Genomic DNA, 65,028 nt, shown 5'->3' on the forward strand with positions numbered 1-65,028 from the left:
GCAGCTAAATTGCATTGTAATTGATTGGAAAATTGCTTTTTTAATGAGATTTAGTCACTAGGAAATGGCTTTTTTCTTCAATATGCCCAATGTGCATTAGGTCATTTAAACAGCAAATGGCCATACTGGCCTCCTATTTAGACAGTCTAGATTCAACTTTCTGTAAGAAAGCAGCACCCAACAGACAAGCGCCAGCCTTGCCAGGGCTCGGAGCAGACCCTAGCTGCATCTGGGCATCAGACACTCAGGCAGCCATAGGCCTGCCTACAAAGGAAAGGCAGGTACTAGAGCTTACCTGCACAGAAAATAAAATTCACACCCTGCAAGCTCTGCTGTCTGCTCTGGCCAGGGTCAGGAGGTGACACTCCATCCCCCAGCCACTGCTGCAGCAAGGGTGCCAGTCCTGCAACCCTGTGCCTCCTGCGTCTGCAGCTGAAGAGGTCTGAAGGAACGATCCTCTCTCAGCTGAAATCCACAGCAAAAAAACCCCCTAAACTTCAGGAACGTAGGATTTCACACTGTTGCTACATTAGCTAAGGTCCCTTCCTGGCAGTAAGAAGGTCCCCAAAGTGACCTTGGAGGCAGCAGATGCTGATGGGTGGCAGGCAGGACAGCCAGCTCCCCTGCCCTGGCTGCCCATCACTAATCCCCTCAGGGGCACTGGGCAGGCTCATGTGCCCACTTTCTCTCTCCTCTACTGCTCCCAACTTCTTCAAAGCTCAGCAGGTGATGTTCAAAATCAGAAAGTGATGATTACAGTTCATTAACATTGTAGGTCATAGAAGTTCCTTTATACAAGCCTTTACCCAAAATAAAGACAATCCTTCCTCAAAGAGCCTGTATAATCTAAATAGACAAGACAAAGGTGGGTGAAAGCACCGAATTATCTTTTTAAAGATATATTTTAGACCAAAGACACTACTGTGTTTAGACCAAGGTAAAAAAAAAAAGGCAGCCTTTCTTCAAAAGAAGAACAGCTATTAAATTAATTGTTTTCAAGGATATACTCAGGGAGCAGTGCAAAAGAAATATTGCCCAGCTGCGTGAAGAGCACCAGGTAACTATGCATTGAAAATAAATCATCATTTGACAACCCTTTAGTTAAAGGAATTTTCCAAATGCTTCAGGAACAAAAGATTCCTATGAATCCTGATTATTGTGAACAATCTATTACATACAATAAAAAATGCAGTATAGAGTTAAGTCAGATTTGTATTGTTTAGTTTCCAAGACCTCTCTTGATGTGACTTGGATTGCAATATAAACAGTGGCAATTGCAATCATTTGTTGCTACCATAGCAACAGAAAAAATTAAAAGGGCAAACTACAAAGCTGAAGTGGCATCATCATTGTAGCTTCTAATTGCATGACGGTAAAATGATGTGTACAGGAAGCAGCGGTACTTGTAAATAACTATGAAGCAGGTTTGCTTGCAGAGAGCAAAGTCATTCAGGTCAGGTTCTGGAATCAAGGGCCAGCATCAGCTTTTGTGTTTCTGTCAGTTTTCTCTGTGTGTGTCTGCCTCTAGAGTTTTAAGTATCTGAGGAATGGAGGTAGACTTAAAAACAAGACTTGCAAGCAATCTTAGGGAGATTTAGGCCATTTCCATCCTCCAGGTTTCAAATTTGGAACTCAGTCGTGATTATTATTCACCTGTTAAAAAGGGGAAGAGAACAGGTTCCCCCCCCCCCCCCCCCCCCCGCCAAAAACACAATAAAAAACCATGCTGTCATGGCCTAATCTTGCAGCATAAGATGTGAATACACTCAGCTAAAACCCATTGCCAGAGTTTTCATCAAAAAGCAAGAGAACCTAGCTCCTGTAAAATGCTCTGAGTAAAATCATGGTTTAAGTATGTTTTTATCCCGTTTTCTGGCTCTGGCATAATAGAAACGAGCCAAAAGCCTGGATCTTCTGGGTTCTCCAACTGACCTTAGGAAATGCTTGTGAGATTGGCATCTCTTAGCTCCAGGTCTCTACAAGAGATAGAAAAAAAAAATTCTCTCTTCCCACCTTTTCCCTGCTTCATGTATGTGGATAAGCTCTTCAGAGCAACACTTTCCTCCTGTGTTTACATACTCCTGAACATGATGGGGCCATCAGCACAGCTCAGGGGAAGGCATAATACTCATACAAATACTAAAAAGCAGCAAGAATCCAGTCTTCAACCAGGCTTCCAGTAGAACAGAGACATGTGCTTCAAGGAGCCAGTTACACCATTTACGCACACAGAGCTAACATGGGTAAAAAGTGAAAGGGCGGAGGCAGGTAATGAGCTTGAGATTGTTTCACTGAAGTGTTCAATCAAAGCGTCAGTCAAAAGCATCTTTGAAAATAGGGTCTTGGAAGCACAGGCTAAAGGTGGAGCTTAAATCTTTAGGCACGCCTGTAATCAGGCATCAAAACCAGTTAACATTTCCAGTACTAGAGACCACAGAAAATATGTATTAGCAGCATATCCACAGATATTTAATGATACATTATTGACCTCTGATGAGTGTCAAGCTATGGAAATTCAGAGAAATTCTTTGTGCTATAAAGAGCAACTATAAAGTAAACTTTTAAACTTCAATTAATTTAAAGGCAATTTCCTTTATCAGCTGTCTGCTGGGGGAGAAGCAAGAGCCAAAGGCTGAGCTGGCCAGTTCTGATGGATCATCTGCTTTTGCAGAAGGACAAAGCACTTGACCACATTAAGTGCCAGACAGCTGAATCTGGGTCCATAATTAACTGTCACACTCATCCTGCTCTCAGGAACTGGCCAGGGGACCTTCAGATTTGCGATTTCATCACCTAAAAGAAAAACTGACCTGTGAACGCACTTTAGTGAAACTTAGTAGGTGAGTTCTTGGCTGGCATGGGTAGATACAGCTTTAGCTCAAACATTTAAAGGGTCACAAAAGCATTCTGCTTTACCTACACACCAAAACAGCGTGTTGCTTTAATCCAGAGGACAGAAAATGTCAGAGCAGCATCAGCAGCCCCACAGCCAGTGTGACCACACTCCTACCCCTGGCAGGGACTAACCCAGGGAGTGCAGACCCTTCCTCCACCACAGCTTGGCACAGGTGGACTTTTGCCTGCTAGCACACCTGGGCTTGCTCCCCAGAGCGCCATTCCTGGAGATGTGGGGCATCTCCAGGAGGTGCACCCACCTCCCCAGGTGCTGCTGCACTGAGCTTCCAATTCTGATCTGAACCAGCAAATGTTTTCTGAAATTAAACTGCAGTGCCTCTAACTTCAGCCCTTCTCTTTTACCTCCCATTGTCACTGTAACAAAGGGCAAATGAAATAATAGTGCCTAAAGCTACCCCAGCCATGAGTGACAGCAGACACAGTAACGTGCGTAATTATAATATTCATAAGTAAAATTTCAATATAATTGACAGAGACAACTGTCTTCTTTTATTCTGATTACCTAAAGATATGTTAAAAGTAGGTTTGCATAATTAATTACCAAATGTAAGGTTCCTTGCATATCCTTGGAGGTTACTTCAGGGAGCTTGTTCAAGGAAGTCATCTCCATAATAAACATTATCTGTCACTTTTGAACTTGTAAATTAATTACGGTGGTGTAAAGAGAACTACAGCTTGAGCATCAAGCAGAAGACAAAGCTCAGGAATTACTAGCTATGAAAAAGCAGCTTACAGGAAGGTGAGAAGTCTCTTTGACAATTTAGAGGACTTCTGCAAGGCACATGGCAGCTGGCCCCAGGAGCTGGAGGCAGCCCAGGCAGCAGCAGGAGCTGCAGCAGGAGCACATTTGGACCAAAGCCCTTGGTGCGAGCTGAACAGCACACGCACCCAGCCCATCTCCCCCGCACTTGCACGTCCACTACCTGCACCCAAGTGATGGGCAGCCCATTGCTGCCCATGGACCTGCTTGCTGAGCGTTCCAGACCATCTTCAGTCCAGTCCAGCACCACATGGGAATAGCTCTTTCAAAGGGTGACCTCAGACTGCAGTCACGTCTCACCCAGAGCCCTGCAGGAGTGCCACTGCCCCCAGAGCCAAGCAGCACCTCGATGGCTTTGCTCAGGCTGTCCAAATAACAGGAACATTAGTGCCCCATCCATCAGCTAGAAGCAAATAGAAGAGCAGGCAGATAACCCACCTCCCCTGAAGGCTGTTTGACTGCCAAGACCTGCAGGAACACCACTGCTGAAAGCAGAGACACTGCCTGCAGCCCAGGAGAACCAGGCTCTTTTCAACTCTGTCACTGAGCAAGTGACCAAGGCTTTACTACTTCTCCTGACTTCCCTCTGCCTGCCTTTGTTAGATTTGGGCATCATTTATTTTTGTAAGTGAATAAAACAAATGTAAGTAAAAAGAACACAAAAAGATGTATTAAAAAATGAAAATATTAAATAGAAACCAGACCAACCAACCTTTATGGACAAAAATGCAAAGTTTATGAAATAAAATTAATTAACACCAGAATAAAATCTGTCATTTCTAGGATCTTACGTGAAGGGGTTCTGTTAAACCTAATCTGCACATAGCTCTATATGAATACAATAGAACAGTCATCTGTGCTTTCTTTCCTGGGGAAATCATAACTCTGCAAAAAATTATTATTTTTGAACTTCTGGACAAAGCTCTGAGACTGTTTCCATCTCCCCAGACTCTCAGACATTTTATAAGTGTTGATGTCTCGTTGTCATAGAGGAAGCTAATATTTCAGTAGCGTCTCCTAGGGTAAGGCTCATTTACTTCTCCCTGGCTGGGATACCCAGTCCCCCGTCCAGCTTGAGCAAACATCGCTCTCCAGATCACAGTGTGTTAAGAAATGACGTGCAATCCAGTGATGTGAGACTAATACTAAATCAAATAGATTATTTCACAGAGAGACAAAGTGGTGAGGTTCATCTAAGGCAAAACAGAAATGGGTGTGAAGTTTCTTTCCATAAAATAACTGATTAGGAGTGCTAGCATTTTATACTTCTATTACAACTGGAAGTGGGTAGAGCTGTGAAATAAGCCCACCAACACTGTGAGACAAACTGGTTTATCCTTACATTTCAGATAATTAATGGAAGAAAAGCAGAAGAGATGGCCTTTTCCATCTGCCTTACTCCTGCATAGGCTCCTTTGTAAAACAGAGGAGGTGATCTTTTTTTCCCCTCCCCTCCACCCCCCTGAGCCAAAATGTAAGCTACAAATGTAATTAGTTCAGATGACTTTATTTACAACTGGAATATTAAAAGCTAATAAACCAGGAAGCTATCCCACCCACCTCACTTCCAGCTAGGGGAGCTGAAGGATGACAAACGCCTGCTCTACCAAGCAGCCGCAGCACAGCAAGAACCCACCAGCCAAGCAGCACTGGGACAGAGTCCCATTTTTTTTTAAACCAGAAGTAGTCCATAACAAGTAGTTTAAACACCTACTGTAGACAACAATCCTTTGGTAAAGTTTGTTACATACAAGGTTCTACTTAACACAGTTTACACCATTTCTTTGACTTTTAAAATAAAACTTTTATATATTAAGAAAATCCAGTTACACATCTTACAATAAAATATGCATGCATAAAGGTACGTCATAAAAGCAACATAAAGCAGATTTATTCCAACACTTAAAAAGTTCAAGCTCTCAAGAGGAAAATATAGTGAAAGCTCAGGCTCTTGAAGAATTAAATCTATTTCCAGTGTTTCCATCAGCCATTGTGCTTTAATAATGTCCGCAACACTGAAGCACAAAATCTCCATGAAGGATGAGCAACTTGTTATTGTTCATTTTATTTTAATGTCACTGAAATTATTTGCATACTTCCATATATTTTTCTATTTGTATATGCCATAAAAGTAAATGCTTAAATAAAAATATATTTGCTGATCATCAATTTTTAGTGCAGTTTATTGCTTTTCCAACAGAATATTCAATATGGGATTCATTTTTATGTGTTAAGATGTGTGTTTACATTTATCCGCTTGGTATTGCAAGAAAAAAGTGTAGGGAACTGTTTAAAAACCTATTTTGTCACATTTCATTGCCCTCTCCAGACTGGAAATACATGCCTACAGGTTTCGATATCTCAGAAAATATGCTTACATGTATATATATTATGTATTTTCACTATGCAGCAGTGACTGAGAACATAATTTAAGGAAGTCTGATTGGTATTTAAAATAAAGTGTCTTCTGCAACAGATTCTGGAAAACTATACTACCCACCCTTCCTCAGCAAAGTCTGGGAAAATACTTCTGCTTAGAAGGAATGATTTTTGCCCTTTGATTTACAGCTACCTTGTCTGAAAAACACTGAGATTAAACGATCCCCTTGATGTTATGTTGTTGCTGCCTTGGTGAACCAGTCGGAACAACTCGCTTGCTTTGATGCAGAAAGCAGCGCAGGAAGCAGCATATAAACCCCCTTCCTGAGGATTCCAGCTCAGCACCAGCCCAGCAGCACCCACGGGCACCCACTCCCGGCCAGGTAAGCACTCCTCGCAGGGGGCAGCCGAAGCGTTCACCACAACATGGGGAGCTGGTAGGAACGCCCCAGCTCCTGCCAGCTGGGACACAGGAGGGAGTCCCACCACCACCCCAGCATTCTCACTGGGCCACACAAACCCACTCCCCTCCAGCCACAGCTCCTGGAGCTCAGCAGGCACCAAAAGTCGGTGCCGCGGGTACCTGCACGCCGTCCTCACCCACCTCTCCTCAGGGAAGCACCAGCCAAAGCACCCCTTTGCCGCCCCGCAGGGAAGGCAGCCCGTGCAAAGGGGCCCCTGGCCACCCTTCAGAAAGTCTCACTGCAAACAGCTTCTTCGTCACCCTTGGCACTCCCTAGACAACCCACCTCGGCCTCTCTAAAACACTGCTCTTCGCCCGCCACAGCTCAGACGTCCGTGCTGGCAGCTGGGGGTGGCACACCGGCACAGACATCACTCATGCCATGAGACATCAGAACCACCTCTCCACTGAGCATCGAAGTTTCAAAGAAGTGACCATCTGAAGTCTACTTCTCCCCCCATAAGGCTTCTGTACAACAGGCAGACTTAATGTTTTCTTCCTAAGGACTAGAGATTAGGTGTTTTACAGAGCGCTCTGCTGAGTCCTCCCCATGGATTGCCTTTGATTTGCGTTATGCTCCCCCCTCCACCCACAGAAGGCTTCCTGCACAGAACCTGGAGGCACATCATGAGATTGTGCTAATCTCATGAGTAATTTCAGGGATAAGCAATTATGATTCTTCTCGGCCCACATCTTAGGACTTCTTTAAAAAAAAAGAATCATTCTACAATGTTTTTCTAAGTAGCACCAGGGAAAAAATAGCCTACCCTTTACTTAAAAAACAGCTTTTCAACCACATTAACAGGTCACAAGGAGGCATAATAGACTCTCCATTCAATAATGACAATTGAGAAAACTTTTGCAGTACATAGTTTGAATTCATGCAAATGTTGAAAACCTTTTCTGTCACAGCTCTTCTGAGCAAATCCTACACAAGTTCACAAGTCTATTTTCTTCATGCATCCAAAAGAGCACAGCTCAGTATTACAGACCAACAAAAGACACTCTTACCAGCACAGAAACCACATGTTCTCACTGCCTGGTATCAGCGAGTAATGACAGAAGCTGCCTTCCCAAATTAGAAAAATGTACTTGCACATTGGCCCAGCTGAAAAACTGCATTTTCACCTAACACATCTTGTGCACCGAGACCTGGTTTTCATGGCAATTTTCTATTACTCACTAAAGTAATTCTCAAACAGGTGAAAACCAGCTTTATTGACAACTAAAAAAAAACCAATCTTTTTTTTAATATGTTGGCTGGAAATTCAAGTATTTTGCACAAAAATAAAAAACATTCAGTTGAGCTTTAGCCTCTGCTCTGAGTAAGGGGTTTTCCTTCCAAGCTCACCTTGAGGAGCTTAGCAATTAGAGGGAAAGAAAAAGACTGCTAAGGTTCTCCAAGCTAATGATAGTTATTAAATATTACAAGTTTACTTGCAATACAACAGAAAGCCTCTGGGTATTTATGCAGTTCATACAGCCAAGCAGCAGCACAGGTCAGTCTGGGCACCATGAACACTCACAGCTTCCACTGCACCCCATGCACATGGACATGCTCAGCACCAACACCTGCCACCACAACAAGCCACAGCCAACTCCGTAAGCCAGCTTGCTGCCTCTCCACCAGTGTCCCCGAGGCCAGGTCAAAGCCAGCCCCAAGAACCCACATGACAGCGGCCACTCCAGGACAGGGCATGGATACACCACCCACAGGGGAGCATCCACATGGTCTTGGTACTATGGGCAGTCTGCTCAGACAGCCCCATCAGAGGGCAGGGCCATCCTACACTATTAATAAACAGATGCTGCATTATCCAGAGACCCATTTTTGTGAAGCTTCTTAAAAAAGAAGGAACAAAAGAAAGAAAAGAGTTTATTTCAGTGCTGCTTCAAGACAATCTCTATGCAGCTGCAACTATCTCTGCAGAACAGCCCAAGATGAGAACTAGCTCAGGACTGATCCATGTACCAGCTGCTTTTACTAACCATTACAAGCTACTTTTACAAGAAAAATTTTCACTCCCCACCTTTGCCTCTGCTCAGTGTTTCCTCTTATACCCATACCAGCTCTTCAGGTTTGTGAGTCTTCATGAAAAGTAAATGCCCTACTCCTGAAAAGCATCTTCAATAACTTGATAGCGCTGGCACTGGGCTCCAAGCTCCGCACAACCGGCAAGTCACCTTTGTGGAAAATTCCCTATGGGGTAATCTGACCTATTACACTCACAATCAACTTTCAAGAAGTTCAGGCCTCAGGGATAAGTAACTTTTGGCTGGTAAAGGCAAAAGAAGCTCTAAGAATCAACAGATATCAAACTTTCATTGCATTTGGTAGAAAAAGTTATTTTTGGCACAGGAAATGGACTACTAGATACGAGTCCATTCACCATCTTTCTCCTCTGAGGAGATGTCTAGAGATACTAGAGGAATCTGTGCCCCAGTCAAAATTTGACACCGCAATGTTATAACCCCATCCTTCCCCTCTGTGATCTCCGAATGTAACACAAAGCATAAAATCTCATTTCTTCACACTGCCTCCAGTCATGGGAAACCAGCTTTTGATATCTTGTGCAGGCCTGTGGGAGTAGCAGCATCCATCTCACAGAAAGAAAAAGAAGTGTCACTTTTCTGTTGAAAGACAGAAGAGCAGAAAGGTCCATGCACAGTACCTGCCAGTGCAAATCTCGCTGTTGCTTGCGTGTCATGGCACCAGCTGAGACACGTGGCTCATTGGGATTTTATGCAGTTGCAGGATACCGATTTCCCTAGCCCATGGATGGATTTTCTTCTACTCCACTGCCTCCAAAAGACTTGCCATCAGCGCAAGGAAATCCCCTACCTACCTGAGTCCACTCAATTTTATGGCACAGGCATGAAAGTAGTAAAAGATGAACTATTCCTCGCATCCAAAGTTGTCACCACACTGCTGTTCTGGATGCAGAGCATAGAGACGCCCAGAACTGCACCGAGGTTAAAAGGAGGCACAGCCGCAGACACCAGCAGCCAAACTATCCACTACTGCCTCCAGCTGCAGGGACCTTTCAGCAAGCTGAATCTATGACTTCTCAGCTCGCACGCCCATGGTAGCACAGACCTGATAGCACAGGTCGTAGGAAAAGAAGCTGAGACATAGCAGAGCTCATACAGCCCCTAAGACTGCTTTCTATTTTACCATAACACTTAAGTCTGAAAGTTCCCAGCCTGTCCTCCACCAGTAACACCAGCACCCCTCTCTCCAGCATAGATCAGGGCTGCCCAACAAGCACCTCCCTCCTCCAGCAATGCTAAATGAGCACGAGGGCCCTCCCATCCCTTTTATCCATCACCCACCTGTGCAGGTACCGCCCTGGCCACAGCTGAGCCCAGCCTGGACCAGCCTCCACAGCACACCTGCAGACACCTGTGAAAATAGTTTAACCCTGTGCCTATCAGCAAACAGCACTGGGCTGGCACCTCTTACTGCTTCCCTGACATGAGTTTGTGAAATTCCACAACAAGAATGAGAATCCTGCATCTTATTTAACAGCACACATTTAAATTTCCACTGTCGGTATTTCAGGTTTGTCTTTATCAGTATATTAAAGCTTTCCTAATCATGTGGATTCCATTTTTAAAAAACACTAATACTAACGCACTAACCAGCAGCATCTCTCCATGCTGTGTGGTCACCATCATTTGCTGCCCCATGTTGCGTCACAATCCCAGCCACAAAAACCCCACCTGCATCAGCAGTCCCCAGAAACAAAGCGCATAAGATATATTCCACCTAGTCTCCTAGGCTCGGGCAAACCAGACATCAGAAGTAAAAGAGATACTTATGTTTCTAAATAATGAGGCAATGAAAATCATAACAATGAGAAAAACATGGGTAACATGAAAAGAGTTCAGAAATTGAGACAGATGCTTTAAAGAGGCTCTTATCTTAAATCCTATCTCAGTTAAAGGAAAACTAAAGGTTGGTAAAACATAAGCTTTTATATTTATTTGTGCACCTATATTTATGTATTTTATACATGGGAGAGAGGATGTGTATCTACATTTTCAGACACCTGTAAATATTACATACATGTAGACATACTTGGCCTACGTGTGGAGAACTCGCACAGTTTACAGAGACAAGTGTTTGAAAATGAGGCATATCTTAACTGTTGTTGCCCTTGCTTCCTGAGCTCAGGTCCCTTGTGCGTGCTTGCTATGACACGTCTTGCTCTCCTGATCTGCTCTCTTTTCCCTCATGCAGTTCTTGTGCCACTGGGAAGGGTGACCGTCCCTCAGCAAGGACCTCCTCAGCCACCTCAATGGACCCCCTTCACAAACCATGTGGTCAATTCAGCCAACTGCGGTGATTTGAATGACTTCTGTTGTAGCCATGCAAAATGACACAAAGACTGTGACCTGAAAGTGAGCTGCTTTGTTGCCTTGAAAGGACTGGCACTTCTGCTCCAAAAATGCCACTGGTGGTGGGTGTCAATGGGTGCTGTCACCCCAGGCTCCTGTGAGCCATGAGTCTCCAGACCTCTCTGCCCTGCACAGCCACCTCAACATCCCACCTGCCTGCTTGAAGGGTCCCAACGATGAAAATTATTTGTATGTTTTTCATGAGAAGAAAAAGAAATTATAAGAGTTCTCTGACTGTGCACACTCTGTGGAAGAAATATTTAGGTAAATGAGACCCTCTCCAGATTCTGACATATTCATTTCAGTGTGACACTTCAGGCATGATTTAACTTTCCCTCCCACAACTTCTGTATAAAATCTCTTCTCCAATTGTATTTAAGTCTTTCTAAAGACCTGCTTCTGCTAGGACACCCACATAGAATATTTATGATGGTTATTCCCATTCTGACAATTGTCCTGAATTTGCAAGCATCTGTGAGTGTAAACCAATGCTCCTGAACTGTGTGAAGGGATTCCCTTGCTCAGTCAGATCCACCACAAGCAAGTAATGAATGCAGAAAGCTGGCAAAACACGCAACCCATTAGCTGTGTGCACAGCACCTCACAAACCAACATCCTAAATTTGCCATTAATTCTTTGATTAAGCACATAACTGCATGAGGCTAAAGTAAAGCAGAAACAGCAATGCCAGGCCGCGGGGCTGCACCGCCTCTGCCAGTTGCACCAGTGGAAGTACACTGCGAAGCACACTTTGCATAATAGTTTGTAGATGAGCGTGACTCAAAAAGCACCCATCAGACCTACCCTGGTCATAAAGACTTCATACAAGCATAATTACTGACACATTAACCTGTAACTGATATATCAACTCTCATGTATTTCCTCCTTCCTTACCTAAGAAGGCACTTGCCCTGACGTGGAAAGGACTGGTCTTAGGAAATGACTGAGGCGAACAGTTCCCTCCTTTCAAATGTTTGTAGTATTTTTGGTGTGGTTCATCAGATACGGAGAAGTCTACATCTAAGCCTTTTACTGAGACACCCTTGCAGTCAACACAGAAAACCAGGCACTTACAGGACACAGTCTCATCTTGAAGCAATTGTCTAAAATGGGCCAGAAGAATCACATGCCAGGGCGCCTGTTGGGTCTGAAAGACATGAGGTAGTTAAAGCTCTGCAGCCACCTCCTCTGCAGGCATCTGCAGCTCCAGGAGCTTAATCTCACCAGGGTCTAATGATCTGCAAATATTGATGAGTTTCTTTCCCCACTATTCCCTAGATCACAGCATGTGCACTGCAGCAGAATCAAACATGCAGAAATGCCTTTCAGGAGTCAATCACATCCCCTGAGTCAGGCAGGATGGCCTGGTTTTCTCTTTCTTCCCCCACAGATGTGAACACTTACACAGCAGCAGGTGCCACCGTGGCACTGCTCGCACGCAGCTGCAGGACAGAGTCCCCAGCCCCACTTGCTGGAGTAATCCAGCCAGCTGTTACTGTCTTCTCAGGACCCAGGCGCTGTCGTGATCCACCCAAGCGGCACAGAGGCTTGGTCTCAGGGTGACTCTGTGGCCCGCTCAGCCACTGCAGCACTTGCCACAGACCTCTGGCCACCACCCTCACACTGATGAGTACAAGCGCAGCTTCCCAATGGCCGCTGTGAACGTTTTCCTCATTAACCACCTCCACGGGCTTGCCGAGCCTTTGCAGTCACCACTCATGGCAGTTATCACTACACTTCATGGTGCAGAAACTAAATGTCACCTTTTTACAAAACCAAGAGAAGTTACCGAATTTTGCTTTTAAAACCAAGCTGTTGGCCTGATGGGCATGTTTACCACCCTGCTCCCTACCCGTGCCTGGTAAGGGTCTGCATTAAACAGTTTGCGTTAAATCCATGGAGGAATCTGCCAGCAGCATTTCAGGGACAATATGGCGTGACGCATAAGGATGCACAAGGCTGCTATCCTTTCAACATGTTCTTCTGTCTTCCAGGGAGCAATATTATTCTTGACAGCCGTTAAAAGGAATTGATCTAAGTAGCTGCACCACTTCTGCACAGATCCAGGCAAAGACAGCATCTAGGCCTGCGGACTGTGGGGAATGTGCCTTTCTGAAATCAAAGAAATACACAGCACTGAAACTACCAGCAGTCACTCAATTCATTTACCTTTAATGCTCAGTCTCCCCCACTGCTTACTTGTACTTTTACTGCATTTCTTTCTGAATTGCTGGGGAAAATGTTCATATACCATAGATGACCAGCCACAGTAACCTGTCTAATAGTATGTTCAGTTTTTGTGGGTTTTTTGCTAACTAATCAAACAAGTAGTTGGGCTCAAGTTTCTGCCAAGTTTTATCCCAATGTGACTCAATTCAAGCAACCCAGAAAGCCCTTCAACAGCGAATGAAGAGCTGTCAGTCATGACGTACTATGCAAGTTACGTAGTTGGGTATGGTTTGAAAAAAAATACGCTGCTTATTTTTTTCTTTAAACATGCTAAAGTGGTATGGGAGCCTTGTGTTGGCTCTTAACAGACAACTTTTACCCTTTTATTGAAAATCCCCATCCCATAGGAGACAGTGATAAGTACTGAGATCCCACGTTGTCCTGTGCAACAGAACTACTAAGACGCAGCAGTGGGCAAATCCGAAAATAGGTCATTCAGCTTCTCCCCACCAGCTCACTGCAGGTTATATTGTCAGTTTAATGTCTTCATTTAGTTCCTTCTGCTTCCCATAATGCTGCTTTCAGATCACAACAGTATATGGGGATAGGATATGCCAGCTGGCTTTGCAGTTTTTTGTACACACAAAACTCCTGCCTTCAAATGAGATTAACCTTCAAGCAAAACAAAAAAAGACACCGCACACAGTGTAGTGCAGGAGAAGCCACCAGCACACAGCACCTAGGAAATGGGCAAATACAAGGCGTGCTTCACTCCGGTATCTCACAGATTTGTATTAAAGTTTTCACTATGACAAAAGATTGATTAAAAGAAAATGTATGGAAAGGCACATGAGTAAGGTTTTACTGGGGAAGGAGGGTCATACAGAAATGGGTTGCCTCCTGCCACAGCTAAAGAACAAAAATGTGTCTTAAGCTGCAGGGTAAAACACTGAAATCCCAGTGTATTTGAAACATCAGCAGCGTCTCAGGAGTACGATGCCATATTCTCTGAGTACCCGTCGTGATGAGGCTGAGCTTCCTTTTCTTACTCAGAATTATACTTTTAATCTGATAATAATTTTCTGCTTGGTAAATGCAACCTGTCTTTTTATTTTTTTAAGAAACAGACAATAACAAAGCAAAGCCTCATTACCAAGCAGAATGATTGCACACTTATTTTTATGGTTTCTCGAGTATCTTCCAGTTCTTTCTCCCAGGACAAATCCAGGCCAAGCTCTTAAAGCTTTCCCTGTTGTGCAGGGACGAGCACTTTGATTCCTTATTGCCATCTAGTGACCACAGGCACGTCCAGTGTCACACCGAACCGGGTTACCGCTCCGGCGGATCTAGAAGCCGAGGAGAGCAGAAGAGAACGGCAGCTCGTTTCTGCCCCTGAGGCCGCGCCGCCCCCTCCGTGCCCTGCAGGGCCCCTGGGGGCTCAGGACCGCGGTGAGGGGCTCGGCCAGCGGGCAGCCATCCCGCGCAGGCAGCCGTGCGCGGTCCCCCGGGGTCGGGGAGGGCTCGGGGACAGGCGACGTTCGCTCCCCGGGAGGGAGGCGCCGGATGGCTTTCAGCTCTTTTCGAGACCCTCCAGGGCTGCTGTGGTTTGCCCCCCCTTTCCTGGGGGCTCACACGTGGCGCGTGCCCGCGCAGACGCGCCGCCCCCCGCCGTGCACCGCACCGCACCGCACCGCTCCGCATCGCGGGCCGCGCCGGGCCCGGGCGCGGGGCTGGCGGCTTGCTCTGGGCCGACAAAACCGATGCTTTTGTCGCGGTTAACCCAGCTGGGAGCCCCAGGCGACCGGCCCCTGCGGCGAGTGCCGCGGGCCGAGCAGCCGCGGGGCGGCGGGCAGCGGGGCAGGGCGGCGGGGGGTGCCGGGCCAGCCCGCCCCCGGCTCTCGCTCGCCGCCGCGACGCAGCGCAGCCCACGCCGGTACCGCCGGCAGCCGCACGGTGGCACTGCAGCACCGCCGCAGAACGGCCCGGCCGCGCTCCGCAGGGCGCCGGCCCTTCCCGGGTGGGCCGGGCCTCGCCGCGGCCGGGGGGACCGATGGGTCCCGCTGCCGCCGGGCGGTGCCGGCCGCAGCCCCGCGCCGGGCTGTTCTAGGTGCAAAGCATCTTCCGCTGCGTCTGGGCGGCAAAGCTTTCAAAGTTCCTTCTCGAAAGGGATGAAAATGTTTTCCCCTTTCCCTGTATAAAGATTTAGCCAGTGGAATACGAGCGGCCTGCCCACGTCGTCTCCAAACTGGTTTCGCTTATTTGCTGTGAACTCTCTCCAGACCGTGACACGTTTACCTGCTTTCTTCAAACAGGCTTCGAGGAACAATACAGGAGGAGTTCCGGGCGGGAGCTGGTAATTCCAGCATTGCTGGGACCTGTACAGACCCCAAAAACCACAACACAGCAAGTTTACGCTTGTGTGGAGACCTCTCAAGTCCATTGCTGTCATGAGTATCAAAGAATAGTAAGACTGTTAAACTATGTGAGTCTAATGAGCGCAGAGTAAAAATGGATAAATTTATGCATAGAGTTATAGGCCTTTAAGGAACATGCTTTCACAGACCTTTCCTCTGCCTCCAAATATAGAAAACTGCGTTTCATAGCACCACATTCAATGTTAGACTTGCTTACCAGAAGTTCAGAACAATTTCTTAAAAGCTTAGAATAAACCTCGCTGAGAGCACTGTCTCGGACCGTGTTTGAAAAACCCTTCTTAAAACGTGGTCAGAGTACTCCTGCAAGCTCCCATGCAGTTCACAGGCACCGATCAGCAAAACACCCAGGACAGACAGGGAGTGAAGTCACACGCTCTTGCCCTTTGAGTTGCAGCATTGCAGATTCCGACTAATGAGGCCTGAATGCATGTAAGAAAAGCTGTTGATTGTTAGTCTCTGTGCTGCAGAGGTTAAGGGAGCCTCAGAAGCTGCAAACGCTTGCCAGGCCACCTGACCAGCTGCTGTCCTGCTCACAATGCTGGCAAGTACTATTTCACAAGGTTGGAAGTACTATTCTTGGAATGCCCATTGGTGCATTTCAGCTCAGTCTGGCCCATATAGACATGCCTAAGATATGCATAAATGAGCCTGGCCCCCCGTTGAATCACTGGAAGAGTTTATGAACTTGCCTGACTGCATCCCATGTGTGCTTGTGCATAAATGATGCAGATATCAACAAGTTTGGATCTGAGAAGATGTTTTCCAAATTGCAGGTCAGCACATGTACATCAGTTCCAGCCATTAGCTTGTAAGATTGAACACTGCTAAAGGTGGATGAGAGGAAAACAGTACCTTGTAGTAAAACCATTCTGTTAACACGTTTTATAGTGTTTACAGCTGCAAGATGCCAAGCAGCAAAGGCTGCTTCACAAATGTTCATGGATGTTAGCATAAGGTATCCACTGACCCCTGATGTTTAACTTCCCCACCATTGGACTCTTACCAGTTTCCATTTGTCTATCAGAAGATGAATCCCCTCAGTTATCCTTGCATGTGTCTGCAATCTCCCGAGACTAAGCTGTTTGTGCTAGCTAGGTTCAGTGGTTCACTGATGTGAAGGAGAGCAGGACTGAATATTTTTTAATTTCACTGGGTCATGCCCTGAAAAACACTAAGGTCTCAGCTCTCAGTAAGGGCAAGGGGAATTGGCGGCGCTCACCAAGACATGGACTTCTGAATTCCTTATTTCCCCCTCTCCCCTAGAACAAACATTTTTAAATAAGTTGCTCTCCCTGCTGAAGTGGGCAGAAGAAGTACATTCCTAAGCCAAGCTTACAGAGAAACACTTGAAATGACAACAGCTGTTGGGCCTACACCACTTTTACAGTTTTCTGGTGAAACGTTTTAAATGCCTTTCTTGATAAGTAATAAAAATCAGGTCACTCTTCATTCTTGATCCAGCGTAGCAAGTCACTTTTATTTGTCAATAAAGCTATTTTAGCCTTTTGCTAAAGCTGAGCTGAAGCTTCAATCTGAAGATGTGCCTTTATTTCCAGATTTATTCATGAGGGCTGTAGAAAGTCTTCTGTAAAAAAAACGAAGCCCAGTTATGAGTGTTTTTAAGTCTTCAGTTTTACAGCCTTCTTATGTCATCACTCAGTTGAACAATATAAAAAACCCCACAATGCAAGTCAAATAATCCGTGTAATGACCATGTACTTTTATTTCAAGACTAGAGTCCTGTAATTCAGAACAAGACAAACCCCCTATTTCTCACTTTGGTGCTTTCTCTCTTTAATTTACAAGGAGAGGGAAGTTTTACCGGGAGAAGTAATACCTCATTCACCAAACCAAGTAGGAAAAGGACACATTGAGAAAAACTGCTTTCAGTTTCACTTAATCAGTTGCACTGAGAGGAAACGATACTGCTGAGGAACTGAAAAGCAGAGGGGGATGTTAGCAAACAGAGAAGTGTTAAGATTCACAGCCTGTCTGGGACAGGGTAAAGAAAGAGACTTACTGCCTATGGACCAGTGCAAACTGAACTGCAGGTAACACCCAGCTTCTACAGAATATGTGATTTTTACTATGGAGAAAAAATAATTTTACTTCTTGTCTTCTGAAAGTATTCTTTAAGTCTCCATTCAGTGTTGGAGCAGACAGACCTGTGACAGAACATTTGTTCTGTGAAACCTTTTATGCTGATCTCTGCTTATAGTAGGGAAGGTACTGTACTGTACTGTCGTAGTAGCATAATTTGGGAGGCACAATACATGTTAGTCTGAGTCAAAAGAGTGAAAACATACTGGCTCTGAAGAAATGCTTGCTTAATGCATCCTCATAGGAACCCACTGTGTGTTGGAATCTAAAGAGCTTGGTGATATTCTGAGGATTAGCTTTTCTAGACACTTCCTCTGCAAAATATCCCATTGTTCCTATTAACCCAACATAGAATAATCCTGAATGATTAATTCTATTTTAAATTTCTGAAATTCTGCAGTACCTTTTTCTCCATGGCTTGATTTTTGTTTCATGCTAGCATTTTTCAAAGATGTCAAGCGTAGACATTTGATCTAGAAAAATATTACAGGATAATTTAACATCACATTCAATATGCAATCACATTCAGTAGGGAGACAACTGGGCCCCTTTTTCGGGATGAAAAATTACCTAACTTTCCATCTCTGATGCAGCTGAGATATAATCATACTATTCACTTAGCAGGAACTGTTATCAGCCTTCAGCAAATAAGGACAGTTGCTGAGGACTTTTCAGGATCTGAGATTAAAATTAATGGCTTGACTCATGGCTATCATTTTCCTAAAATTCAAGCAGACTACAGGCAACGGATCTTGTTTGTGTAGATGTGAGCGTAAGTAGTCAATAGAATTAACAAATTCCATGCTTTACAGAGAGACTGTACCTATGGCCGGCATTTCAAGAAACTATGGAATCCAGAAATGGGCAGTGGGACCCCAGGCAGTGTGGAGATTAGTGACCCTGTAGGTATGGCCCTCTGCATGTAGGAGGCAGAGCCCAACGTGTCATTTCTCACCTCATGTTTCTGAAGGGTTGGAAGCGGCAGAAGGATGTTGCAATGGGCACAGGTCACCAGCATGTCGAAACACTGAGGTGATGTGGGAAGTCCGCCTCTTGTGGGAGAGGGAAAGCCAATCTTTTTGTTCTTTGGAGGTTTAAGCAAGGTTTTGGAGGTCAATGGCTGGTCCCTTTCTTTCTCTTTGGGACGGACATCTTTCCACATCATTGCATTCTTGGAGCGGGAAGAGGGAGCCAGGGAGGAAGAAGACTCTTGTGGATCACTGCTGAGTTCTGAAGCTGACTGGCCAGCAAGAACCTTTGTCAGCTTATGAGCTGCACTGCACTTATTCTGTTAAAAAGAAAGCATGCATAATAAAATGAAGATTGGCATTACACCTAACTGTGTGGTGTGCTGTGATTTGTGACAGACTGAGTCATGGGGAGGGACAGTGGACAACACCTCACAGAGATGCTTCAGCTGAACACATTGTGTTGTGAAACTGTAGTTCAAAGAGCCAAGACACACTGCCCTTTCTTACCCGATATACAGCTTTTCAGAGAAATAACATGGCTGGAAATTAAGCACAGACCATTCTCTTGTTCAGTTTCAAATGAGCTTACCAGATGTTGGGAGTACTGGTCATCTGCAAATGACTTATTGCACTTCTGACAAAGATTGCCACCAGTACCTTCAGAAGGGGGGGGGAAAAAAACATTGAGAGAAGCACAGTACGAGACTAGTCATCTAGACAGGCTGCTCAGATCTACTTATCATCACTGATTCTACAGAAACACAGAATGCTGATTCCACCGGCCAAGAAGGAATTAGAGCTATGACTACATTTTGCCTTTGGCACCACTCAAAACCAATACACCATCCCCTCTCGCAAACTTCAGCTTTTGTGGAATTTGAAATTCCACTGCAGCTGCATGTTTTGGGGCTCAGGATGCTTCACTCCTACCCTGGCCTAGCTAATTCTGTTGCTAGGGGTTTTTGCTTTCTATAGCTTATTTTGCCAACCACTGCACCTACCAATGCCTGTTCTTTTCTGGAATCATTGACAGGATTCACGATTATTATTTTTTTTTTTGTTTCAACATACACTGCCCAATACCTTAGGCCTAATAAAGCTGCTCTTAACATCAAAAAATCAAAGTATGCACCATAGGCTTTATATATGAAGTAGGAGAAAGTTCTAAATTGTATTTTCTCCTGTGTGACAAACAGAAAGAGGAAGAAGTTCCACTTATTTTCTGACAGAAGGAATTTAACTTCCAGGATATAAGGGAGGCATAAAAGAACAGGCCAATGAGCTACCAGTCAGTGGAACCATCCTGGCTTTACAATAACCAGCATAATAGAAAGCAACACTTGGCCCTTTCATTGTGGTTGGTTAAACAATCCCCTCCCCCTACTGAGAACTGTAGAAAAGGCAGGAGAATTTTCACTGAGATTTAACAGAGTTGACCCAGTCTATAACAATGAGGAATTTTGCTTACCAGTGGGGTAAAGAAATGTCGCATTAGTGTGTGCTTCGCTGGCTTGAAAGTTCACATCCTTATGATGGGACAGACCACTGTTCTGACAAATGTCTCTGTGTTTGTTCTGGTCTTTGTACATGATGTATTTGTTACACCCCCAACACCACTCTGTTCGGCTGGCACAGGTGTTCAGGTGTTCCTGCAGCTTGTCGAAGGGCATTTCAAGCTCACAGATCTTGCATTTCATTGCTTTTTTGAGGCACTCCTTGGTCTGCACATGAATAGAGGAAATCATGCAAAATTTCCATCAATACTAAAGGAGGGCATTGGGTAAGGGCAACGAGTGACTGTTTAAGAACACCCTCCTTAAGGGGTATCTATACAACTAAAAGCAGGTTTAGCTGTATTAGGAGTTCACCTATCTAGGCTATCTTTAATTTAGGATGATTTAGGCAACATAAGGCAAAGTCAAAATAAATAGCAGTGAAGATGTTCTGTGTCGGTACAGGTTAGCAACAGAGCTGAAGCCCACCTAGAAAATTCCAATACTTCAGTTACTACCACCAGAGGAAGCCTACTGGTGTCTTCACTGCTTTGGTTCCTTGAAATGGTTAGACTACAGCTAGCATGCACAGACTGCTCCCACTTCCCAGCCTCTGCCAATTCTTTTGTGTATCTTCTCCTTAGTTGCTTCCTTGACTCTTGCTTTGTATAACCAATCCTTTGGAAAAGCATGAGTGTGGGGGCAGGATGGAAATATCTTTGAGAAGTCCTCCAAGACCATCACCTTTAGGTGCCAAGGATGAGAAGGAATAGATTATCTCCTGGAACAGACTGTCCCGTCCCAACTGGGCAGGCAATCACATATACTTATTTAAAAGAGGGAAAAGGTATGCCAAAACACTGCAGCTGTTGAAAGCTTTAAGTTTCTTCATGGTCCAAGACAGGAGTTAGGGATTTACATGTTTTTGCTGTTAAACCATTAGTGTGATTCCTGGTGGCTGGTCAAAGGGGTCAGCCTAGAAGGTAAAAAGTACTGCACTCCACATTTACCTCATGATGCTCCAACTGGTATTGCTGCATGCTTTGGTGACAAAGATTACATCTGACCTGCAAGGAAAACATACAGCAGTTCATTGGGAGCATAAGAAAATGATTAATGCTTTCATATGTCAATACAACTTCAAGCTGCTGATACGGTCTTCCTGTCATTTTCATCCCAACCACCCACAAGCTGTCAGTGATTTTTTGATTCTGTCCTCAAATTCCTGAGATTTTGAGGAAAACAGGTATCTGATGATTCTGCAGTAAGCTGTCATTCTGTGTGAGGATCCAGTTCTCAAAAGTACCCATGTGAAATGCAAAGTGTGATGTGAAACAGAGTACGTATTCAAAATTTTGACTGGGGTTTAACTTAAAACTATAGGTCTGATATTCAGCTAGTCTAAATTATAACAGCCCCTCTGAAAACACAGGAGGTACGCTAGTTTTCTATAGGTTTGCCATGAGAGCTATTCATGTGTTTTGCTAAGTAACTGAAATCAATGGAATTGCCAAAACAATAAAACTGGTAAAACAGATTAAAAAGTCATGCCTGTGTGTCCATGCTTCAGCATAGTATCTCTACCTACAGGATTCCTAATGCTATACTAAAAATGCTATTGCCTCACTATATGAAGAGCTGATATATTTACTCTGCCAATTCACTTTTGTTAAAAAAGTGCACTGATGTCATAGCTTCATGCAAGCAAGGTTTATGGCAGATCAGGTACTCTCTGACTTCCTCTAATCAAATAATTTAACTTGCATGCTCTGGCTAATTCACAAGCACTAGAAGCATGTATTCATCCCTGATCTGTAATTTGTACTGCTGAGGAAACTGAGATACCACAGTGGAAGCTTTATTCTCTTTAAGCTGAGTGTGTAATAAGATCAAAAGGTGCTGTAACCAGGCCTGAAGGGTCATATCACACCCTTAGAGATTTTGTGGTCAAACAATAACAGAAGTTCAAATCTAGTTAATATAGAGCACAAAACCATGAACATACTACTTCACGGCTGGCAGAGCTTTTCGCTATTTGCAAGAATATTTGTAGCCATTCCTCACCTGCTTGTGTGCTCCTGCTTGATGGTCTTTCATATCCTTTTGGGCAACCGGTTCATCACATTCTGGACAGAGAGTGAGAAACCGCAAGCAGTGGGCCTCATGGAGGGAGAAATTGGCAGCAGACACATCTCGTTTACTACCAAGCACATACATGGGAAAGAGAGAAAATTAAATGAACTGGTGGGGTGGGCTGACCCTGGCCAGCAGCCAGGCATCCTCACAGCTGCTCACTCACCACCACCCCACCACATACAACAGTGAGATGGGGGTGGAAACAGGAAGAACAGAAGTGATAAAATTTGTAGGTTGAGATAAAGACAGTTTAATACTTGAATGGGGTCGAGGGGAACAAATGAAGCAAACGACATCACTCACCACCTGTGCCCAACCAGTCTTTGAACAACAGCCCCCTTAGAAGCAAATAAAAACCTGAAAAAACCTCCAACCCTGTTTTTCCTCTAATGTAGTTTTTATTCCTGAGCATGAGGTTATACAGCACTGAATATCACTGTGGTCAATTGGCGGGGGGGTGGGTGATGCAGGGCAGGGCACAGGCAGAGTGGGGAAAACCAGAAAACCTTTACACCATGGAAGCGCTGTTCACCAAAAGCCAAACCCTGCTGTGTTATCAACACTGGTTTAGCCACAAACACAAAACACAGCACCACTGGGGCTGCTATGAAGAAAATTAACTTAATCCCAGCCAGACCCAGTACAACTGGTTAAAATTCAGGTAGTCTGTCCCTAAAAACTAGAAACAAGCATTTGTCTTTCTGATTCATCTTAATGAGACATTTAGAGACTGTATTCTGTTACTCATTCTGTTCTGCCATATTACCAGGAATGCTTCTGAAAGGGACAGGGCTGCTGCTGGAGGCTCCTGGTACATTTGTCCAACAATTGGTTCAGGAAAAACTCTGGCTGTTGTTTACATTGCTTACAGATGTGGAAAGAAAAGAAGGGCCCCTCTTCTGGGTGTCCTCTAAGGCATCACAAAATTTACAGCTCTGTGGCTCCCAGTGGACCCATTTAAGGTAGCCCAGACAAGCAGCTGCCCTGTTCAGATGCTGAGATATACAGATATCACCATACCCTGTGGGTTCAGAAAGAGCAACTTCAGTTTATCTGAGAAATCACCTACTTGATTTCAATAGCTGATGTGTTCACAATATCAATGATAAGAATTGAGATCCAGTTCAACAAGGCTTGAGTAAGATCTCCTGAAGAAGCTTCCAGGTGCAAACTTTAAGCAGTGTAAAACTTCCATCGCTCCCCTTGAAACAGCTTCAGGATGACCGAGGTGCACACCGGCTGATTTTCTGACTTCCTCTGCCAGAAGCACTTTGGACCCTGATCCCGTGGGACCTGTCCTAGGATGTCTGCCTCACTGCCCTCACTTCAGGCTCAGAGAAGTTACTGCACCAGGCAACAGCAGGTGAGGTATATCCCTGTCATTTCAAAGCCTTTACTGCAGCAGCCCCAGGACTGTGCAGCAGGAAGTTACTGATGCTGAACACAAGAGTGATGCTCCTTAGGACTTGGCAGCTGGAGGTAAGCCCATGCAACCTTTCCAGCCTAGAAGAGTAGGAAGACTGTCTGAAAGGACACGGACCCTTCCAGCTCTGCTACTTCAAGGATATCAGGCAGAATACCTGATGCCATTTGGCCTTTCCACACTAGTCTTTGTTCCCAACTCTGACATCACATCTGGGCCACAGATCCAGCCTGCCCAACATAACTGCTGGTCACTCAGTGTTGAGGGAATGCTGGTATGAGGCCACATGAATTACGAACAGCCCAGCCTCAAGACAGAGCAACCACAGAAAAAAAAAAAAAAAAAAACACCCTGGGGCACTAAACTCTTCTAATTTTCTTAAAGAAGGTTATGTTGCCTTAAGAAAATTTACTTTAGACATGAGGAGAGGCTTCTCATGATCATGATGGATAAGCAATGGAACGGATTTCCTGTGGGAATGTGTCATCTCTGTCACCAGAGTTTTTAAGAATTGGTTAGAGGCATCTATCAGAAGTTTCAGGCAAAGTGGGTCTGCCAAGGAGTCCTGTTGGCAGCAGTTGCTCTATTCGAAGCATCCCTTACACAACCTTTCAGACATAATGCACAGGCTTTCTTTGTGCAAGGCTAAGCACTGGTTTTCCTTTATGGCTAAACAAAATGGAGGCTAAGCTAGTGTTTAACCTTTCTAAGTTCGACTCTTTTTTTAATTGCAGTGCTTCGTAGTCTTCATTCATATAATTTGCCCAATGACCTGGCTACTAGTTGAGATACAGCAAGCTATGATATCCTCACGGCGCCTTTCAGCCTACTATTCTGAGATAGCCAATTACCCTGAAAAAAATGAATGTTTTATCACTTAACGGCAAGTACAGCAACAGAAAGAAACACCGTCCATGGGGGGAAACTGAGGCAGCTACTGGGTTTGGCACGGTCCCTGCACTAGATACTTCAAAACTACCCACAGTGATACTATGTAAAAAGAGAACATGCAGCATGGAAGAAGGCTATAGAAGGCACCTTGCTGGAGACAGCAAATCAGCAAGAAAGCAGCAACCTGGAAATCTGAAAATGCGTACAAAAAAAATTTTTTTTTTACTACTCAATGGCTACGTACACCCCTCCTGACATGTAGTTCTTCTTCTCCCTGTTACAGGAGACCTAGATAACATCAAAGAAAACCCTAGAAAACTCTTGAAATCCCTGCTCTTTGTAGGGGTGGAGAGGAAGAAGGATCTCTTACCAATTTTTGCAGAACCTGGTCTCTTCTGTCATTTTTCTTTTTATTCTGCTGGGTATCCTTTCTTCTAAGAGCAGAGAAGGGGAAAAAAAACCGAAACTGAAAGCCTCTGTTGCAGTAACTCCACCCCAAACAGCTGCTTAGCCAAAAATTCTTTAAAGGAGAAACAGCACCATTGCCGACAAGTACGAGCGTGAGGTTAGCTCGCTAGTCCTGGGAGGAACCACAGGGAGCCACCTCCCCGCTTTCCCACACAAGTTTAAATTGCAGTAGCCGGTGCGGGCCGCGGCCCGGGGCCACCCGAGGCAGGCGGGGAAGGATGGGTGTCCGCCGCTGCTGCCGCCGGGCCCGGCCAGCCCCGGCCCACCCCCGAGCCACCCCCGCGCCTGGCCGGCCTCTCCCGCCCACTGCAGGATACCTGACGCCGCGGAGCAGCCGGCGGGCCCGTGGCTCCCTGCGGAGGGAGGCGGCAGGCTGTGGGGTGGAGGTGGCCGCCAGCAGGACACTGCCTGGCTGCGTCCCCACGAGGGCCGCGGGGCGCCCTGCAGCCACCGTGCCCCCGCTCCTGGAGGGCAGTGGCGCTGGGCAGCCCTCGGGACCCGTTCCTGCCCAGCGCCTGCGGGGCGAGTCAGGCGGGTGTGGCAGCGGCACCTGCCCAGGTGAGCCCTGCCGGGAGCACGGCAGCCCGCCCGTACGCTTACCTTCCGGGGCCTCCGCCGGGAACCGCAACGTGGCAGCTGACCAGGCCGCGGGCTGGGCTGGGCTGGGCCCCACAGGGCCGCCTGCGGGCGGCTGCCCCGTGCACCACGGCTGGTGCCTGCTCGGCCACAGCCCTTGCCCGGCTGGCACCACCACGGCCACTGTCTTTTGGCTCGTACAGGCTGGCGGGCCACAGGGCTGGCTTGCCGTGAGCAGGGAGGGCAGAGGCACACTGCAGCCCCCTCTGCCTCTGCAATGGCGGTCATGGTGTGGCCTGTTGGAAAGAGAGCCCTTGAAACACACTAAAGTCTGTTTAGAGAGGTGACATGGTTCATTTTGCGCAGGGTGCTCGGTGGTATATTTCCACAAATTGAACACATCCACTAGGATCCTTCATCAAATATTTATACACCAGAGTTAAAAAGTTCCACCTAACAGATACCATTATTCCACCTATCTAATACATATTCATTGTGCTGAGCTAACCAAGTTTTCTGTGCTGAGTCAGCAAGAGTCTTTTACACCTCTGCGCAGGGGTCTCGGAGGGTCTTTGGTGGTTGTTTGGGGAGGAGTAACCCTACTCTTTTTATCCTTTCAGGACGCTAGAGCCCCTCTTTATCTTGCCAGCTTCTCATTAACAAGATGCATGCCCTTGGTCTGGGGATGCTATCCTCTTCCCCTGGAACTTTCTGGCCTTCGTTCAGCCATTATCTATCTAAAAAAAAAAAAGCTATGAAGTACATTATAGATACTTCTTGTTCTAAACCTTGACAGATACTTACATAGTTTCTTTCATGGTTAATCTTTGACCTTCCTGCTGCAAATTCAGCATCAATGGTAGCATCTAGCCTCACAAACCCACCTTGGCCTCCCTGGGGCAAGCCTGCCCCACTCACAAAAAAACAGCCAGCTACTGAAGAACAAGTGTCTGCCCACCATCACCATGGGGGAGAAACCCAGCACTGGTCCTCCAGCCTCACCTCACTGAGCCCCACAACATGGCTGCTCAGCCTTGCCCCAGCAGACTCCCAGGCCTCACTTTTTCCCCAGGGACCCTCAGACCACTTCAGGGTATCTAAGCATGTGCGAGGTGAAATCTCCAACCTGCATTAACCTGCTTTGCCTTTTCTCCCAGGTGGTATTTCATGACAGGTGGTATTCTGTCATGGTTGTAACTGACTGACAACACTAGTGGCCTCAGGTGCAGCAGGTCCTGCCTGTTGCTTGGGCCTCAGCTGGGGGTCGTACAGCTCTACATTTTTACATAGGGAACTTGAGAAGAAATATAACTTGGAGAGAAAAAGGAACAGAACTTCACATTTTCATTTCAATGACAACACCAACATCTTCATAATTTTCTGATGGAAGGCCTAGCACTTCTTGTACCTGCTACTACAACTGATCCTTTACAGCACTATGACTGAAGCGGCTCTCCTCTGATATCATAGACCCTGCCCAGTGTGGAACAATGAGATACAGGCGATGCAGAAAATATGAACTGACCTTCTTAGTCTGTAAAATGGGGACAAAAATACTAACTCTTCTACTTTGCAGAAGTATTGCGAAGAATCATTCACTAGGATTTGCATAATGTATTGTAATGCCACACACAACAGATGTCCCAGATGTTACTCAGAAATTGCTGTGGTTCATTTCCCATCCAAACAGGCCTCTTCTGTTCCCCATTTTTCTCTGGGTAAAATAAAAGAAGTAGAAGAAGGAAGCCCAATAAGCCATTATTTAGACCTGGGAATAATGAGTGTTTATCTGGATTTTGTAACACAAATTATGTAATCAAGCAGAGAAAAGGCTTTTGAACAAATATGTTAATGAGATGGCAGCTAAGGGAGAAGTTACAGAGCTGCCAATTCTGAATCAAAATTTTAAATGTGATTTTCTTTGAGTTTTTTTTTCTTTTGTAGTCATTAGCCTGCACAGCATTTGAATATGCTTTAGGGCTTCATGCAAACTATACGGAAAATACCAATTCTAGGTCAAGAAAGCCTGATCAGCAATACACACTGACTGAGAAAACCCCACTGACTCAAAATTCATAATGAGGGCTTTTATGCGGAAAGTTGTTGGGCACAGGGATTGTACTGAAAGGACTGTTCGTTCAGAATCTCAAAAGCTTTTCTTGGAAAAATATCAGATGCTCCACTGGGAACTTAGTTGAAAGATACTCCTAAAGCAACACAGTAGACTGGCAGTGGCTGGAAGTACTGATTGGAGGGAAAACAGAAAGTAATGAAACAGTGATTTTCTCTGAATGCTGGTAATAACTCTTTCCATTTAAATTCTGTGTAAACTTTCCAGTGCATAACATTATTACACAAGACCTCTTCCAGGCATCTCTTTAAGTCAAGCATCACATAGAGGTAAGTTCTGAGCTGGTTATTTTTTAAATATTAATTTCAATGGCCTGAGTAGAAGACACTTCTTTTTCTGCTAAGTCCTAGAATGTCTCAGGGTCAGTTTATACTTTTGTTTCTCAGTGTCAAGTATGATAGGTCTTAAGAGTCCTTGTTTAATATAATTTTGTTCTAACTTTTGTAGCTCTGGGTGTTGGATGGAGCCTGCAACATGAAAGAACTTAAAATGTAATGTGAGGAGAGATTTTGTCTTGAGAGGAAATAGCAGTTATCTAGGTCAAATAGACTGCTTTACAACAGGCAAACTGTACTTGTGTGCTTGGACAGCATTTGAATTAGAGGCTGAAAATACGTATATCTGTAATTAAAGGAATCAAGTGCTACCTGTAAAGCCTCCTTGCCACAGACCATCCCTATCCAGCAATAACAGGAGTAACTGGGATAATTGCCTTGTAATGAATAAGATATATCAGAAAAGCAGCTTCCTGGGAACGACCTAAACTGTATTAAAATCTTTTATTTTCCAATTTTTCCACCTGGACTGATGACCCTGGGATTCCTACCTTCCAAGAGGACTTGATTTTTAGTCCCTTTCTTCAAACCCAAACAATGCAGGTCAGCCTTTGTTAACCAGTCTTCAGCAGAGTCCCACTTCTGAGTGGAACTCTTTATGATAGTTTGTATCATTGAATCTTGTATCTGAAGTACAAAAGGGAAGATTGCAAGATGCTGTGTGTGCTTTGACAATGCTGCCAAGCTCATCTATGAATGTGCTGTCTTGAAAGGTGCAGCTGTTCCTGTCCCAGCTGTTCCTGTTCCCAGCCATAAGTGGCCCAGTCTCCTGAGCTGACTCAGGTGCAACACTTCATTGTTCAGCTCACTAGCTCAGCAAAAAAATGTTCTGCTTTCGTTGTCATGTTAAACTCCAGTAAGCCCCAGAGCCACCAGAAGAGAAATGGCAAGAAAGCCAGGGCAGGTCAGTGGCAATGAGCCATGAGATAGGCTCAGCTCTATTACTGCATCATACCCTTGGTTCTTGATATGCTTTAAAATACCTGTGTTTATTAAGGTAGCACAGCAGCAAATGGGAGCAGTGGTGTTTAGGGAAAGGGATTCAGATACAAGAGTCCTGGTTCCACCTCATGTCACCACCCATGCCTAAGTCTCTTTTTTAACACAAAGATGTGAGTTCCTTTGTAAACTGATTTGAAACTTAGTACCAAGAAGAGTAAGAGAAACATATTAATTCACCATTAGGGTATCAAAATTTAGCCCAAAGGCTGCTATAGTCTCCCACTTCTAAATGGCATCTGCAACCAAAAGCTAATTTTATCTACTGTCTTTAAAGCAGTAGTGAAAGACTGAGAAACCACACATCTCACATACATGTTTGTAAATACTGCTCTGGTCTCTGCTATGTTCCGAGCAGTACTTACTGGAGGAAAGGATTCTTTTTTCTTGAAGGCCTGCAGTTAGTGCTTAATTAGCATGAGCTGAATTTCAGGCTGTGGGAGGTTTTGTTTGAATGCTCTCTTTGAACCATCTAAAACTGCTCCTGCTGGAGGTTTTGCAAGCACGATGGACTCTCTGCAGCTTCCTTTTGCCTGGCTGTCAGACTAGTTCTGTAAAGCAGGCAGCCAAAGCTTTGTCCGCCTTCTCCTTGGCACAGTGAAGAGGAAGCTCATGGGCAAATTATGTGAAAGAGATGCCATTCCTTTAGCACTCTCGTATCCAGCCAGTGCCAAATATATCTGAGTTGTAAGCATAGACTGAGGGAGACAGGGAACAGCTGGAAGGCTTGCCAAATCGAACATGGTTCTCTGTGCTTCTCTCTGTTGGTGCATGCTGATCCCTTGGAGAGCAGTACCCAGCTTTGGCCTGCATTGTAAACTGCTCTCTTCCCCCATGTCACCTAGTCACGCTCTGCCCTTCCTGCATCTTGACTATGCATTGCACAGCTTTCCCACCCCTTTAGCTGAATCACAGAATCACAGAATGTAGGTGACTTCTGTCTTGTCGTCCCTCAGTATTCGTCTTCCTGCCCAGGTTAGTGTTGTTTGTGATGATATATGAATATACGGTTCTAACGTCTGGATTCAGTCAACTTCTCAGCCTCCTGGTTCTTAGAGTAGAGCATAAATTGACACATATAAACCTCCAATGGTTTATAAAATAGTGATGGAGATACCTTAAACATTAAGTGTGCAGTGGCAGGATGGCTTCAGCAAGGGGGTAAAACAAGGTCAGAATTTACCTTTCAAGATTACAGGTTCAGTTCAGTGCAGGATTTTGACCTTGCTGCTCTGCAACAGCCAGCTGCTTTACTTGAGTTTAGCTGAATTCCTAGGAGACTTCCACAGGAACTGTAGTTGGCACTAATTCGATTTATTCTCAGCAGTCAGCACAGACATTTTTCATGAACAAATATTTCACTCCAACAAACCAACCTGCTCTCCTCCTGAAGCAAACCTCTAGAAAAGGAGTCTACTTTTGGGAAAAAAAAAAAAAAGTAAAAAAATAAAGTTGCTTATTTCCATGGTCATGTTTAAGATTTTTCCCAGCTTTTGCTTAGTCAAAGTGCTGGGAATGCCTTTAAATTTAGGTTTCTAAACTCAGTTTATCAGTGCTGGTCTTGATTCATGAAAAGATTACAGTGACTTAGTTTGGGACCTGGGTCTCAGAAGGAGATTTAGACATGCTTTCTTTCAAATCTGGGCCCAGTGTTGTTCCTAGATCTCCTTCTCTCATTGAACAGGTACTGACTAGGCAACACCACCAGAAGAACTGGGAGGTAGCTATTTATTTTTAAGGGTCAGGTACTTCCTGATCTTGACTGACATATCCCTGTTTTCCTCCTTTGCTCCTTCCTTCCTGCTCCATAATCTGTTGGGAGTCTTGCACCGTCTTCTTGTCCCTGTCCCAAGTCAGCTGTCTCAAAGAACCCTGGGGAACACTGTGTTTCCCACGTCTCCCCTTCTCCTCCCAAAGGTACATCCTTCTGCTTGACAGTTGCTATATGAACAGCAGAAGAGGGTACTCCACTATTTTTCAGTCTGATTTCTTATTATTCAGATGCTTCTTTTCTTTGATTCTTTTTTTGTTTTGTTCCATATCATAGAGTGTACTTTGCATGGCACACTGAAGGCAAGTTTGCAATAATTCTGCACAATAAGGAAATAATGATTCTCTTCTCTGTATTTGACAAAAGAGGGCACTGAGGCATGGACTGGCTAATTGAATTGTCCACAGGAGTCCCTGATCTCATTCCCAGGTACAAGCAAGTCTCTTTTCAGATTAGTCCATCTAAAGGTATCAACACACGTTCTTTATTTTTTCTGTGCTGCATCTCATTTAAACAAGAAGACAGCAAATGATATTTGCACTAGTCTATCAAAGTGAACCTTAGTACAACTCCTCTAGAGTTAACTCTTTGCAATTTCTTATTTAAGCATTTGTAGTCCTTTTTCTTTGTTGACTAGGGACCATTTTTTTGTTGGAGACTAGCCACAGGAATGCAAGTTTTGGCCAATTCCCCACTTTCTGCTAGGCTTTGCACGGGTGTGAAGTTTCCCCTGTGTTGGTAAGTTACCCAGAGGGACTGCTGCTAAAGGTTTGAAGATTGGGAATTTTTCCAGATCCGGTTGGCTACTATTTTCCTTAGTGGACATTCATTGCTTTTACAAACAGAACAGTAACATTGCAGTGTCTTGTTTTGAACTTCTGTCACTCAAGTTCCCCTGGTCAGCAGAGGACAAATAGTGCAAGCTGTAGTCAGAGCTCCCTCATTACTTGCTGTGGAATCTAAAATTCTTTACTTCTGTGAATGACTGCTTGGTAAGGCTGTACTAAGAGACTGCAGGATCAAATTGTCAAGATATAATTTATGCTGCCCCACATTTCAGGTGGCTGTTGACATCCCAGAAGCAGAACATAAAATATCAAAAATTCTGTCTTCAGCCTAGTTTCCAGTCCCTCCAGCTGTTCCCTTCTGCCATCTTGATAGTGCTCGCCGCCCTTTCAGTAGTGCCATCACTTCTGATTCAGTGGCTACACTGCAGATCAGATCACTGAGGTGAACAACATTAAAAATCACCTTTCAAGTTAACCTTTCTGGGTTATTTTTAACCCGGATTGCAGACACACAATTCCTCACAAAATAATAGGCAGTAGAACACAGCCATGCATGCCTGCACAGACCTTTGTTTGGGGAGACCCCTGCTGTGGTTTTAACTCTGCGTCTCCCTAAAGGAGCTCAGCCCTTCCTCACCACTGCATACACGAGTAAGAGGTGATCCTCCCTTGGCATCGTCAGCACCTCCCCAAAGTCCAGTACCGGAGAGAAGCCGGTGTCAGCGCTTTGGTCCCTGCATAAAATACACACTATGAGAACCCGTGTTTACTGGCAACTTTCTGCAGGCACTATGAGCAGGGACACTTTGCTTAAAGCATCCTCAGAACTGGTGTGATAGCTTGATACATAGCCATTAAAAGCAGCCTTCCTTGTTCATGGAGGGTCCTGGGCACAGAGGTGGACGTAAGGAGTGGGGAAAGTCCTAGCGCCCGTACGATGGACCGGCCCGGCGATTCCGACTTGGTCTGGATCAGGCTGAGGAAATCTCCCGGGGGGCGGGGCGGGGCTGCGGGCACCATGTCCTCCCGGGCCGCCGCCGGCCGCCCGTGGGGAGGGACGTGGCACGGCTGGGCGCAGGGCAGGGGCGCTGGGCTGGCGCCAGGCCGGCGGCCCCCCGGAGACTCGCTCGCCCCTGGTCCGTGTCTGCACCGCTACCCGGCGGCCCGGGCCCCGTCAGGGCGGGCGCGAGCCCGGTGTCCTCTCAGGGCGGGAGCGGACGGCCCCGTCAGGGCGGGCGCGAGCCCGGTGTCCCGTCAGGGCGCGGGCGGGTCGTGTCGCCCCCCGCCATGTCCCTCCCGCCGCGGCCCCGCCGCCCCGTACTTAAGGCGGCAGCGGCGGCCGCAGCTCCTGCTGGCGCCCTGACCGTATATCCCCACAGAAGATGGCCCCGACCTGCTTGCGGCCCCTGCTGAGGTACCGGTCCTTCGCCATCCTCTTCCTCACGCCGCTGCTGCTGCTGCCGCTGCCGGTCGCTGTGCCGACGCGGGTAAGTGCCTGCAGGGCCCACGTGGGGAATAGAGCCCCCAGGTCCGATCCCTAACACCCCGCAGGAGCCCACCCCACTGGAGCCCACCCCCCGCCCCCCAGGTCTGGGCCCTGCTGCCCAAGAGCCGCTGTGCCAGCCACCCACGCCGGGCCTTGTCCAGGCTGGCCGGGCACCCAGCCTGCTTGCCTGCCTCGTGCGGGGCCGTGCCCCGGGCACCCCGTGCAGCGCGGGCCGGCCAGGCTGCCCTCGCCACAGCATCTCCGCTGCCACCTGAGCAAGCCGTGCTGATCCTTGCCAGGGCCGTTCTGCTTCCCCACAGTGGGCTGAAGCAGACCCTTCCTGCCACCTCTTCCCCGAGGCGTTTCTGCGCAGCTCAGCTAGCTGCTCGGTCCCAGATCTCGGGAGCGTGTGTTGCAGGTTTCACTCCCAAATGATCTTCAGGCACTGGCACTAGGCAGCTGAACTTGCAGGAGGAGCTCTGTGCCGATCTCTCTTCATCCTCAGGGTTGTGCCACTGCCAGGACATGGGGCTCCCACAGACCCAACCCATCTTGCAAATCAGATGCAATTCTTTTGGGGCCAAATAAATATATGCATAACTGGCCTGCACATTTAGAATTGTATGTTGCATTATCTAGTAATGATGGCAGTGGACTGAAAGACAGGACTTCTGGACTCTCCAGCTCACTCTGCTGCTGAGCCTCTGAGGTACTTCAAGGAGCGTTGCTGAGTGGCATTCTTCATCAGTGGTGCATTGGAAGCCATGCATTCTGTGTTATGCAGTGATCGTAACAGGGTTTCAAATGCAGTATCCTCCAGTTCACACCCATCTTACTCCAATAATGGCAATGGCAGAACTCCTTTGCTTTCAGTGGAGTTATACCAGCATACAATTGGAACCTGGTGAAGAGTTTGGTCTTTGATATCTTGTAGTCTTCTTGGCAAAATGTGAAAGCTCAGTTTACAGTATTTTAGCCTGCTAGAGCTTTGGAGGCCATTCTAATGCCTAAAACAGTCTTTCTTCTGAGTGACCTGTATTGCTCAGTGTATTTTAAAGTACAGGCAAATGTCATGCATATTTATAAAGAAAATTGCTACCCATTCTGTTTACCTAAGTAACAGGAGTTACTTTCAGTTGAATGCCGGTACTTTTACAGAAGGAAGAATTCCTGGCACTACTTTGATCAATACTAGAAAAGATAATTTGCCTAAAAAAACCCCCAAGTATGTCTTCAGTTTTCCAGGAATTTGTAGGAATATTGTGTCATCAATCTGATCAGGGAAATTACAGTATTTCACAATCGGAGAGTCACAAAAGTGACTGCTTTTACAGCTCTCAGTGAGAAGGCAGATCACTGTGTTTCCTGTCAACTGTACAAAGACACCAAAGAAACATTCTGTGACTACTCCCATAAATCACAGATAGATATATATGTAGATTGAGATACAGATATATATTTATTTCCAGATCTTTGCTTGTTTGAATTGGCTGTGGTTGTTGGAGTTAATTTATAAGCATGGTTGTATTTTTGAACTTCACATAAATTATTTACTCTCCACTGTACAAAACCAGTGTTTCTTCCGTATTGTGAATTTTATTCACTTAGGGTTGTTTTTGTGTCTTTCATACTGGCAACAGATTAACCACAGTCAGTTCTAGCACTTAGTTACTGTGGTACAGCATAAATTGTATCATGAGCTCACCTCATATTTATTAAAGGAAGAAACTTAAATAGGATCTTTCTGATATCTTTTAGTCTCTGAAGAAATATTTTTTCAAACCTTGTGCTGTAGTTAATCTCCTCAAAAACTGAAGAAAAAAAATTCAAATTACTTACAAAGTTGTTTTCTGATTCTTAAACTTCCCAACAAAGTGAAGGAAAACACACCCCTATTTATAAATATTGCCTTACAGCAATTTTTAAATGTCACTGTAACACCATTTATTTTTGCAATAAAGTCCCATTTGTTGTATTAGAATAAACTCCTATGAACACCTACTCTAAATATGAGCAAATTCTGAACTACAGAACACTGACTTAAGTTCTAAAACACTGTTTACTGTTGGCTAATGAATGCTTGCTTCTCCTAACAACTTTGAAAGTACAAACGATGAAAGGCTAGGTTACAGAAATACCTGATCAACAGCATAAAAACACAGTTTACAACATCTTTAATCTAGGGAATCCCCTTAGTAGGTAAGCACAGTATGATTTGGGAAAGTAATTAAATACCTCTTAATGTGCTTAGTCACATTAGAAAAAAAAAAGGTAAAAGTTTTGCTTTCAGACTTACTTAAAAAAGCTAAGAACACTTAAATTATTCAGTGATACAGTTTCTGAGCTCAGGTGTGTTACTAGACACACCTTGAAGATCTGTGAATTTTAGACAAGTTAATTATCCACACTGGGAAATTTGGCCATCCATTTAAAAATCATTAACTCAAAATAGAAGTGCCCAAATCTACAAACACCATTAAAACTTCTCGGCTCCTAGATGTGAAATCTGCTTACCTCAACTGCCAAGGGGTAATTGCACACTGCAAGCTGTGTACATTGTAGTTGTGGAAGGTTTGCTTTTCTCACACCCTAAATTTTGTGTGGGTGCATCAGACCAAACACTGTGGTCAAAAAGATCTTTTTATGCAAGTGACTTCAGAGCAAGGTTTAAAAGTACAAGTTTAAAATCCTCACGTCTCTGCTACCTATTTCAGCATAACAGTTAACCTACATACAATGGAGTGTTTGGGCCCCTTATAAGAGCTTCAGATGTGTTTCTTATCTTTAAGAATAGTTTTCTGTGCTTAAATGTGTCTTCCATTACATTGCAGGAGGCCAAGTGTGCATATATCATCATCATCATGGCTGTGTACTGGTGCACCGAAGTGATCCCACTGGCTGTTACCTCCCTCATGCCTGTGGTATTTTTCCCACTGCTTGGAGTTCAGAGCTCTAAATCAGTAAGGACCTTGCTCAATCCAGATCTGATACAGGGATGTCCATTGCTCTCATCCCCTGTCAGTATTTAGCAAACAAGTCTGATACGAAAGCTCTCCGGTTCTGTGGTGCTGTTTTTGAACAGGTTGAGCAATATTCAGGGTTCCTGTATGGAAAGATGTTGAACTAATATACATTTGGCCAAAATGTTAAGGGTGTGGGCTTGAGGTGGTAGAAGGGAAGGTCTGGTTCTGGGCGTGGGTCCTGCTGGAGAGCATCCTACTAGTGCCAGCAGCTTGAGTGTTCATAACCCGTCCAATGAGAATACGGTGCTGACAAATCCTCTGGGAGATTTCAAAATGCACGGGACAAACTTCTGACAGGGTTAGACAGCACGATGCCAGCAAGTACACTGTGTCCACTCCAAAGCTCATTCTGGCTGTTTGTGCTAGTACTTTAGTCCAAGGGAGAGAGGCTGTATTTAGGTACTGCAGTCCAGGTTCACTACTGGCCAACAACCTGGTAAGGGCAGGTATGGTTGCTAAAGGTGCTGAGAAATTAATTTTGGAGCTCAGCATTTCTAGTACCGACACAATACTTTCAGCCCCTAATAATTTAGCAGTTTTAGGAAACTGCTGACATTTTGTACTTTATTTACTCCTGACGATCCAAAAAGAAGGTTCATGATGCTCAATAAGCCCCTACACTAGACAGTTCAGCACTTAAACAGGGAATCAAGGCTTCAGGAAACTGGAGGTAGCTCTGAGGCTACAACTGCCCCTTCTGCCAGTGTTGGGATGGGGCCTGGTGCAGTAAATGGCTTTGAGAAGATGGAAAGCAAATGTACAAGAGAAGCTAGCAAGAAGAATTTGGGCCCCTGACCTACCTCCTCTGTCTTTCAGGTGTGCTTGCAGTACCTAAATGATACAAACATGCTCTTCGTTGGAGGGTTGATTGTTGCAATTTCTGTTGAACAGTGGAACCTTCACAAAAGGATTGCGCTGAGGGTCCTGCTGATTCTTGGGGTGAAACCTGCACTGTAAGACTATTACATTACTTCTTCCTTGCCTCTGTCAATTTAGCAGAGGTCTAGGGATGGTGTTTGTGAGCAGAGAAGGGAACCTTCAAGAACCTCTTTAGCTGCAGTTGTACAGAGTTTCCAGAGGTGAAGTCTGGAAGCAGGAACAGTTTATTTGTCCTTTAACCAAAACCAGCATCTGGCTAAATTCTAGATGCTTTCCTCCGGGGAAAAAATGATGACAGAATTAATCATGCACAGACTGAGGAGCTAAATGGCTTTCTAGGATTCCTCCAGTGAAGGTGGCAGAGCTGTCCTAGAAGGGAATCTGGCCCTGCTTTGTATTGCTGGACACTACACATCCCTGTCTGGGCTCTACTCTTACAGTCACTGCAAAGCCTAGCAGCATCTGTTTTCTTTCCTCCTTTCTCTGCTGCCTGTTTCTCTCTTTTCAGCCTCATGCTGGGATTTATGATAGTTACTGCTTTCCTGTCCATGTGGATAAGTAACACAGCCACCACTGCTATGATGGTTCCCATTGTCCAGGCTGTCCTGGATCAAATGGACAACACAGAGTATGATGTGACCATGATGGAACAAGCAACTGGGCAAACAAATACAGTGATTGAGCTGGAGGAAAAGAATGCATCAGATCCCACTTCAGTACATGGTAAGTGCCTACTCAGCAGTGAGTTGGTTCTACTGAACTTGCTGCACTCAGAGCTCCCTGACCTACAAGGAGTTCTCTGTACCTTTTCCAAGGAAAGAGGATGGTAACCTGACTGAAAATTCTTAAATGCACGACATTTAGGTTTTACAAAATGGCTTCCAATTTTGGTGGCTGCCATTTTGTTATGTTTAGTGCTAGGTCCTATGCTGATTCTTATGATCCTTCCTTCAAGCTGGGGTCATCCTCCCATAGTTTCCCTAGACTTAACTGCCTGCTCAGGGAAGTGAAAAGCATATCCTGTGGGAAATATTATCCATGCCCCCAGCATCCCACTTTCTAAATCTTGTGATTATCAGTGGGGATTCAGCTTCTAAGCCATGTAGGAATGTTTGAAAAATTTTCTGCAAATGCAACCTATTTTGGTTCTGGAGTAATAAATATCTTTTTAGTGACCAGATTTTATGTGGAGGTGGGGAGAAGAAAGAGGAATACTTTAAAAGCTACATGGAACAGAGGAGCTGGTGTCATTTGACTCAGAGTAGACAAACTACTCTTTGGAACACTTTCAAGTGTGATCTTACCCTGATGCTTGACTCTACGAGGTCTTTCTGTCAGTGCTGTGGTTCTGCAGTAGGTTTCGCTTAATTTGAACCATGTGCACAAACTCAGTCCCTCTGATTCCACTGCTCTGCTGTGCTGTTACAGCGGGCTGTGTTATCAAATACCATCAAATCTGTGGTGCCTTTCTCTTTCAGAGGGGGAAGGATTGTCTTAGGGATTTTCATGGAGATGTGATTTCACTGATTTAGAATGTTAATCTGCCATGATTCCCTGTGTGACTGTGTGCAAGAATGGGTGCAAATGTTGGTAGTGCATACTAGTTGGTAGTGCATACACTTCAAGCCATCTGCCTGGGACACACCATGCTCATTTTCTGGCTTACATGCCCATGGAAGACACAGAGTAGAAGAGGGGTGTTTATGTGTGCCAGACACTGCTCTGTTATGAGATTCACTCATAACTGCCATATTTGTTTGGACCTTGGGGGCATAGTTTAGATACAACCATGATCTCTGCTTTTTGGTTGTTTCATTTCTTACCTCACTTGTGAAGGGAGAATGCATTATGATTGTGCAAAGCTCAGACACCATCTTCATGTAAGATGTGCAAGCCCAAAAGAATGCCATTTAGTCACAGAATGCTCTGTGAGGTTGTTCATTTCTAGCTTCTGAACAGTTGTACTAAAGGTGAGTTTTCATTTTCGCAAATGTTCTTTTTAATGGTGATTCTTGACTCCCAAAACCAGACTTGCGCTCTAAGGCTAGTAATAATAATTTTGCTGATTTTCTTTCACTTAGAAGGATCTGCTTGGCTTTGCTAATTCGTTTTAACATGTAGTGAAGGTAATAAATGTGTGCGAAAAATACCCTTTGGTATTGTTGAGTGGTTGTAATTGCCAAATTTCATTATTCTGCTCCATTAGTCCAGTCAGACTTCAGGATTAGACTGTTAACATCAGAGAACAATGGACACAGCAGCAAAATTTCACGGTTGATTTAAACTAACGTAATATATTGATCTTAACAGTTATGTCAGGCAAGAATTTGGTTTTGGGTGGGTTTTTTTCTGCCTATATTCACAGCCGTTAAAGCTAGTTGGGTTCTTACTGTGGTATTGAAATGGTTCCAGTGAGTACAATATCTGGCTTGTGGTAAGCCTCTCTGTGGCACTGATATGGACAACGGCATCCTTGGATCATGTAGACCCAGATTGTCAGCCTCTCTCTTCAGGTTCTCGTGAACATGAGTTCTAAGTATTTAGGGACATATCTGTGGGGTTTTTAAAATTAAAATAAATGGCATGCACAAACTGGAAGCACTGAGCCTACAGACCCTGTCCAGAACTCTCTGCCTCCCTAACTTTACCTGAAGCAAGTCATGTTCTTTGTGCCTAGTCATAAGCAATGGACAAGTCCCTGATGACCCTAGATCTTCTGAGGAAAAGAAAATGAGGAAGCGTATATGTAAGGGAATGACGCTTTGTGTATGCTACGCTGCCAGCATTGGAGGAACTGCAACACTCACTGGAACAGGACCAAACATGGTATTGAAAGGCCAGATGAATCAGTAAGTCATTCTTGCTGTTTCTTTTACTTATACGATCTTACCGTTTCTGTGACCAACTGACTAGTCTTAGATGACAGTTCCAGTTTCAAACTATAAGCAATAACCAGCTGATAAACTGAGAAATGGATTGGCTTCATTTTTCTGCCTCAGCCTTTTTTAGGCAGCAATGTGCTGGTATTATAGGTCTCCCGAGAAACTTGGATATGCTTGCTGGTAATCAGCAGACAGCTGACTGATCATGAGATACTGTTTTTTCCGCCTTCTCTTTTTCAACGGAACTGCAGCACATCAGCAGAGGAACTGTAGTGAAGAGCATCAGAAGAATGTATGGTTGACTCTTGTAAGCACACCAAAGAGAGCTAAAAATGGCTTAGCCTCTCCTGTAATATTATTATTCGTCCATGCTGTGGCTGTGGAAACTGTACAGATTCTGTTGTAAAGGGAGGGAGTTATTCACAAAATACTCTTTGCTAAACTGAGTTTTGGAACTGATTTAAATACAACCTAATCTACAGTGCAATTTGTGAAGACTCCACAACAGTCCCTCAACATTGCTTCCTTCTGTTGGGAGTACTTCAGCTTCAGCTGCCACATTACCTGTTGGTTTTAACACCCAGCTGGAAATTTTCTATTGATATTTTTCCTGTAGACATTATTGGTGGACACAGGAAAGAACAAAAATTGCTGTTCTTACAACACTGGCTTCATTCTCTTAAGCCAGCTAGCAACTTTGTCTTCTGTTGAAGTGAGCAGAAGTGCAGCTATTAATTTCAGGAAAGATAATTCTTGCTCTCTTATTAGAATGAGCAGGGAGGAAGAAAGAACATCCTGTCTTGGGATAAATGAGCAGGCATGTTGGAAATGAAAGGTACCTGGAGCGTGTGGGAGATCTTTCAGCAGTGCTTTTCTTACTGAGACCTAAATATCAACATGAGCTCCTATATGCGTTGATGTAAAATACAGGGAAAACAGGCTCATTTAAGTTCTGCTCTGAAATCCAGGCTGCCATCCTATTGACTTCAGTTAGGCTATGGATGTTGCCTATGATTACTTGTAATGATTGTCCTAGATTTACATGTATATTTGTCATTAGCGCATATTAAAGGGTGAGTAGATTACTAGATGTTTTTGCATTCATACAGAAAACATCTTTCTTTTCTTTCCAGGTTATACCCCAACAATAACGATGTTGTGAATTTTGCTTCCTGGTTTGGGTTTGCATTCCCAAACATGATTCTGATGTTGGTACTAGCTTGGCTTTGGCTACAGTGCTCCTTCATGGGACTCAAGTGAGTATTTAATTGCATGATATTGTGTAAACCCGTCAGCTAAAGTAGATCAGCTTGCTGAGAAAACTGGATAAAACAAATGCACTGACAAGTTACTAATTTAGTAGCAGAGAGCAGTTCTATTTCACAACAACTTTTGAGGTCTGGAAACCTTTTGTGTTCATGGGAGTTGCACTAAGGCAAAAGCTTTATACATTCTTAATGTTCAGACAGAATTGCCTTTTTATTTTTCAATTTCACATCTGAATTTCAACCCTAGGAGAGTTAGCATATCTGTTTTGCTACCCTTGATTCAAAGCTGAGGTTTTCATCCCAGGTTGTTGCAAATTGGACAGAGGCTTACATCCATTCATAGACCCCATTCTTCTGTGAGAACTAGCATGTCCCCATGAAATACTTCGACACTGTTGTCATTTCTTTGTTCCTGGCCTCTGCTGTAGTCTGCATCTGTCCCCAGGAGTGACAGCTTCAGAATGGCAAGCATGTTAAATCCCTCTAGTATGTTAATACTTACAGTATTTTCTTCTCCCTTTTTCTAAAAGCTTTAAAAAAAGTTGGGGCTGTGGGACAGAGAGGACTGCTAAAGAAAAAGCTGCATACAACGTACTGAAGGCAGAAATGAAGAAATTAGGCCCTATCTCTTACGCTGAATTCAATGTCCTCCTGATGTTTCTTTTGCTGGTTCTGTTGTGGTTTTCCAGACACCCAGGCTTTGTAAAAGGCTGGGCCACTAGGCTCTTCCCAGAAGGAGAAAAGTAAGTTTTTTATGGTTTTTTCATCTTGTGCCCTCTTGGTTGTGAATCAGATTCCCATTCCACTTGAGTGTGGTGTCATTCATGCCAGCCTTATCTGAATTCACATGTTTACTGGGCTTGATCCTGTCATTTGTGCATGAGATCACCAATCAATCTATTGTTTGACAGTTTGTACTGCAGTGAAGGCTGGAGACTGGGACATGGAGCAGGCTGAACCTCCTAAAGGAAGAGAAAATTCTGTATGCTGGTCTCAGTCACACTGATACACATGTTAGTATTTTATTTGTATGAGCCCAAATCACTTGCGGTGTTATTTGAATATTTGGTAATATCACCTCTAAACAATCGCTTAGAACTCACTGGGAAATCGATCTGGTGTTTTGAATGCTTCTTTGCATAATGCCTGTGGCATATTAAAAAACATAAAAAGCACGATAGGACTGTCATTCAGGCCATTTCTTTTCACATCTTTCTTTGAGACACAAGTGTTGAACATTGGCTTCACCACAGAGGAGGAACCCTGCTTCCACAAGCCATTGTCATCTGTGACTAGTTATTACTGTGTCTTGTAGCTAGTTTCTTTTATTACTGTGTTTGTGTTGTGGCAGGTCTGCGAGACCTCAGTCATGAACCAATGACCCATTTTGCTAATGTACAAGCCCCAAACAGGATGACAGAGCAGTGGCTGCAATGTTGGAAGGCAGCCAGCTTCTCGGAGAAAGATGTCTATTTTCTAAGCGGTATTCTCTTCTCTTCTTTAGGTATATTACTGATTCTGCTCCTGCTGTGTTCATTGCCCTGCTACTATTTATCCTTCCAGCTAATAAACCCAAATTCATAGGCTGGAATCCAAGCATGTCTGACCCTGAACAGACTGAAGAAGGTATTTAAAAGAGGAATTTTAACACCAGGAAACTGTCAGCCAGCTCCACCTAACATGGCAGAAACATATTCTGGATTTGCACGCAGTTTTTATGGGTAGCTCACTTCCCTCGCTTCTTGGGCAGGGCTGGGGCATCGTCGCTGCCCATGTGTGTTATTACACTTAACCTGTGCAGGTTTCTCAGTAATATGCATCTGCCTGTTGGGTCTTTCCCTGGTATCTTATAGAACAGGAGACAAAATGTCTTCACTCTCCTAAAACATGTTCTGCTTTTCATTTCTCACTTCAGATATAAAAAAGCCATTTTTATCAGCCCCGCTGCTAGACTGGAATGTGGTTCAGAGGAAGATGCCCTGGAGCATTGTGCTGCTGCTGGGAGGAGGTTTTGCTTTGGCTGATGCAAGCGCAGTATGTCCTGACATCTGTTTTTCTCTGAGTCAAAGGCGAACTTCCCTGGTTTGTTATCTAGTCCTGTATTACTGGGCATGCACCCAAAGCCAAACCCAGTAGAGATGTTCAGATCTGGAGGCAGATCCAAATTAGCAAAAACTGGGAGGTGAGGTGAATGTCTGTGGCTCTTTTTCAGGAATTTGTGTGCTCTGACCACGTGTCTTCAATTTCTCTTACTTCTTGGAGACTGCAGAGTAGTTTGGGATCTTTACTGGCTGGACAGACCAGAAAAGCATCCTTCCTTATTTCTGTTGTCATCCTGATCCTAGCCCTATCTAGAAAAACAGAAGTACAGATAACGCTTGTAAGCTTTTCAGAACCATTTGAGGTTTTTTTAAAGGATAGGTATCTTCAGATTTAAACCAAACCACTACTGAAGTGGTGAGGAAGAAAATCATTGTGGGTAGATATCTTCCAAAATTGTGTACAGTGGGGTTTCTTGAACTTCTTGTCAGTGGCTGTTGCCCGGCAATACACTGCATTCCATAAGCCTATGGTTTGATCCTGCGTTCAGGAATCTGTATTCAGGCAGCTGAAGAAATCTTTAGGTGAACCATATTGTTTCCTTCATCACTGCTAAGCTGCATCTAAATCAAAGCAAGCCTTAGCTATCAAGAGTGCCATGCTTTTGGAAAACTCATAATCATGTCTAAGTTGTGGCTAGGTGGTTTTAAACCATGAGGCAAAATAAAGCTCTAGGACCTAACATTCATCTACACACACCATGCATTACATTATTAAAGCTCCAGAGCTTTAGAAGCCAGTAAGTCAAAGGTTTTGTAAAGCTGTTTGACTCAATCATTGCCTGCCTGTTTCTACAAGAGAGCATTCATAACAGTATCAGTATCTTCAGAAACCTTAGAAAAACATTCTAGGAAACTTCTGAGCAACACATTAAGTATTTGCAATTGCTTCAGCAATATTTGTTTCTGTTCAGCAAAAAAACGTATTTTTTTTTTGTAACCCAAGTGTGAGCAAGCATTTGGGTTCCAGAAAAATCAGGAAAGTGGGACTCAGTATTACATCTAGTTGGCAACCAATTTCTTCTAGTGTTTGTGACAGATCATTGTGCTTTCCCAGGTGGTGCTTATATAATTCAGGAGTCATTTAGCATTATTTGGTGGGAATGTTACACATGACATGAGTTCCCTGTTCATGACCTATGGGTTCTAAGCCTCACTGAAAACCACTTCTTTTTCTTGTCAGAACTCTGGGCTCTCAGCTTGGCTGGGTCATCAAATGACTCCATTAGGATCAATCCCACCATGGGCCATTGCTACAGTACTTTCGCTTATTATAGCTGTCTTCACTGAATGCACCAGTAATGTTGCCACAGCCACCCTTTTCCTACCTGTCTTTTCATCCATGGTAAGATTACTTCAATGCTGTTATCCTATCAACTGGGAGATCAGAGTTTAACTGACAGTCTCTAGTGGCAAAGCAATATCGTATTTATTGCCTTGAGTGTTGCTCCAATGTTAATGTGAAAGCCAGTAATGAAACAGTCCATCTGACAGTATACCATAATGGTTAGTGATTTTAGCCAGTGTTCACTGCTGTGTTTGTAGCATCATATGTAGACAGAAAGTGAGAATACAAACTTTCTCCAGTCTGCCCTACCTGTATGCCTGAAGCCTGAGAACCAGCTTTCTGGGGGAAGAAGCTAGTTCAGGATGCCTATCCCATGGAACCCTCACTGAGAAGGAAACCAGTTCAAACCTTCTGTACATCCCTTGGCCCTGGAGGAAGTGAAGCGCAAATCACTTTCGTAATACAGATCAACAAGCATCAGTTATTTCTGGTCATTTTGTATTTGAACCATCAACTCAGAACTGGAAAAATATACACGCAAAACTCAAACCAAAATAAAACTTTTATTCATCCCTTTGAATGATTCTTTCTTCTTCATGGTTTTATGCTAGAATACAGAAGGTGGTAGGCCTGGTAATTAGGAATGTGTCATTTTCCATAGGAAGCCAGAAAAATTTTCAAAGTTATGGAGGAAAACCTGGTAAGTTTTGCTGCCTTTTCTGAGCAGAATTGAAATTGTAGCATAAAGGAAAAAATAAGTTACTTTGTTCTTTAATTTGGAAAGTACAACCACTTTATTCTAGACTATTTCATCAAAGTAAAATCTCAGTGAAGGTGCTGCTAAGCTATTAGAGACTTAAATTAGCACTGAAATTCTGAGTCCCACAGAGTTTATATAACATTGAAGAGTGTTATTCCACATGCCTAGTAATTATAACCACATCCCTGTGTTACCCTGGCAAAAGTGTGGTCTGAGGTCAAAGAAAAGATCATTGGATAAATTTGACCAGAACTCCAAATTATACCATAGAGCAAAACAAACAACAATAAAGAATCAAGCATTGTTTTTAAGTATTGTGGGACAGGAAACAAGAGCAAAGTTATGTTTAAACACATGTGGATTTCAGAATAAAATGCTTGCAAATTACTCTGGTGATATAATACCAGGAAACTAAATGAGCCTGTGTGTCTCAATGGTCTGGGAAATGCTCTTTATGCTTTTCTTTTGGAACAGCTCCAGTGTGATATTCTCTCCATTTTATTGCAGGCTGCATCTGTCAAGATCCATCCATTGTACGTTATGTTGCCTGGTACTCTCAGTGCTTCCTTTGCCTTCATGCTACCTGTGGCAACGCCACCAAATGCAATAGTGTTTTCCTATGGCCACATCCGTGTTTTGGATATGGTAAGATGATAATTGCTTGGTCTTTTATCTGAAGCTCTCCATTGCCTTTATCCTGAAATGTGGTGAGAGTAATTTTCTCAGCCAAGTATTTCTGAAGTACCAGGAGCTTTTACGGGCTGTAACTACCACCCTATGCCCCTTTCTTATGCAGTGTTAATACTGCAATAAAGATTTGCATCTCTGAAGTAACAGTACCTTTCTCAAAGGTTTTGGCAGTCATACAGCCCAGCCCAATTGAAATTAAAAACTGACGAGTCATAAATCTCTTAAACACTGAAGGGTTAAAATGCAGTCAGTGATTTCCAGTCTTCTGGGGCTTTGGCGAGTGTAGCTGAAGCCTTGTTTCCACTGGAGCTGAAAGCAGAAGGTAACAATCAGTTGCCCTAGGCTCTGGTCCTCTGATTGCCTGCCAGACCACACAGTGCCAGGTTCTGTGCTGAACACCCAAACACTATGGGTTTTGTAACTGGAGACTTGAAGGGGGCAGAAGTTGTTCTTTAACTAATAAGAGCAACTTGTACATGCTTTAAAGCTCCAAGACTAGTTATATAGCAGAGTGTTCGAAGGCTTTGCACAGTGTGTTCCCTGGTATTTCCACCTAAGCAAGAACATAGGGCGGTGGGTACAATGGCTATTTCTGCGTTTTATTTGACCATGTGTCTTTCTTGCATATGTACAAGTAGGCCTTGCTGCAATTTGCTGTTTTGGTGTTTGGTTATTGTTGTTGGTTTGGACTTTTGTCCTCACAGGTTAGATCTGGAATAGTGATGAACATCATTGGAGTCTTCTGTGTTACACTGGCCATCAACACATGGGGAAGACCTATGTTTGAGCTGGACACATTCCCAACCTGGGCAAACAGCACAACTAACCAGTGAACAGTGAAGAATTCATGTGTTAAACGAGAATAATACTACTCTCTATTGCCCAAAGCCCTGTATAGAGTCTCATCACCACTTCAGATCCAGTGTCGGGTGTTTGCTGCCTTCTGGGAGTCACACATCACCCTAAGGATCCTATGTCTGGATCATAAGCATGATCAAATGATCCGTTGTGCCTCCAGTCAAGGTCAAGATTTAGAATTTGTGGAACTTTAAATAAAGAGAAGGCAGGCTGTTGTATCAAATGGTTTGAACTATCGTATCACTGGTATGTACTTGTAAATCATTAGCATTGAACACTGCATTCAGGCAGGGACTGAAAATTCATTAACTGTTACTTATATTCACAAGTCAGCAGCTGTATGGAGTAATTCCTGTTGTCACTTGTCTAGTGAAAGAAGGGGTATGTTATGTTACATGAAGTTATGCTATGTTTTAGTTGGGCCTCAAACGTGGTAGAATCCTTCCAAGTCAACATCCAACACATTTTTCATTGCCTTGTTTTCACTCCCAAATCTCACTGCATTTAGACACCCTTATTGAGAGTTGAGATAACATAATTCCATGCTGATCATGATTCAGCTGATGTCTTGGGCAATAATGAGTTATGGCTGGCTTTGTGTTTCTTGCACTGTGGCACTGGCAGGGCCAGGCGCCTTTCACTCTCTTGGCCACGGGATGTGGTTTCACATGCCAAGCAGTGTTTTGTTGGTGCCAGCCTGGAAATGACCAGTGGCCTATAGGACTTCATACCTATTGTGAAAGTTCCTGGATTAGCCCCTGATGTGCTGTATTAATTAACCTGGGAATTTTGGAGTGGAGATAAGGTATGAGAAAAGCTCAAATTGAAGGCCTTGTAAAAATTTAGGGGCCCAGCTATTAGGGCTTGTGCTGGCTGACAGCAATGGGAGTTGTCTTCTGTACTTTGGAATTCAGGTCCTGTAAGAAAAGTGTCTTGTAGCACCTGTTTATGTCATTTCCAAAGCAGAATTAGTCTACAGAAAGACTGCTGTTGGACTAGATGTATTTTGTCACTGATATGTGGATGCTTTTTATTCAGCCCTGGAGATGAAGTTAGGCAGGAGGTAAGGCAGTGTGATACAGTAGAAAGATCTGTGGGCATAACCTGACTTCTGCTCTCAGACTTGCTGTGCAGCCTCTCACAAGTCAGTTCACCTCATTTTGCCTCAGTTTCCCCTCCTGAAGAAGAGGTCATGGTACCTGTCTACCTCACAAGGGTGTTGTGAGGACATAAGGGTCAAATTCTTCACCCGTGGTGATTTCCCACCTCATAAGTGGTGCAAGGTAGAAGTTATAGAATCATAGAATTCTGGCCAGGGAATTCTGGTGAGAAGATCTGGCCTCCAGCATAGCGGTGTGTGTAGGATATTTAAAAGTTTTGTTATTAACATGAATATTCTTTATAGAACTGGAAAATTATTCACATTTTTGTCTTTAAAAGCGATGAAAGTATTTATCCACAAAAAAAACAGGTGCTTTTCTGAGCAGAAAACTACTTTAAGAATGATTTGATTTTCATGCCTTTATCTTCTATGCTCTTTCAAGGTGCTGGGCACCATAAACTCTCCACTGACTTGTGTGCAGGTGCCTCCAGTGGCACCCTGTCTACCCAGCTGGCTCCATGTGGCGCAGCCTTATTATACCCCTTCCACGGAATGGTGGGGCATGTGGATAAACACTGTTCCCCTTGTGGAGTCTATCTAAGCAAGAGGTCACTTCTCGTGACAAGAAGTCACTTGGTCACAGACATTTGTCACCACCTGAAGCTTATCACAGTATTTGTTTGAAGAAACTGAAATCAGGAACAGTTAAGCACTTTCTGTGCTTTGGCAGTCACCACAATGCTGATTTGCATCTGTAGGTACCTAAATGCATTTGAGAAAGGGACTTTTTTTGCCTTCTGATGGACTCCACAGTATGACATGTTACCGCTGTCAGGTACTTCATGGTGCTTGCTCTTCACTATTGCAAATAACATAGAGTGGAGCTTGCATGGGTGGATAACACTCAGCTTGCTTGTCTCAGTTCATAGAATCGTAGAATCACAGCACAGTTTGGGTTGGAAAGGACCTTAAAAATCAACTCATTCCATCTCCCCTGCCATGGGCAGGGACACCTTCTACCAGACCAGGCTACTCAGAGCCACGTCCAGCCTGGCCTTGAGCCCTTCCAGGGATGGGGCACCCACAGCTGCTCTGGGCAGCGTATACCAGTGCCTCACCACCCTCACGGTAAAGAATTTCCTCCTAATATCTAATCTAAATGTGCCCTCTTCCAGTTTAAAGCCGTTCCTCCTTGTCCTATTGCTACAAGCCCTGCTAAAAAGCCCCTCTCCAGCTTTCTTGTCGGCCCTTTTAGGTACTGGCAGGCTGCTCTAAGGTCTCCCTGGAGCCTTCTCTTCTCCAGGCTGAACAACCCCGACTCTCTCAGCCTGTCCTCATAGGAGAGGCGCTCCACATTCTGATCATCTTCGTGGCCTCCTCTGGACCTGCTCCAACAGGTCCATGATCTTCATATGCTGGGGGCCCCAGAGCTGGATGCAGTACTGCAGGTGGGGTCTCACCAGAGCAGAGTAGAGGGGGAGAATCCCCTCCCTTGACCTGCTACAAAAGCCACGCTGCTTTTGATGCAGCCCAGGGTATGGCTGGCTTCCTGGGCTGCAAGCGCCATTGCTGGGTTGTGTTGAGCTTCTCATCAACCAGCACCCTCAAGTCCTTCACCTCAGGTCTGCTCTCAATCCATTCTCCATCCAGCCTGCATTTGTGGTTGGGATTGCCCAAACCATGTGCAGGACCTTGCACTTGGCCTTGTTGAACTTCATGAGGTTCACACGAGTTCACTTCTCTAGCCTCTAGCTAGGCGGCCGAGGGATCCATGCAGATCAAAAACCCCCTAAAACTGATTTCAGCTAAAAGCCACAGGACAGACTCTTCCCTGTCCCATTTGCAGGAAGGAATGTTCTGAAAGTTTTTTGAAGGGGAGGAGGTGCCCTCATCTCAACGAGAGAAGGGCTTCCCTCTGTTGCTGTGCAAGTAGAAAATAAATGTTATTTTCATCAATGGTCACACAGGGTGATTTATTGACAGGAGTGCCAGGGCAGTGGGAACATACATTTGGGATAATAAAGAAAGCAGGTTTTATTATAACTGTGGTCTATTTGATGTGCCACCTCTCTGTCCTGTTAGTTAGCAAATGTTTCTTTCTGAGACACTTCTATGACATCCTGTGATTGATTTGTATTTAATTTAAATGGGTGAGTTGCAGAATTAGAGCCTGGCAAATAAAAAATTAGAACTGTCTCCTCTCTGGCATGGATTGTTTCCTGTGTAACAGGGGACCACTTGCTTCTGCATTAGCTTCCACTGTGGTATGGTATTGCACCAGTAAGATCCAGGAGGGTACACGCCACAGAGAACCAGTGCAAAGCAGAGATTTGGATACCGCTTTAAGTATGTTCAGACCTGTGTATCAGTGGTTCCTCCTCTTTCCTCAGCTAAGTGATACTCAAGTTTCCTTCTTTGAAAATGCTCAGGTGGGACAAAATCAGGTGCCATACTTTATAAGCTGTCTCATTCATTTCAGAGTAAAACATTGTAAGAATTTAAGAAACACAACTAGTTTTTAAGAATTAACCTTGTACAAACTCTCCAATATAACAGATACAAACAGGCTTTTCTTCAGCATCAAGCACACATGTCGTCTTGTTCCAGTGCCCTAGGTAAATATCTGTGTTATTTACAGTGGAAGGACAATGGCTTTGTTAGTGGTGGTAGGTTAAATTCCCTTCTAGCACTGCAGGATAAGTATCTTGATAGATACTCGTCTTGCATGGCATGTATTTTATTTCTCATCAAAGGGTGTTTGGTTTAGTTGCCAAAGTTATGATGGTCCTGAGGCAGTGGCATAAAGAAATCCCTTTGTCCCCTGCTTTCAAACCATGCACGACCAGAGCCATCAGAGAACATGGGAGGATCTTCAGCATGGGCTTTGTCAGGACGGGTTACTCAGCCACACTGAACTAGCAGTTCCTGTTTTATCGTTACGTGGACAGAGTGTGATTCCCAGCAGTTAATGTGTATGTCAGCTGTCCAGCTGGCATAACAGCAGGCAGTGCTGCCTATAAGTAGCTAAATTAATGCTTTCCTATTTTCTGTTCACTATATAGAATGTCCTTGACTTTTTCTTTCTTCTCTCAAAGTACCAAGTTGCTAATACACATTCTGCAGATGTTCAATGTCACAAACCTGCAGAATCATGACATGGGCTGCTGTTACACAGGGTTTGCTCCTGCTAGCCATGTACCTGTGTGCAGACTTACTCCCACAAAGTACTGGCTGTTGGGAATGGTTACATATGTGTGAATGGGTTCATTGAACAACCAAACTACAGGAAAACCTACAAAGGGAAGGCAATGGTATTTCTTGCCTGTGTGCTGAACATCAAGATCTGTGGAATGGAGAAGAAACCTTTCAGCATTCTCTATGTGGTCTAGAAGTCACCAAGCTGAAAAAAGTACCCAGACAGAAACAGGCCGAAGCTTAATGTGGACAAAAAAGTCATCCCCTTTTCTCTTAGGTACGAGTATGTTCTTCTTTGGCCTGCTGCAGAGATCTCTCTGAGCCCTAAGTCTGAAGTAGGGCTACGTTACACAGGTCACCTCTTTAGTAGGCATCATCTGCTGAATGATTCATTCTGGCTGAGTTCTGATCTCGCCCAAACCCAGTCTTTGGTTCATTCATATTCTGTTTTCTGGTTCAGGTATGTTACTACTTGAAAAAGCAGTAACTTGATTGTAGCCAAAAAAACCATTTTCTGACAACGTGTTGGAATTGGACAGTTGGTGAAAATCATCCCAGAAAACAAGCAGATCACTGAATCAGTCCTAGCCAAAATCCAGCAGTGCTTTCTTTACACAAAAACATCGATTCCTTTTTAGTAATGAGATATTGTACACATTTTTACATACTCCATGCCTTTTTTTTTTCCAAAATGCCTGTGCTAAATATGGAAAGAAGTGGTAGTAATGAAGCCTGAACACTTGGATCAAGTGTTCAGCTAGCGGACAGTTTTCACGATGTTTTCCCAGCATGGGTGAATAAACTTTAGTGCAGTACTTTTGTCTAGTTGTGTCACTGTGAGTCTCCAATACTTTTGTTCATTGCAGCACAATCCCAGCAGCCCATTACTGCACATGGGCGAGGCTTGGCATTTGTCTGCATGGTTTAATGGCAGGATGCTGGTTTTCCTCTGTCTGGAGCAACCATCCAAGTGGCAGCTCTTCTGCATCAGGTCAGACCTTCACTTCTATGTATCTTTGCTGGCCCCTTTGTGAAGAGCCTGTGGTATAAAGAGGACTCTGCCAAGCATTACAGACTGCATCTGCTTTGCAAGACATGACTGAAGACGTTCTGTCCTTGAGCAGAGCACTTGAATCTCCCCAGGCCTGATGATCTTAACCAGTTGTCAGCTCCACAGAAGTATTTGCAGAATACCATGACTTGATAGTGCCAGTTGCTACAGGTGAATATTAATGAAAAAAACAGCACAATTAATAATAAATACTGTTGTTATCCTAAGGCCAAAAATAGATTCTTCACAAACCTAGTCTCATAGTAGAGTTTAATTTAAATAACCATGATAGGAGAGGGGAGAAATTTGTCAAAAATTGGCATTGCAGAGGAGAGAGGCTAATTTTACTGTTTTATATGTTACCAAGATTCATTCTCACTAAGATTTTGATTCTGACATTTCCTGTGCAACTCTGTTGCTGTCCAGTTAGGTTATTAGGGATAGATTTTATACCTCTTCTGGCCTTTGTATCCTGCCAAGAATTTTCACCTGCAAAACTGGCAGGAGGCTTTTTCATGCACATTCATCTGGACAGCCATGAAAATCCAGCTTCTGCTACCAACAGAACACTCAAGGAAGGAAAAATAAAGTTCCCAGAAGGTTGATGAGCATTTTTTGAAGACTTATATCTAGATAGTGGTTACCTAAAGATGGATTAAAGATTTTCTGGACTCAGCATTTTACACCACTGTCTTGTAGCTAATGAATGACAATATGAAATGACCCTTTATTGAGCTCTGGTGATAGTTTGTGAGTGTTTGCTTTCATTTGTTTGTGCCCATAACTGTTTCATTTTAATGGTCAACCATCCCCTTTATTTTTCAGACTGAGGTCTGTAGAAATCCTCACATCTAGGAGCTCTTCAGGAGGGTTGCACTGAACCCACCCAGCTGACAATCATTGTGTTTGGGCTACTAAGGCCAACTGCTTTTCTAATGCCAGCAAGTTCTGGGTGTGCTAGGCTTTGCTTACACACTTATATGTCTGTGTATGGATTATATATGCACTATAGACATACATATAAAGTGGGAGGAAGTTGTGTTTCAAGAGTCTAGATTGCTTAAGAGTGTCTAAATTAGTCTGGGAAACTGTGTGAAAAGACTTGTGAAAGTACACGTATTAAAGGGAGACAATGTGAGCATAAAGCAAGAAGCCAGAAAATGGTTTATTAAGGCTGTTTTTGGACTCTACTCAAATTTTAAGCAAGTTGTTTGACTTTTCTGTTTCAGTCTGAAATGTTGTATTTCATGCTTGTCAACCTGTAAGACTAGTTAGAAATATGTCCTGCTAATTCATGCATGAAGACAAAGACTAAATGATTTGCCTAACTAGTGAATAAACTATGTTGCTGAAGTCTGAGTTCAATCAAATTGTATGAAATTTGCTGTAATTCTTGAAGTTCTACCTCTTTGAGTCATGTAGGAATCCCAGCTCTTCTTGGAAGCAATAAGTAAGCCTAAAGCATGGGAGGAAAGTCTTTGAATATCAACTCTAAAGCCTCAAAACCCATAAGGTAAGTAATAGGAACTCACTGTTTTGGTTTTGAATTACTCAGTTTGAAATGCAGACTGGCAATTTTGAGGGCTTGGCTTGTGATACTGTGCAGCAATTTGCAGTATGAAGCAATACCAAGTCCATACTGATAGAATGTGACATTTCTTGTCTGTTATGTCTATTGTCCCCTGCTTTTCCCCTTGTTGTTAAATCCCTATGCCATTTGTTGTACTTGCACATGAGAACAAGCCTAAAAAGTAAACTATATTTATTAACAGAGAGTTCCTTTTTGTAGTAGATTTCTTTCAAATGCTTTGTTATTTAATCTGTGGTTTAGCATTCCAGTGTAGTAACTGTGAACCTGATATGCTGAAAATAATATACTTATTTGTCCTGTGCTTTTGCATGTCTAGCTAATATCTGTAGCTTGCCAAGGTGAAGGAGAACCTGCTTCTTCCAGAGGGAAATGCTGAGGAATTTGTGTGTCCTGTATGGAACAGAGGTAAGTACAGCCCTCACCATTCAGAAACACAGAGTAAAAGGGAGGCATACCAAGCTGCTCTGAGGTGATTACGGACTGCTTAATGAGATGTTTGGTAGCTCTTAAAATAGAGCAGACTATACCGAAACTATTTTTTGCCCATTTAGGTTGTTCTGGAGCACTAAGTCAATAGTTGCCCATTCATTATGGTGTAAATATGGATTGTAAATTCTGATCATAAGAAAGAGACTGTGTATCTTCTCTAAGTAAAATGGTGTTATCCTTCCCGTATTTACTTCAGTCCTTCATTTACCCATGTGAAGTTACTTACTAGCCTTATTTAGCGCACAGCTTTTCAGTGACTTTTCATAAGCTGTTCCAGGTCAGAACATGAGCCTCATTACAGTGTTCATAGAACATTATTTTTATAGACCATCGATATTCTTGAAAGGACTGAATGTTCCAGATACTGAAACCAGTTTGTTGTAGTTTTACTTGTGAACTACTCTTTGCTAACAATAATATGGGTTGGGTCTTAGCAAATATTTTAGCAGGCCAGTTGAAGATCAAATCTTCCACCAGAAATGAAGTTAACAAAATCTTTGCATTACAGAATGATTATTTCTGGAGCACGTATCTATTTTACTTCAATATTTTGTCTTGGCTATACAGTCAAAAATCAGAAACCCAGGATTTTTTTGTGCATGTCACTAAGAACAGTTATCCTTCAATTGGGGAAAACAGAAATTTCCTCTGAAAAAAAGCAGGGGGGGAGGTGGAACCCAGGGCACTTCAGCTCCTCTTTAAATAATAAAAGCTGGGGGAAAAAAACAGCTTAAACTTTCCTGGGAACATCCTACACACACAATTGTCTTATTATACCTCATTTCAGAGCTCACCTTTGACCGTTTTAATTCATATCTGTCCACAAATGTAAGTCAGATCAATGCAGACCAAATCTGAATATGTCACCTCGGGACACAAAAAATACACAAGTTAAAATCATCCCTATGGGGCCACACAGGGGAACAACTTCACCCTTGTTTGAAAGGTGGTCAAATAAATAAATATTGATTTTTTTGGCAGGTGATCTCCTAGCTCTTTGGGTTGTGTTTTTTTATTTTATTTGGGGTGACTTAACTTGATAATGACCAATGTTCTGGGAGCTAATTAGGTGCAGGTGTCCTTCACAAAACTTTTCTCAGATGTTTGTTAATTTATATGTCTCACTGCAGCAGCTATCCATGTGGAGTTATGCTGTGCTGCTCTACTCCACTGTACTGGAATTGATTCCTCAGTAGGTTGGGGTCTGCACAATAAATGAAGGTCAGGATTCTCTGCCTCCTGAGAAATATTTAAGGAATAGAAATTACAATGGGTAAGTGCTTGGGGTCTTTTTCTGCTGTAGTTTGATGCCTCATAACAGCAGGAGTCAAAAGTTCAGAAAATTACTCTAATAAATACTTGTAGGCATGAATGCATATATTTATTAATGTTATGCAGGTGAGAGCTCCAAGTTTGTACACTCAGTGAAGCATTTATAAAGCCTGTGTAGCAGGATTACTCTGTAAATAGAAGTCTGCCCACTATAAAAACCTCTAGCAGTGAGAGTGCTGTTGCAGTAAGGTTCCAGAAGAAAGAGCCTGTAATAATGGAATCTGGAAACCTCTTAACCAATAGATTAACCAAAGATGTATATGATTAATCTGGACAGCTGTGCTAATACTACTGCATTTCATACACTCGAAAGATGGTGGCAAGCAATTTTAGGAATAAAGACTGACTATTCTTCTAGAACTGGGAATAGATTCCAGGAATACTGCTGTTCAAAGTGTGGGCTGGACCCATGCTCTTCTCCTTTCCTGGCATTTCTAAATGCTGCTGATATAGGAGATGCCTGTTCCCTGATGAGAAAGAATAATCTGAATAACATCTTCCCTCTACTAAACTGTTCTGCACAGGAGCTATTAAAAATTCAGCTGGACTGTGTGGTGGCACTCATTAAGATAACTGTAGGTGAAAGACAACAGGAAAATTTGTCGCTGAACAGCTATGTTGTCATACATGAAAACTGCAGAGCAGCTGAGCAGCTGACACGAGTATCACAGAATGGTCAGGGTTGGAAGTAACCTCTGGAGATCATCTAGTCCAACCCTGGTGAAAGCTGGTTCACCTGGACCAGATTGCACAGGATTGCATCCAGGTGGGTTTTAAATATCTCCAGAGAAGGAGGCTCTGCAGCCCTCTGGGCAGTCTGTCCCAGCACTCCATCACCCTCAAAATAAATCAGTGTTTCCTCGTATTCAGCTGGAACTTTCTGTGTTTCAGTTTGTGCCCGTTGCCCCTTGTCCTGTCACTGGCCACCACTGTCACAGTATGGCCAGAGTATGCTGTAATTTAAGACAAAGCTTGGCAATGATTTCTTCATCTTCCTCTCTTTTCCAAAATACTACAATGATCCTTTCTGTGCAAGGAATAGAGATGGTGTTGGCATTTCCAGCAAAAGAAAATGGTATCCTTGAACACTGTTCCCAGCAATGTGGCCTTATTTTGTACTGTTTACCCATAAGGAAGCAGAGATGACTTTTCCACTCAGGAAACCTAGCATCTGAGGAATGACCATGGGCTTCAGAGGTGAATCCTAGTGGGAGGTTCAAGCTAGGTCTCCAGAAAATCCAGTGCATTTGGTAAACGCTGCTGAGGAGCAGCTCAGATCCTGAATGCTCAAGCAGTTAGCTATTCATGTTGAAAAAGCTGTAAAAGGGGGGAAAAAAAGGAAAGTAATTTTATGTGCTGGTCTCTATCAGATGACTAAGTCAAGGTGTCAAAAGTCACATACAGAGGTCTGTGTTGCCATGATCATCTGAGACCAATCAACTGATTCTTTGAGTGTTTTTAAGGTTTTTCTAGTCTCCTGTGCTTTAGAGCTGAAGGACCAGAAATACAGTCAAGGGTGTCTCAGAGCCTGGCTCTGACATTAGCAGAAGCTAAATATTTGTAATTTGATGTATCAAGAGTCACTGAACTGGAATTTTGTGTCAAATCTGCTCTTCTGACTTGGTCTCTAGATGAGTGTATTGCACAGCTAGTTTGTTAGGTCTCTAACAGTGCAAAATCAAGAAATTTGCCTCATGGTGAGGTTAACTGGGACTTCTCAGCACAGGCTGTGATGACATGGAAGTATAATCCAGGCTTGGTCCCTTGACAGAAAGGAATTCAGAGACGGCAATAACAAGGCAGCATCCACTCCATAATCACAGTTACATCCCTGCAACAGACCGGTGGAAACACAGCTTTTGCAGTTACACTGCCAGTGTATGTGTACAAGTATTTCCAGAACCTACTGGCTGATTCCAGGCCAGGTTCCTGGATGGGGAGAGAGTCTTGGGGTCATATGTACCTGGTGAGAAGAGACCTGGTCATGCCTGAACAATAGGAAATGTTGCACAGACACTCCACAAGAGCATTTTATTATGCAGAAATCATCACTAGAAATTTTGCTTATAGGAAACCTGCTGCTTTATTTCTAGTGCTCCCAGAATGACACTTCAAATAAAGTTATTGCTGTTTACTGTTCAAAATACTAGTCTTCAGAGAAGATGCATGGATGATACTGGTGCAGAACACTGGAGCAAAAAGCTGTGAAGACACTGAGTGGCTAGGGAGACATTCCTAGAAAAGCAGGAGCTGTAATAGAGCACACTGAGGTATCCTAGAGGGGAGTGCGTTTAGCCTTGTGTGTGGATAAGGGCAAGAAAGAAAAGCAAGCAATGCCCTCAAGATTGCCAAGATATTTGGCTGAGTGTAAAGTCAAGATTACGTCTCCAGTAAATGAACAGTGGTCCAGGAGGAGGTGTCTATTAATATCCATCACAGGGTGTTTGTTATGGAGGCCGTTGCTGCTTAGGGTCAAATAGTGCTTATGCTAACAGCCTCTTTTTTTTTGCCTTGCTGGTTTTAATGCTCACACTGCATCAACATAGCATCTCCCAGTCATAATGGTGGCAATTGTTCTCCTGCTTAGAGGTCAGAAAGAGGAGCACTGAATGGATTCAGCCAAGCGATGAATCCATTACATGGATTGGGAAGGATGACTCTGGATCCTAGCTGGGTATTTATTCAACATGTACCCCTTTTCCTTTTCTTCTTTAAAATTACCTCAGCCTGCTGGTGAAAAATGATAAAGCTGACTGATTAAAATTATGTATGTTGAGAATTATTGGGCTGGATTTTCTTTCCAACACCATCAGATCTTCATGTCTGCAACAGCACTGAAGCCAGTGGAGATACTCTGCAGCTAGCATACGCATATCTTTCTGTTTGGAAAGATCTTGGTGAAGGAAAATTGTATTAGGTGATCATCCCAGGATGTTCATCTTGCACTAAATTTTTCAGGTTTTCCCTCTTGAATTTCTAAAGCAAATCTTACAGTCAGGGTGACAACTGACCCAAAGCCCAGTTAGGGAAATGGAAAGTGTTATATTGTTCTTATATGCTCATGAGAAAGCAAAAATAACCTAGGATCAGATCCTGAGACTTTTTCCCCTTTTTGTTTTGTGATGGTTAAACTGAAGGACTGCAAGATCAGGAACCTCAGAAATTATAATTATAATGAGAGTTAGAGTTGCACATTTTTCTTAGTTGTAATGTTCTATATAAAACTGTATATTAAAAAAACCTTGGGGTTTTTGTTTATTGGTTGGTTTTTTTTGAGGGTGGTGGCTGCTTTTAACACTTAAAGTGGACTTGGAAAAGGAATAGATTGAACAAAAACCAACTGGCTGTTTTCACTGAACTAAGAAAAACAGGTAATGAACAGAGATATTATTAATTCTAAGATAGGAGCAAGGAACCAAGAGAGCTTGAAGAAACCACCCCAGAGAAACTGTTTTTATGGCAATGAATCTCAAAATACTTTTATTACAATTTTAACTCTGCAATACAGGAAAAAAATAAAACTGAATGTAATGCAAGTAAGATGTCAAGCAGTGCTTTACACTGTTGTGTAATTATTCATAAACCCTAGGTTACTTCGTGTTACTGAAATTTATGTGTTAGACATAAATCAAACATACTCTGCTGTAGGTTTGGCATTCAAAGGTTATGGGCCTTGCCTACAAGAGGTATATTTAGATTTGCTCCCTAAGGAATTCAGCACTTTTATTTGCCTGAATGCTGTATAATCTTGACTATAAGCACTGACAGGTTGGCTAGCATGCAGCTAAAGAGAGGATTTATATTCTTGCCAGATATTGATGTAGACATCTGTGAAACTGTAACTATTTGTGTACCACCTTTGCAATGACCAAGAATTAAAAGTTATTTTCATCATGAGTGGGTGAGGTTTTGGGTGAGTGTACAAAATATTTAGGGTTTTGCTTGCCAGCAGGAAGGAATCTCACTAATTATATTTTCATTACTGGAGATGATGCAATTCCAGCTCTCTTTATCTATAGAAGTAACTGCAGTACTGCAGTGCTGTTTCTAGTATAGTTAGATGCTCCTGTGCAAGAATAGGAGAATGTGGTTTTTACATGCACACCCCCAAGTCTCTTAAGTCAGGCAGTTGAGATGGCAATATAAAAATGAGAAATAAATTGTTCGCTTTCTCTATTTAGCCCCAATGATTTAATTAACATTACTCATTTATTATCAGAATTTTAATTCCTGGGATTTCATACCTTTGATCCTTAGCTGACATGAACTGGCAGGTTTGTATAAACTTCAGCTGCTCATCCAGTTCCAGTTTATACCTGGGGAAAGTTAGTCTTGAGTCTGAATCAGTATTGTACATCAGTATGTATTTTCATGCTCTGTTATCACTAGCGTTACAGCAGCCCCTACAAGACCAGCATTTTGAAGTCTGGCTCTCCACGTAATGAGCTTTACTCGGTTTTGAGAGCTCTGATTTGCTAAGGCCTCACGTGAGCCTAAAACTCCTCCAGATCCGAGCTTGCAGCTCAGGATTCAGCAGTTTGGCCTATTCAGCATTTCAGGGGTAAGCCAGCTGAATGCTCTTGCTTGTCTGCCATCAGCTTTCTTTCTCCAGACCATTATTATGCCAGCCCCTGTTTTCAAATCTTCTGGTAAGACCTGAGGTTTTGACCTCATCCACTACACAAGAACTCAGCCTGTGAGCTGTCAGAGAAGCTCTGTACAATAGCCCACTACTCATTTCTGTTGTTCACATCTGGAAATAGAAAAGAAAAGGAAAAAAAAAAAAAAAAGGCAGGCTTAACATTGGTGCCAGTTACAAAATCTAGAAAAAAAACCCTACCTGCTAGTCTGTTATACACAAATCCAAACAAACTAAACCTAGATATCCAAAATGTATATCTACTCACTCTACCTCTGTGTGTGTCTCATCTAGCTCTTGAGATTTTAGGCTATATGGGAGGATAAGGTTGCAATCTCAAGACTCCGTTCTCAGCTATAGTGCCAGGAAAGTTCTCTATTTTTTTTAAATAGAAAAAAATACATTCTCATGTAAGGAATATGGTGCCACACCAGTTGGCAGAACTGTGCTCTATTCTTGTGATTATTAAGAAAAACGCCCTCACCTGTAGTTTGTGAACATACCTATTACTTTCAACACCAAATTAACTATTTCTTTGTTACTTGCTGAACACAGTCAAAATATATAAAATAAAGGGGATACATTTTCCATGAATTCCAAATTCATACCAATGATTTCCTTAGTTTTATACATAACTCTTCCTGGTGTTTTTTCCCTACACCCTTCTGTTCAGTATCACAGTAGAAAAGCCTAAAAATAAAACGGCATAGAAACTAGATCAAACTACACCATCATTGGAGTATTATATTTGCAAAATTAAATAACTGTAATGATAATCCAAAATATAATGGAAAAAAAGTGAAATTATACATGTATGTGACCTTTATAAAATAGATAACATTCAGTTTATTGTTCTGCAAACTTGTCTGTGGATCTCAAACTTGCGTAGTTTTACATTCACTCATTACTGGGAATGAGTGTCTCTGGCCTGTTTGGCATCCAACAGGCTAAGAGCTCCTTCAGATCAGGCCCCATATATCCCGGCTCACTGCAAAATTCTTTCTTTGGAGCACCTTAGAAAGGGCTTCAAATGGCAAGGAATACCTTGTGAAGGTAGACCATTGTTCTCAGGTTCAATGAGACCTCAAATCCATCTGCTGTTTAGATGCCCTAAGAACAGAAGACTGACAGATTTTTAACCAATGTATTAAAGGAAAACATAAAATGCTTTCTGACATTTGACACTTAATCTTGAAGTTATCTTTGCTTTCCAATGGTTGTCTGAAGCTAGAGGAGTAACATGGTCACATAAGTATACATTGCAGTGCCTGCAATCAGCCACAATCTTTTAAGTCTTTTTACACCATTTCACCAAATGTAGAGCTCCGTTGAATGGTGTTTAACAGCCTTCAGATGAAGATTGTTCTGCCATGACTGTCATAGGCTGGCTTTTGAAATGTACGTTACCTGCCAGTTTCTTAGCCTCAAAAAATAGAACTCAGTGAACAGTTAAGCCTTTAATTAAATATGTTCTGACAATTGTTTCTGTCACTGATAACTATGATCTTGTTTCTATTGAATTACAATTATAACATGGGAGTAAAAAAATTGCAGACTTTGTACTGGCTTGTTATAAATATAAACATAATGCATACTCTGTTCTCTGTTATTTAACCACGTTTGAAGCAGGATACTCTCCAGTCTGCAGAATTCTGTCTTGCATTCTATGGGTAAAATCCTTTAAGATGTCATTATCCATGTTGATACAAGCTCGCACTCTATTCTAAGGCAGATGGGTAAATTTATGAACAAAAGGGGATGTCTTGGGCCCCAAGCACTGGGTATAAAATACTTACTGTTCCACTTCATCAGTTTTCAATCATGAAGCATTGCTGGATCTCCTTTTCTTTCTGATGCAAATGCACTATACTATATACTATGTAAATGTGGTGTCGTAAATAAACCCTTTGCAATATCTCAATTCCTCAGTCTCCACCTTCAAGATCTAATAGCACTTCAGACCACTTTATTTTCTGCTGTCTTGTGGAGACTTCGTACCTTCATGTCCCAGAAGTGGCTCCATTTAATGGCTGTGTCTCTATGCCAGTTCTAATGATGTTATACTGTACTTGTCGCCATAAACCATTCCATTTTCTAAAAAGCATTCTTGCCAGTGCGGTACTAATCAACATGACTAAAAATGCTGGAACCTAGCCTATAGCTTTGAATATTCTTTGAAATCCATGACTGTAAATTTTAAGCTTAAATAAGTGGAAAGCATATCCAGCTAAAAATTGGGGGGGGGGGGGGGTGTTTGTCAGTTACAAGTATCCAGTGTGGAAAACGCTACAGGTGACTGAGATAGACAACTTTAATTCCAAGATAATGGTTTCTACCCTTAAGCCCTCAGAAGCAACTCTGAATTAAGATGTAGATGTGAACAGGTGAGATCTTCATCTACATGAGGTATTTTGTTATCAATCTGAAATGGAAACTCCAAAGAATTAAGTGTCTCTATAACATCTCAAACGTTAAAGGAGAGACCTCTTTTTGGCAAGATAGAGGATATATTATTTAATATTTTAAAAAAGGCTGAAGATCTGTGTGGCAGTTGGAAAAAGAGCTTGAAATCCAGTCACTGAGATTAAACAATTGATGACAGTAGAAACATGTTATTTTCTGGACCTGGAAAGACCTTTCAGTATCCTGGTGTCTGTGGTTTTCCTAAATACAGCATTTACAAAGAAATGTCACAAACCTGATTTTATTGATACTTAGCTACTATCTGTAATTACTACTGCAGCCAAGTGTCATTTTTTGAATGCAGTTTTCAACTTGCAACAGCTTAATTTAGTTAAGGTAGAAAACATTATCTCATCTGTTTCTGTTTGTTAGATAATACATCTGTGTTTTATATATAAATCCACTATAATTTTAGCATACTCTGCCAAAATGTCTCAGAAAAAAATAAAGTCCCAGAAACAGCTTCTAGACCTACAACAGCAGCTATGGTAACCTAGTCCCTATAAAAGGAGAAACTGAGGCAGCGATGTTGTTCTGGTTTCACAACAATATGGAGAGTTCCTGGCTCATTGTCATATATGTTAACACTTATACCCTGAAAGTTTGACTCAATTGGTACTTAAAAGCAGAAAAAAAGATTCCAATTTTTCCTAGAGAACGTTCTTAGTTATTATACTATGATCCTGACTTTCAATTTTGTTCCTAGTTTTGATGGCCAAGAACTGAAATGTTCGACTTAACTCTGGCAAGCCTACATAGTAATTTATTCCTGTGACCAATCCTTTCTTGGGATTCTCTCCTCTGAAGTCAGTCTTGGGAGAGAAATCACATTCCAGAATAGCAATGCAGACACGTGGGATCTGTTTGATCTCTGCTTTTAGCCCAAAGTCTGTGTTTACTGGGGAGTGACTTGTTATGTTTTGATATAGTAATGGTAGTATTCCACAACCACTAAAACCTTGCCTAAAAAAAGCAACCCTATTTTATTAAGAAAAACTATGCCTGAATTCTTTTTAGATGGCTTTTTGTAACCAAATTCCCAGGGAAAAAAAAGCCATACTGCATTGGAAAAGATAGATAATTACATAGAAAATTGCTAACTCAGACACTGAAAATAAATAAATTTTTCAATTTCAAAAAATTTCAAGTTCAAAAAATAATATTTAAAAAAAAAAAAGAAAAAGGAAAAAAATCAGTCAGGTTTCAGGTAAATCTATATACAGCGTACTGTTGAACAAGTGCCCAGTAATGCAATTTTAGCAGTGTACCTAAGCTAGCTTGACAGTGCTAAACCATTCGGGCTTTTGTTCCAGCCAAGTTCTGAAAACTGAGTATGTAACACCAGGCAGAACTGCAACCTCTGGAATAAATTTACAGCCTCAGTAGCTGGGCTCCTCTCCATTGTGCTGATGCAACAGCGCAGTTCTGCTCTGCACTCTTGTAGCATTTGTTTATTAACTGGTTTCACTCTGATACAATTTTTTTGATGAATGAATAATTAAGTGCAGAGGTTGACTGAAATCTACTTGGCTCATTGTAAGGTTGCTATGAAAAACAAGACAAAGCCCAGGCTCAGATCTCTGTCCAATATGCAGAAAGAAAGAAAAAAATCAAAACCTAGTTTAGTATTTCAGGGTTGAGTCTCTCCTTTCTATTTCCTTCTGCTCTGGAAGTAATCAACAGTGGCTTGTCTTAGCATAAAGTTAAAATGAATGTTCTGCAAATAAAAACATATGATCATCCTCTTTTTATCCTTTCCAGTTCAAGCATTTATCTGTCTATCTGGGGGAAAAAAGTATAATGAGAACATTGACCCCAAAGCTACTTTGTAATGGAATTGGAACCGAATTGCCTATGTGGTAAAAGCTGCCTTACATGACAGAACAAATTATTAGTCCAACACTAATTTTCTTCAACAGGTTGTTTACTCACATAGGACGTCATTAAATCTGTGACGTTAGAACATGAACCATTCAGATCTGGAACAGAAGGTCTTCCTGAGACACCTGGAGAATTGATGACTCACTAATGGCACCAATGATAAAATTGCAAATTCAAAGATCAATGGCAAAAAAGAGCGCTTCAGGCCACATCGCTGCCTCCCAGAAGAGCAACAGTGCCGGGTAAGTAGAATGAAAACCCCAGTCCTGAGATATTCATTGTGGGTTTAAGGCAGACTGCTTTCTAGGTAAAGACTGTCTAGAGACAAACCCTCCTACAGTTCTGCTGAGAGGGGGCTTTAGCGTCACCTCAGCTAGAGTTTTAGACATTATAAAACCTCCACAGAAAGAAATTGCAGGAAACCATTTTCGTATGTTCTGCTGTTCA

At 43.3% G+C, this 65,028-nt stretch overlaps 2 protein-coding genes across 5 annotated transcripts; one reads left to right on the forward strand and one right to left on the reverse strand.

The window, feature by feature from the left end:
• Positions 1-15,591: 15,591 nt before the first annotated feature.
• On the reverse strand, positions 15,592-25,256 carry XAF1 (XIAP associated factor 1). 2 transcript variants are annotated; one of them, XM_027806393.2, is made up of 8 exons: positions 24,908-25,256; positions 22,152-22,287; positions 21,098-21,154; positions 20,063-20,315; positions 19,184-19,251; positions 18,579-18,911; positions 18,027-18,096; positions 15,592-17,105 (listed from the first exon to the last, which is right to left on the reverse strand). In XM_027806393.2, exons 1-8 carry the CDS (start codon positions 24,937-24,939, stop codon positions 17,086-17,088), a joined length of 969 nt encoding a protein of 322 aa, XP_027662194.1. In that variant the 5' UTR covers positions 24,940-25,256; the 3' UTR covers positions 15,592-17,085. The 2 variants fall into 2 exon arrangements, with proteins under 2 accessions (XP_027662194.1, XP_005439883.2); XM_005439826.4 differs by having other exon boundaries at positions 15,592-17,108; positions 24,908-25,255.
• A 2,485-nt stretch (positions 25,257-27,741) lies between these two features.
• Positions 27,742-47,061, forward strand: SLC13A5 (solute carrier family 13 member 5). Of its 3 annotated transcripts, XM_055700748.1 has the most exons (14): positions 32,309-33,092; positions 35,923-36,062; position 36,330; positions 36,748-36,840; positions 36,931-37,067; positions 37,502-37,716; positions 39,671-39,842; positions 41,009-41,131; positions 41,674-41,886; positions 42,648-42,769; positions 43,059-43,177; positions 44,426-44,587; positions 45,798-45,935; positions 46,685-47,061. In XM_055700748.1, the coding sequence occupies exons 1-14, from the start codon at positions 32,988-32,990 to the stop codon at positions 46,811-46,813; spliced, it is 1,869 nt and encodes a 622-aa protein (XP_055556723.1). In that variant the 5' UTR covers positions 32,309-32,987; the 3' UTR covers positions 46,814-47,061. The 3 variants fall into 3 exon arrangements, with proteins under 3 accessions (XP_055556721.1, XP_005439744.2, XP_055556723.1); XM_055700746.1 differs by lacking the exons at position 36,330; positions 36,748-36,840 and adding an exon at positions 27,742-27,981 and having other exon boundaries at positions 32,985-33,092; positions 35,923-36,051; XM_005439687.4 differs by lacking the exons at positions 32,309-33,092; position 36,330; positions 36,748-36,840 and adding an exon at positions 27,744-27,981 and having other exon boundaries at positions 35,923-36,051.
• The last annotated feature ends 17,967 nt before the right edge of the window (positions 47,062-65,028 follow it).

The sequence above is a fragment of the Falco cherrug genome, chromosome 1 (genome assembly GCF_023634085.1).
Source record: "Falco cherrug isolate bFalChe1 chromosome 1, bFalChe1.pri, whole genome shotgun sequence".
Classification (NCBI taxonomy): Eukaryota; Metazoa; Chordata; class Aves; order Falconiformes; family Falconidae; genus Falco; species Falco cherrug.

What these genes read in the sequence shown, in the direction of transcription:
- XAF1 (XM_005439826.4), bottom strand. Translation starts at nt 24,939, where the DNA reads ATGACAGAAGAGACCAGGTTCTGCAAAAATTG. An exon ending in ACCAGGTTCTGCAAAAATTG is followed by an intron (nt 22,288 to 24,907) that starts GTAAGAGATCCT and finishes TGTGCTTGGTAG; the next exon opens with TAAACGAGATGTGTCTGCTG. An exon ending in GACATTTCTTTACCCCACTG is followed by an intron (nt 19,252 to 20,062) that starts GTAAGCAAAATT and finishes CCCCTTCTGAAG; the next exon opens with GTACTGGTGGCAATCTTTGT.
- SLC13A5 (XM_055700748.1), top strand. Translation starts at nt 32,988, where the DNA reads ATGGCCCCGACCTGCTTGCGGCCCCTGCTGAGGTACCGGTCCTTCGCC. An exon ending in CCCTGAACAGACTGAAGAAG is followed by an intron (nt 42,770 to 43,058) that starts GTATTTAAAAGA and finishes TTCTCACTTCAG; the next exon opens with ATATAAAAAAGCCATTTTTA. An exon ending in CTTTGGCTGATGCAAGCGCA is followed by an intron (nt 43,178 to 44,425) that starts GTATGTCCTGAC and finishes TTTTCTTGTCAG; the next exon opens with AACTCTGGGCTCTCAGCTTG.